This window comes from Cibotium barometz, chromosome 42 (assembly GCF_041138505.1).
Source record: "Cibotium barometz isolate CiBa-2024 chromosome 42, ASM4113850v1, whole genome shotgun sequence".
Classification (NCBI taxonomy): Eukaryota; Viridiplantae; Streptophyta; class Polypodiopsida; order Cyatheales; family Cibotiaceae; genus Cibotium; species Cibotium barometz.
Window position 1 is genome coordinate 24,817,190 of NC_141087.1, and position 72,089 is coordinate 24,889,278.

A 72,089-nucleotide genomic window follows, 5' to 3' on the forward strand; every position below is an offset into this window, starting at 1 on the left:
CTTAAAAAACACACATCATTAATGCCTCTACAAGTGAGGAATGAAATGCCTTGTGTTGAGTGTAATCTATGATCATCACAATCCCTATTGTGCATACAAGGCACCTATTCTTCTATACTACATATATTGTAAAACCTTTGACCATGATACTAAAAACTGTCCCACGTCATCCACAACTGACTCAAAACTTCCATCTCCTATGCACCAAATAGAAACGGTAAAAAGGGTAGAAACTCCTCAGGAAGCAGTTAATCAAACACTTCAGTGTTTCTATTATCGTGGACCTCACAAGGTGGCAGACTGCATAGTTTGGAATACTTCCATGCCCATAGTCACTGAGACTTTGCTACCCATGTGTGAACGATGTGGCATTGACCACATGTTCCAAGATTGCCCAAGACAAGTTGTTGCAATGCAACTTGCCTCACTAAATACAACTCTTAACATCTTAAGTGTACAAAACGGGCAATTGTCCCACGGTACCCTTGAATGTACTTACACGTTTACAAGCCAAGGTGTGAGAAACAGTCAAAAGGAACGCAAAAGATAGTACCTCAACATGGGTAGAAGAACATGCTTTAAAGCAGAACCCAAAACAGAAAACAAAACCTTCTAAACCCAAGTAAAACAAGGAACAACAAACTATCAAAACCAAGGTTGAAGTAAAAGACAGGGAAAAGGAGCCTATGGGGGACATAAACCCAAAAGGGGAGATAAACACAAAAGAGCCAAAAGATACACAGGATGCAGAAGCATCCACATCAAAAGCCACCACACAAGCCACAAAACCCATATGTGTGACACATGATACAAAATCCCAAAAGAAAATTTGATCTTATCGCATAATGAAAAATTGACAAACCAAAGAAAGTCAGAAAAGGAAACAAGTTTTAGTACGTTAGTAAGCGAGGATGAAACAAGTTCTTACTTTTCACTTAGTGCACCACATAGACCAATCAAGAAACTAGAACCCACCCAACAAGCTCAAGAGAGCATGCTTAGCTTGGTTAAATGTCTTACAAGGTCACCGGCTGTGATTGAGCCTCATAATGCCAATCCTAAAATAGCACAACCAAAATACAAAGCCAAGAGGGGTACCGCTTCCCCTTTCAAGAGGAAGACATACTCTCTACCGCTTCCCCTTTCAAGAGGAAGACATACTCTCTACAGAAGAGTCATTTGAGATAAATTGCACAAACTATACGCTTATGAAAGCACGTGAGGAATTTGATAATTATCTTACAAGATTAAAACAGTCTCTCAAAACCTCATTTGGAGGAATGCTCTTCTCTCATGGTGAAGCAAGCATAACATCCGCACTTGCACCTTTAAGGGCTCAACCTGAGTTATACCAAGACATAAAGAACTCCATAGAACAGGACTGTGAGGGTTTGCAAGTTTCCAAATAGACCTCATTAAGAATTGTTAGAGGGCTAAGTGTGCCAGTGTACACATTGGGTAATCTTGAAAAAGCTGAGAGAAAAAATGAGGATGAAAGTTAATGGGAGTTTGAAACAAAAATGAGATCTGAAGCAGCCAAAACAAAAACTGAAACATCCATGGTTCCTTTGGAAGATTCTATCATGGTATGGTTGGATTTCCCTACTGGTAATGTTGTTAGTGCAATCACGCATTCATTAGCCCTCAAGCTCGTTATAACATCATGAAAATAGACACTTGGGTCTCATTGGGACAACCTAAACTCATCCCTATAGACAATAGTCTTGCAAGAGGAGCCAATGGAAAAAACATTGAGGTTCCAGGTTACTTTACATACACTACTCAAGCAATCGATGGTGGCGACATAGAATTTACATTCCATGTTGCCCTAGATTCCCTTAAGTATGATGTCATCCTTGGTGGAACTTAGATAGGCGAATCGTTGTATTCAATAGATGAATCCATGAAAATAGTCACCTTGAACACTCTTGCAAGCAATGTTCAATTGCTATTACGGGAGGAAGAGACCTTGCAAGAGCTAGAACTTCCAACATATCTTACTGAAAAGATCCTAGGCTTTTTGGTTGGATTGGAAATTTCAAATAAAATCACCATAGCTCAAGCACAACTTTATCCAACATGAGAACACAATCTCATGACCCTCGAGCTATGGGATTTGTTAGGTCAACCAACACTCACGGCACATCTTGAAAGGATTACCTTTACAAAAGACTTGAATATGCCATGTTTGGGGTACTTTGAACATACAATGTATATTGAAACTAGCCCCCGCAAGTTTTTTGTGGTTGAGTATGTGTTGGAACCAAATTTTGATCTTGGGGCATAAATGGACTATTGCTTCCCAACAAGCACCAGTGTGCTTTGCTAGCCTAATAGAGTCATCATGATGGTCAACGACAAAAAGTTGACAATACCATACTGTAAGGAAGAGGATCTAACTTTAATGGATTTCTATGATGTTGAACGTAAAAGGATACAAGCCTTTTCCACAAAAGCCCCTCTTCACAAAATGACCTACCATCTGCGTCAACAACCAACTCCGTTAGGGCATCTACTCCTTCAACCCCATCCTCACCTACAAAGTTTGATGCCAAAACCTTGCAATCAACAGCTATTCATGAAGAAGTTTCCACAGCCCAACCATCTATCTGTTAACAAGGAACTCAAAGGGAAGGCCCTAGAGCCTATGCATCTTCGTTGACAAACCTCACCAAAGGAGATAACCACATGCTCAAAGGCCTCGTCACATCGACATCTACTCCATAAGATACTCTAGCCTCATCATCATCAACAATGCCCATGAGTCTCAACCCTATAGCCTCCATGCCAACTAAAGTCAAGGAGGGCCCCAAACCTTCCACATCAACCCAAAAGAAAACTCCACCATGACAACCACAATCAAGGTATCTCAGTAGTATCAAGATGTGGGTGGAGAAGCAGTTACTTGTAGCTCAAGGCTACTACAAAGGTGCCAATCAAATTGGGGTGCCTCGATAGTCAAAGCCTCTTCCTCAATGTAGCAATTAGGGGCCAAGGAAGAAGAAAGTACTCAATAACACCGTCCACAAAATCCTATGCGAGTTCCTCAAATAAATCCACCAAGTCAACAGGTGTAAGTACCAAAAACACTACTGCAGGCACAAGGGTACTACCAAAGAGATACCAGAGCTTGGATACTCGAGCGCATCACAAAGTCCCCTAGATTGAGAATAGGTCATGGGAATGACCATTCTTTGAGTGAGAGAGAGAGAAATTACATAAAAACCATTAAAATTAAGCATAAATGGAAATTTATGTATTTCCTTACTACCATTCATCAATTAACTTCAATAGCATTAAAAAGCCATTCCAATTAAGCTTCTCAAGCTTGAGAGGGGTTGAGAAGAGAGAAACATTGAGAAATTATGAAAAAACTTATCAAAATTCACACTTTACCTTACAAATTGCTTGATTCTTTGATCACGGTAGAGGCCCCCAACCAATCAATTGGTTTGGTATGTTGATGGAGCTACCAATGGAGATTGAAGAAAGAGGGAAGCTCCAATTTCTTCAATTTGGAGAGAATTTTAGAGAATAGTAAAAATTATCACTATTTCAGCATAATTCTGGTATAGTAAAATTCACCTATTTTTTTTACAAAGAACTCAGGTTCTATTTATAGGAGAGGGAGGCTCTAACCAAGACCAACTGATTTCTAAAATTTTCTAGATTTTAGTTTGGTTGAATTTGGACCAGATTTGGACCTAGTTTGGTTACTTTTTTATTCGGTTTGATCTAGGAGAGAGGGGAGATAAAAATATCACATTATTTTTTAGTTTAAAAGTCATTCAAGCATGTGAAGTAGGCACCTCCTTGAAAGGACTCCCCTTCCTTACATAAGTGTCAAAATAGAATCTTTATACCCAAAATTTCTCATTTTTTTAGTAATAGTCATAGTTTTTTACTAATAACCCTTGTACATAGTCAACTCTTCATCTTATAATAGTCATAGTTTTTTTAGTAATAGTCATAGTTTTTTACTAATAACCCTTGTACATAGTTAACTCTTCATCTTATATGAGAATTTACTCATTTTTGGATATTTTTCTTTTTCAAATTGGATTTATCTCCTCCCCACACATGGATTTATCTTATTGGCCCATAGGAACCTTAATTGGACCATAATCCAAAAATTTCTGAAAATCTAGACCCTTAGGCTAAGGTCCTTTATACCCATTTCCAATTAATTCCAATTGCACATTGGAAAGTTCTTTTTGAATTTCTGTTTCAGGAGAATTCATTTTAGACACTAGGAGGATTTTTATATCTAAAAATATCTTAATTTTGGACTATCTCTCTCTAGACATTTTCTCTCTCTAGGTCAAAACAGGGTAAAACAAAGTCTTTCTTTTATTTCAGAGAGGGGAATAATTATAAGATCAGAAGGGGAGGTTCTTACACCTGCACACCTCAAAAAGCTGGAGGGAGGAATCTTACATCCTACCCCACTTTAAAAATGCGAGATGTCCTCATCTCGCAAACTAGAGGACAACTCTTTCCCTTAAGAAGAAATTGATTCTAGGGTTCCTTATATTTTGGTCAACCCAACAGAATCCTGGGATAAAGATCCCTTATATAGAACTCATCATCAGATAACAATTCATTTAGAACATATCATTCATATCTTTAACACAATAATGGTCCTTTAGACCCAAAAATTTCTTTCTGCTAATCATTCCTCCATGGGAATTTAAGTCAAGCAAGTCCTCAATTTGTCATCCAATTAACTTGATCCACCGGGTCAAGTGTTAATAGTAGCAATCTGACAGCACAATCCGTGACTAATCTCATAGTGATTTGTTGAAGTCACTATCATCATTCAAAGTACGAATATTAGCACAGGGACTTGTCCCATTCATCCTCATTGTGGTTTTTGTTCAGCTTAATGCTTTTCAAACAAAATTCAGGAATCATCTTTTTCCAATCAGAATCCAAATCAACTCATCAATTCTAAACCAGAATTTTAAAATCATATCAACCACATTCGAATTCATCATGTGGATAGCATTTTAGCTTATAATTTTAAGTCTTAGATTTACTCGTATATACTGCCAGTAAAAAGTCGCAGTTATACCCTCGGTATATACGAGTAGTCACGGTCCTTGGAATTATAAGATAAAGACCATCATGTCTAGGCCTCAAGCAAGTCAAGGATTCCATGCAATTGCGGTACTTCCATCTAACGACCCAATTACTAACTTATAAATTTCAATCTGAATACCAATTTATATGAATTTCATCACACAATTCCAACCTTTTATTGTTACTTTATAAATTTTTGACATTTTTGGCTTCTCAATTGATTCTCATTAGCCAATTTGCTCTGATACCAACTATAAGATCCTCGTTCCCACCGCGCAATGGACTCGGGGTGCTAGCAGCGGAAGCAGCACATCTTGCGCGGGGCAGGGTCCCACACTCGGGGCCTCGCCCAAGGATATCCGGATAGGTGACTAATTCCTCGATTCTTCCAAAGTCGAACTCGGAAAAACTTCCCTTCCCCGAAAAGCACAGGCGATTCCTCCAAGATAAAATTTTACTTTAACGTAGGTCATTATTGACCAAACTGATCCAACCGCACCTATAAAGATGCTTGGCCAGATCAAGGAAGAAACTTGCACTTGGATCATAAAGATCAACACTTTTTTCCCCATCAAGAGGCACAGCCATTGATTCCTATCCATAGAACAATTACTATTCGGGATTTACTTTATCTATCGTAATAACAGAAAGGAGTCTCATTTTACGGATCCATCAGTCCAGCCTAACCCCATCTAGTCCCATGGGTTAGCCAACCACCCAAGCCAACCACCCAACCACTGTAGTGATGGAATCCAATTTAGAATTTGGTTAGGTTTTGTCCCGAGTACTAGGGAAAAGAGTTCCCAGGCCCCTAGCCATGCACATTGAACACCAGTCATGCCACTTACACACCCAATATGAAGTTGCCTTTTTCACAGATTTAGCCATCTGTAAAACAATCATTTAATGAAACCATAGTATCAATGATCACAATCGTCCAAAATATCTAGTTGAAACATCCATTTCTCATTACATCTCATTCATTCACATTTTGATTCACATGACATCTCATCTCATCCATTCGCTCATATCGATGTCATATCCATTCACATACATATTCGCATTCATTATCCCACATACTCATCCACATCCACTTCTACATCCATACATCCATTTTCACATCCACATTCATACATCCACATCCACATCCACATCCACATCTACATCCTTACATCACTTTTCACATCCACATTCATACATCCACATCCACATCCACATTCATACATCCATACATCCACATCCACATCTACATCCTTACATCCATTTTCACATCCTCATTCATACATCCACATCCACATCTATACATCCATACATCCACATCCACATCCACATCCACATCCACATCCATATATCCACATCCACATTCACATCTACATCCACATCTACATCCACTTTCACATCCACATTCATACATCCACATCCACATCCATACATCCACATCCATACATCCAGATCTATACATCCAGATCCACATCTACATCCATATCTACTTCCGCATCCATACATCCATATTCACATTCACATTCCTACATCCACATCCACATCGACATCCATACATCCAGATCCAGATCCACATCTACATCCTTATCTACTTCCGCATCCATACATCTATATATCCAGACATCCATATTCACATTCACATTTATAAACATCCTCATCCACATTCCATACATCCATTCATACATTCACATACACCTTCACATCTATTCTTTTATAACATAGCCATTCTCATCCTATCACAGCCCATACACATCTTATCACATCAAATACACATCTTATCACATCTCATACACATCTTATCACATCCTATCACATCTCATACACATCTTATCGCATCAAATACACATCTTATCACATCCCATACACATCTTATCACATCCTATCACATCTCATATACATCTTTTTGCATCAGATACACATCTTATCACATCCTATATACATCTTATCACATCAGATACACATCTTATCACATCCCATATACATCTTATCACATCCCTTTTACACGTTATTATTATTTAATAGCTAATACGGATAATAGGACTTTTTCTAAACTTCAACCACTTGCTTGGTTTAAATTAAAGATTCTTTTTTTTTAACGACTATTTCCATATTGCTTCTCAATTCCTCAATTGAATTTTATTTCATATTCTTCTTTTGAATAAAAGAATTCATGAGATTTATAGAAATCAATTCTACCCATATTTCTTGATAACCATAAATCGAATTTATACTAAAAATTCCTCTTCTTCCCATTTAATTTCTAGGATTCTAATTACCATGGGAATTCTTCCCATTTAATTTCTAGGATTCCAATTACCATGGGAATTCTTCTTTTTTGCATTTAATTAATTACATTCTAATGTCCTAGAAATTCCTCTTTTTCCATCAAGTATTTCTCATATAATAAATTCATCTAAATTAAAATATCCATTATTTCACTATGTTAGGAATTTCTCTTTGCCCAACTAAATGAGGGAATTCCAATATCATAAGAATTCCTCTTTTGACATTTAAATATTTCTCATATATAAATAAACTTATCTAAAAATTTCTTCTTTGAAATTGAATGAATTATCCCATAATTCCAATATGATAAGAAATTCTCTTTTCTCATCTAATCATGGAATTCCAAATGTAATGGAAATTTCTCTTTTAACATTTAATTATTTCTCATAGATAAATAAATTTTATCTTAAAAATTTATTTTTGAAAATAAATGAATTATCCCATAATTCCAATATGATAAGAAATTCTCTTTTCTCATCCAATCATGGAATTCCAATTGTAATGGGAATTCCTCTTTTAACATTTAATTATAGGGTTGCAGTTAGCATGTCACTTATTCTACAGCCCAACGTGAGTCCCTGGTGTTAATTAGCAATTCTTAATCACCATCAAAAACTATATTTGTCATTAATTTTTCTTAGCAATTCTTAATATGATCATTTAGTCTTGCATTTGATTTAGATCATTTTTTACAATTCCTCCATAGGAAAATATTCAAGTTTAAGTTAGGCAAATTAATTATTTACAAGATCTAGTTCTAACTTGTCCAGGCACGATCTACGAAGATGAAAAGCTTAAGTAGTGATAGTTAGAAAATCTACTACCATTTGCCTTGTCCAACTACCATTTGCCTTATTATTGGACTCAAAATCAGCACTTTATGTTTTTTTTTCCGAGAAGTGCTTTTCAAAATAAACCGAACTGTAATTATATGATCTGCATATCTAGATTAACAAGTCAAATAAATCAAAAAGTTTCTACATAACAAAGAAATAAATAGTTGTCAATACTTTGAAATTTTATTGTTTCAATGAAAGCTATAGCATTTACTTGTACGAAGTGGGAATATACCATCTCATGAAGGACTATCCAGAGAGGTCAAGTAGGGAGTCAATAACTTCCACCAATCCTACAACAAGCCTTCGCTTAATCAGTATACCTCTAAGGCTCTAAGAACATATTTGTAAATCCTAGAGAGGTCAAGCATTTACTTGTACGAAGTGGGAATATACCATCTCATGAAGGACTATCCAGAGAGGTCAAGCAGGGAGTCAATAACTTCCACCAATCCTACAACAAGCCTTCGCTTAATCAGTATACCTCTAAGGCTCTAAGAACATATTTGTAAATCCTAGATAACCACACCTATATTCCAAACCTTGTACGCCTAATGTTATAAAGGCATCCTATGTCCAATACCACCTATTCCATCCTTTCATAGTTGGTACTGAGGGGGGGTATTAAGAGACTAAGGTTATGTAGAAGGGGAAGAAAAGGGTGTGAGTGTGAATGGACTTACGGTCCACTAGCTCATCTATTTAAAGGTGGAGCTATGAGGCACGCCTAGTTGTATTCATAAACAACTTAATAAGCAAGATATTGTTCTTGTATTTTGTGAGTTCTTCTCCTCCACACACTTGATCTAGCATGAGCACCACGTTTTCTCAACAGCACCCTTGTCTCATTGATCTCCTCATGAAGGGTAAACCTGTTGGACACATATCCATTAACTTGGATAGTAGCATAGGCATTGCTGAAGAGTGTTTGCACCATGCTAGTGAACATTGACCCAAATCCCATCTTCTTGAGAACTGCCAATATGAATTCCCAGCCCACTCTAGCATATGCCTTCTCAAGATCCATATTGAGCATAACATAATCCTCTCCTTGTTTAGTGGCCCAATCCATGGCTGTTAGTACATTAAAGATAGCTTCATGTATACTCCTACCATGCACAAAACAAAACTGCATTAGGTGCACCCTTTCATTTAGTAGAGACTTTATCCTTAGGGCTAGAGCTTTAGCCATAACTTTATATATTGTATTCAGCATTGTCAGAGACCTATAGTTCTTTACTTCCTACTTGTCCCCATTCTTGGGTATGAGTTTAATGAGTTCAATATTAATGCTCTCTGGCATGTATCTATCCTTCCTGCATGCATTAAGTAGCGCAACGAAGTCATCTACAGCATAAGGCACCATTTCTTGAAGAACTTCAGCCTGTAGATGTTTTTTTCTTCAGTGATGTCATCATGTACAGGCTCCAAAAACTGTTGAAGTTTTTCTTGATAATCACCTGTTGTGTCCAATGCTGTGCCCACAATATTGGAGAGGTTATCAATAAAAATCTGTCTTATCTCCTCTTCATTTTCAATAATCCTACCATCCGAGTTCCTGACTCTAGCAATCAGGTCAGCATCCTTCTTGGCCCTCAGAGTCTTGAAAAAGACCTTGCTTGGAGTGTCCCCAACCTTCAACTAATAAAGGCCTGTTTGTACTCTAGCTGATTCTGCCTTCCTGGCTTCAATCCTTCTTGCATAGTCCTCAATGCTATGGAGCATGTAAAGATCAGGGGGCTGAGAGTTGCATATTTCCTTAATGCACATGAGTATCTTCTCAAGACCATTTTCCTCCTTTGCTCTTTTTCTCCCTTCTCTCTTGGCATATTCTATGATGGCATGTACACCAGCTTCCCATCTACTGTAAGGGTCACTACCTACCTCCCTTGCTTCTAACCATACCTTTCTTAAACCTTCACAGAAACCTTTATCCCTCAGGAATGAGACATTAAACTTGAACAAGGGGGAGGGCCTTCCCAACTCTTCTTTGTAGTTTGCATCTAAAAGTCACCCTCAAAGGAGTGTGGTCTGAGACAATGTGTGAGTGCATAAGGTGGCCTTCTATGTCATGTTTAATCCATGATGCCTGATCAAATGCATATAGTCTATCCAACCTTTTGGCCACGCAACCATCTTGCAGCTGTCTATTGCTCCATGTTGGCATCTTTAATGCACTGCACCCCTTCATCATATCCAGGTCTATGACATCGTTCTTTTATGTCCAGTCTTTCCAGTGCAGGGGAGGGTCATCATGGGATGATTCAAAATTCCAGTCCCCTCCAAAAAGAGTAGGGACATCCCAATCTAGATTGGCCAGCAATTCCCACATCTGTCTCCTTTCCAACTCCACATTAGAGGCATATACATTAACAAGCCCTATTTTAGAGCCCTCAATCATAATCTTACATGCAACCATTCTTCCACAGTCAGAACGCAACCATTCTTCCACAGTCAGAACGCATGATATCTGTGATGGGCAAGTTCTTTTTAACCAGCAGCATACAACCACCAGCCCCCCTATCAGCCTTACTGACTATGCACTCATAGTTTCTTACATTCAGCTAGGTCTGCCCTAATTTGGTCTCCTGCAGCATTAATATATCAAAGCTCTCAGAAAGAAGGAGCCTTTTGACATATCCTTGCCTCTCCTGTGAGCATAAACCTCTGATATTCCATGAGGCCATGGATAGTAGCTTGGAATACATTTCAGTCATGGTATGGTTTTTTGGGGGTGAGTTCTCATCCTCACTACATTCCAACAGTACTGCAAAATGTTCCTAGCTTCCTCTTGAGGTTAGCTTTGTCCTTATGCTTATTAGTAATGTCCTGCAGAGGTTGCTTTGTATTACTTGAGGGCTTGTTGTTATTCCTCCTATGATTTGAGACTTGCCAGTCCTCTACATCCTTCTCCTTATAGCAATAGTTTGAGGGGTTTGGGCTCCTTTATAAGTGCTTGCACTCTGTTTGTGGACTGAGGTTTTTTCCACCTTCCTTAGAGATCTCTTGAGCTGTAGGACGGGCCTTGCTCTGGTCCATTGAGATCTCATTCTTATCTTCCATGTGTACTGGTTGTGGCAGTGAGACCTTGCTTTGAGCTTGTTGTACTGAGGGGCAATCCTTTGCAAAGTGGCCTTGCCCTCTACATTTAAAGCAAGAATCATGGAATGGCTGAAAGTGGACCTCCACATCCACTCTAAGCCCAACCATATTGAATTGTAGGAAGTCACGGATCTCTTGTCTTCTGTCCCAGAGGATGCAGGCTTTCTTAGCTGATTTGCTCTCATACATGCCCTCTTTGGGGACATGGAGAACCTTACCCAGAGCACTAGCCAGTTCCCTAATGTGGTCCCAGAAGTAGTAGGGCAGGCCTAGGAATTCAACCCATACTGGACATTGGTGAAGTAAAATCTCTTCAGGCTTGATGGTGGTAGGGGTCCAAGGGAGGGAGTAAACAATATTTCCTCTGAAGGTAGCAACTGAGGCCATAACATAGTCTCTTTGCCCTTCTGTTTCCACCATAGCCTGGAAGAAGCCTTTGCTTGCAAAGTGGTATCTGTGTAAGGTGACCTTACCCCCGTATACTTCCTGGAACCATCTTTTGAACTCCTCCTCAGATGGTGGCTTACCCATGAAGTATAGGTACACACCACATGCCATGGCTCTATGGAGTTCACTGAGGGTCTTGCCCAGTGAAACTCTCTATCTGCATATAGAAATTTCTTCCCTTCTATGACCTTGGCAGACATCTTACCTAGGTCTAAGAACTAGTTCACTCGGCTTTGATTCCCCCCTAGAAAAACAAAAACAAAAAACAATAACACAAGGAAAGTAGTGATAACTTACAAGTCTACTTGACGATCCAAGCACAACTCAACTTACCTTGGCCGCCCAAAAAAAAAAGTTATAAGTTGTAACATACAAGTATATATTATATATTAACCATGCTTATTATATATATATATATATATATATATATATATATATAAGTAGTAAAATAAAGTATTTAATAGGAATTAGACAATTTAATATGGGACCAAACTATTTCTTTTGTTATTAATGAATTAGTGAGACAAGGGCTCCAACCTTTGAGTTGGAAGGTTGATTAATAATTTTTTTTTAAAACCTTACGAGTTAAAACCTTACGAAGGGTGGTGGGATGTTGCCGAAGTTTTTCGGAGAGTATGTTATTATGTAAAGAGCAGGATATCTCTTGCTCTCTCTCGTGCACGGTGCATCATGAACAGTCTCTCTCTCTCTCTCTCTCTCTCTCTCTCTCTCTCTCGCCCGCGATGTATTTGCTCAGCCTGTCTCTCCCTCGTCGCCCACGTAGGAAGAAGAAAAAGGTTTGAACCTTAGTATATATATTAATTAGTGCCCGCTTATTACGGGCACTAATTAATCTATATATATACACTAGTATGCCTTGTGTAAAAAAATTCATTAGGAAATTAAATAAGGCTTAAGAAGGGTATTCAAGATAGGAAACATGACTTTGATATCGACCATTGAGATTATAAGTAAACACACGCTCACTTTTGATAGTAGAATAAGTGTATCATTTTAAGATAACGATTTGAATCGTCTTTTATCAATCATTATTTATGTTGTGATGATAAAATGGTTTATGTGATTACATCATAAAATAGGTCCATGCAAGTGTTTTAATCTAGGATAGAGAGGCCTTTGCATGGGCACCAAATCCATAAAAAATTATTAAAAAATCTAACAACTGATAACCCTTTTCAATTTTCTGAAATGTTTGATAAAATCATGCAAAAATAATACAGTTTTGGTGAAAATGTATATTATGAATTAAAAAAAGAGTTCACAAAAATTATCAGCTCAGATACTTGTAAAAAAATATGGAGATTTTTAGAATTTATTTCAAGATGAAGTTAAAATTTTATTTTAATTTTGTTGTGACGAGCTCGTAAAATGGTGCGAAGTCTCTTTCCTCCAATAGTTGCACTTCTTTCATTCTATCCATGGAGAGAGAGTTGTTTCCCCAATGTGGTAAGTGCAAAATCTCACATGATCTACTAATCCCTAGTGTCACGCTAATAATGCATAATTAAAGTCCCCTAGCCCTCCTGAGTGCACATGATTTAAGCAGTCTATGTGTGGAGTGTGAGCTCCTTAATGAAAATAGAAAACGAATCGGGTAGGTGCTCTAGAATGATAGCGTGTGGACCCTCTTAGAGTGCTTACAACCGTTCCAATAAACTAGTCATGCAAGGTGATTATAGGAGTGCTTCCTTTTCTCCCTTTCCTTCAAACTCTCACTTCTTCCTTTACACACACAATTTCTTCCAGGACCTACAGGATTCAGTCAATTGATCTTCACACTAGCCCATGCTGTGAGGCAGTGAACTTTTATCCCGGTAGTGACTTCTTGTGATGGTGTGGACCTATATTGAACTTCCCCACTTTCTACTTCAGAGTTTGGTTGGTTAACTAAAATCTCAGATTCTTGTGATTTTTGGCTTTGCAAAATGCTCCATGGCTCAAAGGGGTAAAAGATGGCCTTCCTTCCTCTTTCTGCATGCACTAGTTGTTTGGTGATGGAATCAAGAAAGTAGAAATCTATTCTAGAAAGCGAGAGGTTACTCATGTTAACAAACTACATGCATCCGTCTTGTAAACTCAAGGTTTGGAGTTCGATCCTTAATGGGGGGGAAATAAAAGATGTCCTTCCTTCCTCTTTTTGCACCCCAGCCACTTTCCTAACTCACTAAGGTCTACTAGGGGAAGGGCTTCCCTAGCAACCAAGGAGAAGAGGAGAACCACCTAGAAAAATGAGGGTGGGTTAGGACACCTACACAAACACGTGGTCATTCACAAATGAGAACAAATGAGCAATAGAGTAGGACATGACCTTAAATGAACATGGCATCTGTATTGCCGTCTATTCCACTTGCTGATTTTGCTCAATTTCATATGTTCATGCATTCTACGGTTCCACAAACCCATTAGTTCATATCAATATGTGTCTTCAAATGATGTACCTCCCGGATCTTACCGTTCGGCTAACTCTCCATGATTGTCTTGTTTCCACTCACAAATGATCTTGATATGGCGTTTCCAGCCCGCAACCACGAAGTCGGGTGCTGTTGGTCCGAAATGTGCCACTATATCTGGATTGTCGTTTTTCTTCAAATCTCCACCTTCCATGGTGGTAAACTCATGTGAGGTCCTAAGCCCGCTGTTCTTCTGACTCGAAGTGCTGTCAGCCCCACCAGGACCAAGTTTCATATATCTCTGACTCTCTTCATATGAATGATATGGGCCTCTCTTCATATGAATGATATGGGCCTCTATTAGAAATTGGCCCTTGCCAACAACTCAGTTGAACTTGCACCTTGATACCTACCCTTGTATCCATACCAATCCTTCCACATGCCAAATAGCTCACTGGTCAACTATGGATTTTCACAAAACAGACTGCATATCTGCATTCTACTCGAAAAACTGATCACTTTTCATATATAACATGTCTTCAAATTCCATCATCTGGGCCTCCATCTAGAGCTGCCTTGTTATTCAAGCTTCCATATCTGTAGCCCGGGTCCCCGACGGTCCCGATCATGCATGCCATCTTGTACCCTGCGTCCACACGCTCGTGATAGGTATATGTAACCATGGGCAAATTCCATCATCTTGATACTCAAAAATGAGTTTTTCTACTGTCGGCTACTTTTGTGCCGTCGGCTCTGTGGCCGTCATATAGTCCTGCTCAAATTATCGTTTTTACCGTTTTTCGGATTTCTTCCGTCTGGCATCACACGCCCCCATGTGGGCTGCCCAATGATCTCTGCTCTGATACCAAGTGTCACGCGCCCCGAGATCGGAGTCGTGGACATTGGGCCGCAATGCGTCCCATGATGCATATATGTGATATAGCTCGGCTCCATCGGCCGTTGAGTGCGTCATAGCGCGATATAACCTTGTCGGGTCACAGCCGTCTCATGTATCCCCGGCCCGGCTCCATGGCCTTGCGGTCTCGGGTCCATCCATCCATCTCGAATCCATGATCCAACCGGCCCGGCCTCATCGGCCCGTCGGCTCGGCACGGCTCGCCGTCCCGGCGGCTTCGCCGTTTCCACCGTTCTTCCTTCCGTCGGTTCCATTTCCGCTTCGGCACGATCACCGTCAAGGTGGGGAGGGCATCCCCCGGGGCACATGGCACCTATTAACCCCCATCGCAACCCGGGAGGCCTAATGTGCCTACCCGGTGCGTGAGTGCGTTCTAGTGTGCCTAGATATAGGTCCATGTTTCGCCGCTCCTTACACTTCCTCTCCCATATAAATGCATGATTTTCGGTGCGGTCAAGTATCCCTCGAGAGCACCACGTGAGGCCGGATAGAAATCCCAAAAATCCCACGCCTCGCAGGGGGTGAGAGGAGCTTTGAAGCAATGATGAGCCATCATGTGCCACTCGACGCGACTGCAGCTTCGACGCCCCGCGGGAGCGTCGGTCGTAGTGAGAGGAGGTTCAAGGGGGTGCGCAAGCGGAGCTGGGGTAAGTGGGTGTCGGAGATTCGCGTGCCCAAGAGCCGCGCGCGCATTTGGCTCGGCTCCTACGCCAGCGCGGAAGAGGCCGCCAGGGCCTTCGATGCAGCTACGCTCTACCTGAGAGGCTCCTCCGCCCGCGCCTCCCTCAACTTCCCCGACTCTGATCTTCCCGGCCTCCTAACTTCCGCTCTCTTTCTCAAAATTGTCCACGCCGCCAACCCTCGTATAGCCACGAGCAGTGGCATCGCCCCTCACGACAGCGCAGAGAACGTCTGTATCGACGATCCATATGCTGATCTCGGGATCTCTGAGCTGATAACCTTCGATGAAATCCCAGTTGCGATGGCGGAAGAGCTACTCTATAATTTTTTAGTCTACTAAGTAGTTTACCATGTACATGCTATAATTATACGCTACCAATAAATAAACGCAAGGAAAGTCAACAACAAGGATGTACCTTGGACTCACTTGCAAGTCTACGAGGATGTTGCTAAATATGTGATAACTTGCAAGTCTACTTGAGGATGTAGCAACAAAGTTTATATTATATAGTAACCATGCTTATTATGTATATATATTCATACATATTCTTGAGTAGTAAAATAAAGTATTTAATAGGAATTAGAGAATTAACTAGTATGCCTCGTGTAACAAAATTCATTAGCAAATTAAATAAGGTTTAATAAGGGTACTCAAGATAGAAGACATGACTTTGATATTGACCACCATTGAGATTATAACTAAACACACGCTTTCGTTTGATACTAGAATAAGTGTATCATTTTAAGATAACGATATGAATCATCTTTTATCAATCATTATTTATGTTGTCATTATAAAATGGTTTATGTGATTACGTCATACAAGAGGGCATGCAAGTGTTTTAACCTAGGATAGAGAGGCCTTCGCATGGGCACCAAATCCATCAAAAACGATTAAAAAATCACACAATTGATAACTCTTTTCACTTTTTTGAAATGTTTGATAAAAGCAAAATAAATACTATAGTTTTGTTTAAAATGTATACAAATAACAAAAGAGTTTACAAAAATTATCATCTGAGGTACTTGTAAAATTTTATTTTAATTTATTATCAACTAAACATTCTCAAAGTCATAATAGCCACATCATCAAAAAACGATAAGCCGATTTTGGTGGTCCAATGTCAGAAAAACTATCCTTTAGTGTAATTTTCACGGCTCAAATTGAGAAAAATGGCTTGTAATTTTGGCTAGTTGTAAATTTAAAGGTTTAAAACTCTAAAATTTTAGTTATAAAACCGGTTAAGCAATGTAGTTTTTCAATAAACACCGGTTGAACTTCAAGGTCATTTTTTTAAATTTCTAATCTTGTTTAGGATAGTAGAATCCAACTTCGGTACAAATTAGCATGTCTTAAAAGGTTGTTGTACAATAAATGTATTTTTCTAGGGTGAGGTTTTTTCTCTAACTTCTTTGTATAGCATCACCTAGCACAAGGCTCTCATTTGTGACAGTAAGCACTGAGTTTAGGGGGGGTCCCCTTATGGCATCTAATCTAGTAGTTGGGGTTATGGAGACCCCCTCGATATCTAGCCAGCTTACAAGACCAGAATCGACTTGGTATGGGCGCCAGGACTTAAACCAAGTCCTAACCACTAGGGTTTTGTAGGACATGAAACATCAAACCCCTAGGCCATTGCCTCGAATGCTGAGCGAGCTCCTACTTGGATCCCTAGTCTACACGTCGAGGATCTACACCATGCCAAAGATCTCCTCTCCTCTCCTCCTCTGACATGCACAATGAGCCATGCATACGACACATGTACCCACCCACAACTTCATGATAATGGGAGATGACCTTCAACATGTGTTAGAGTCAACCTATGGGATGCATGATAAGCCTCGTCTCCAACTCTCAGTTCCCTCTAGAGTCTACATGGTGGTGCACGTCTCCTGCTTCCCTGCTCGGGGGGTTCACTATAAGTAAACCCTCTGTATCACGTGCATTCAAGGTCTATTTTAAAAATCCCTTCTGTTGAACCCACATGCTACACTTACATATTTATGAGTGACTCCCCCCCCGAGCTTCCCTCCACGCCCCTAAAACGTTTCAATGGAGACCCCACAATTAGAGTCCCAATGTTCAAAAAATCGACGTTTAATGTATTTTACTGGTTGAAATTTTAAAATCCCGAATAAAGTTGGAGTTAATGTTGAAGAAAAGTGGCCAATTTTTACTATTTTTAGTTTCAAAACCAGCAAATCTCATCATTTTGAGCCAAAAAACTGACTAGATTTCAATGTCTTCCTTTTTTCCATTCATTCGATCATTGAATTATCAAACCCCAAAGCCTCGAACGTCACTAGTCTTACCTTGTGGAATAATCTAAGAGCGTACAAAGAAGAGTTGGGCTCAATGGTGATGCCAGAAAGAAGTAATTTAAATCTTAGAGACAAGTTGGACACCAATGGTCAAGCAAGCATCTTAACGTCTCCCTTCCTATTGCTTTTGTGAAGGAATCGCAAAATGCTTACCAAGCTAGGGCACTCATTGGTCTATGCCATGGTGCTTCTATGCATCCACGCCCAACGAAGGTTCTTAGAGGTTGGATCCGAGAAATAATTGTGCTGCGCCAAGGGTATAGAAGGAGTTCAAACATAGTACTTACTTAACAGATATTTCTTTTTCTCCTATTCAGGGAGGAAACAATGAGTATAATGCTTTAGGTGCACGATAGTGGATGATCAGAAATTTTCCTCTATCTGGATAAATAGCATTGCGAGCAATATTTTTTACATTTGAGAAACACGAGAGGGGGGGCACTTATAAATATGTAAGCGTAGCACGTGGGTTCAATAGAAGGGGTTTCTAAAATCATTTTTTTACACATTTTTTACATACAGAAGGGTAGCATTTAAAGAGGGTATTTATAGATTGAATAGAAAAAGGGTATGTTTTATTCATGAAAATTACAGATAATGGGTTTTTTAATTAAGCCTTGAACGCACGTGATATAGAGAGTTTACATATAGTGAATCCCCCGAGGAGAAACATAGGGATCATTCTCTTTTTTTACCTAAAATTTTACGTGTTTTAAACTATTTTTTTTAAAAATAGTGTTTTCCAAGGTGCCCTTCTTTAATTGGAGCCCATATAGCAATATTGTTTTCCCTAAAATCACTATAACTTTATCCTATTGTTTTGGCAGAAAACACCTCACATTCATAAAATTATATAATGGCAAGTGAACCTTCTTTGGAATTCCAGAAATCATATAAATGGGGCAATAAAACACATTAAAAAAACACTAATTTCTTGCACTCAATACACAAGGACTCTTTACAATTGATATTCATTTGACTCTATCCCATCTGTGTTCATGTCATCTCCATGGTTGGAGGAGGAAGATGATGTCAATTTGCCATCTTCCTCTACACTATCATCTAGCACATTTTTTGCATCACGATGTAGTCTAAGAACATCTTCTATTTGAGATCGAGTCCTTCTCCTATTGTCACACATGCTTAATATCTCAAAGCTTTGTTTGGAGTGTTTTCTTGAGTATTTGTATTTTTTTCAAGCATAAGTATGCCAACCTCTGCTAGGATAAACACACTTCTATTGGGGACATTTCTTTACCTCTTCCATTTTCCACGTGTCACATTTTCCACCATCTCTAATGAGTTCTTAACCTTGAATGGATTTGGATGTGTGGTTCTCATCCATGTTAGAAGATCTACGGTTTAGAACCTTAGTGAATGGAAAATTCCAAGGTGATGAAGACGAGGTTGACATGCTACTTTATTATTAGTCTCGTGGATTGTAGGGTTGCAGTTGGCTCACTTATTATTAGTCTTATGTCACTTAATTATTAGCCTTGTGAATTACTTACCTTTGCATCCAAAAAGGTAGGAAAAGGCAACCAAAGAGGGTAGACAAGGGTGAATCATTGGTCCTAATTCAAGATGGTTCAGACAAGGAAAATATAGAGATTGGGTCTATAGAATCCAACTACGATAGGATTCGATACAAAAATTCATTAAAGAGATGGCCCTATAAAGGCCACTGACCCCAAAGTGCAATGGAGATATTAAAGGTTGACAAGTTCCAACGACTCTAGGAATTCACGATGTAGGTCAACCAAAGTATAAGAGGCGCCGGTCATTGTCCTCACGCCGGCCATATACGATTTGATTAAAGTTTAATACGGTTGGAGAACACAACACGGATCCTTGAAGTCAAAATTTACTTTTTAAGGTTCGTCGAACCTTAGAAAGCAAGGTGTTCTTTTATAGAGAGAGATGGAAACTTTGAAGTCAAAATTTACTTTTTAAGGCTTGACGAACCTTAGAAAGCAACGTGTTCTTTTATAGAGAGAGATGGAAGCATTGCAGACGCAGGAGTGAGAGAGCTTCGAAGCAATGGTGAGCCATGTGCTGCTTAACGCGGCTGCAGGTTCGAAGGTTCAAGGGGGGGCGCAAGCGGAGCTGGGGTAAGTGGCTGTCGGAGATTCGCGTTCCCAAGAGCCGCGCGCGCATTTGGCTCGGCTCCTACGCCAGCGCGGAAGAGGCCACCCGATGCAGCTACGCTCGACCTGAGCCTAAATGCTCAGGTAGTGAGAGGCTCCTCCGCCTCCCGGACGCTCTTTTCTTTGCTTTCTCAATATCATACGCGCCAACCCTCGTATTGCCACGTTCATCGGCATCGCCCCTCAGGACAGCGCAGAGAACCACTGTCGCTTCTGTATCGACGATCCATTACCTTGGCCGGCCAAAAAAAAAAGTGATAACTTACAAAATGCAAGTTTATATTATATAGTAACCATGCTTATTATATATATATTCTTCGAAGGTAAAATTAAAGTATTCAATAGGAATTAGAGAATTAACCAGTACGCCTTGTGTAACAAAATTCAATAAGAAATTAAATAAGGTTTAATAAGGATATTCAAGATAGGAAACATGATTTTGATATCGATCATTGAGATTATAAGTAAGCATGTGCTCCCTTTTGATCATAGTAGAATAAGTGAACAAGCCTGTCATCCTTATTTTTGTGATATTGGTTGGAACAAGAGCGGCAGGGCGATAGGTCGTACGAATGAACTCTCATAATGACATGCTAGGGTTTTTGTCGATCCCCTCCTTGCTTCGCACGCGCTCACCAATCTTCTCTTTACTGCCCACAACAATAAAAAGAGGGGGCTCCCTCCTCCCAGGTCCCAATGGCCACTAGGCCAGAGGGACTCGCCCCTGTAGCTACAAGCTCTGAAAAAAAAGCAGTGTAGCGCCCACCGTCAGCCTCGAAACCCGTCCCTATAGAGGCCAACAATCGAGGCTCTGAAAAGGAGCATAGCCCTATGATTTTGCAAAGGGAGGGGTTATTCACCATGAAACCTCTGTAGGAAATCCAATTCACCATCATGCAAAAGAATAGGAACATCGATCAGCAACTGGCTTCCCACATGTGAGCCACGCGCCGACTCCATTCAAAAGGCGCCTTTCTACACCAACTTGCCCCTTCAAGTCGCAGACGTGGAACAGGTTGCCATGCATATCAATAGCCTCTTCTCTCCAACACATTTCCCGTCTAAGTAGTCTTTCAGATCCCTCTTCACACAGGGCATGGAGAGCCCGAATGGTCTGTCCCCCACTCGCAACCTGGGGAAGAAAATTAAAATCAAAGAAGCAGCAAAAACCAGATACTACTACCTTAGTGAACTAGAGATGAACTGACCGAAGGGCACACTATAGAATAAGCCCGGAGGGCCGCGGATCCTCAGCTCTATTTGACACGGGCATGCCCAAGGGGGATCAACGATGGAGAAGGTTTGGGGGTCGCATCTTGACGCGAGAGGCGTTGATCTTGGCGACGGGCGCCAGTTGAGTAATCTCGGGCCCAAAGTAATCTCGGGGCCAAAGTAATCTCGGGCAAGGGCAGGCGGTGGGTGGCGAATGAGTAATCTCGGGCCCAAAGTAATCTCCGGCTAGGGCAGGCGGGGGGTGGCGAATCTTTTCGAAAAATAAAGAGAATTGAATGCATTAGTATAATTTTGAAAATTTTGAAAAGAGTCCATACTTCTTTAAATGATATTTATTAAACATCATTACATGGACATAATGCTAGCCGCCACTAAGTAATCTCGGGACAATAGTAATCTCGGGATAATAGTAATCTCGGGATAATAGTAATCTCGGCCCATCGTAATTTTGGGAGGACTTCATTGACATTATAGTCTCTCTCTCTCTCTCTCTTTCTCTCTCTCTCTCTCTCTATAGCCAATACATTGCAGAAAGTGGGGAGGAGAAGAACATTCTATTATCTTATTGGATCTAAAGATCAAACTACCACTTACATTAATCTGTCAAGAAGGTATTTCTCTTAGCTTAATCTTTCTAATACATTGAGCTATACTTTTGGTTACAAGCATTGCCAAAAAACACCTTGTTTCGACATGATTTGATCTCCAATGTGATGTGCATTATCTTTGAACAATTTATAGTTTAGCATATTGATCAATTTGATAATGAAATTCTTTGTTTTGACATTATTTTATCTCCAATGTGATGTGCATTATCTTTAAACAATTTACGGTTTAGCATATTAATCAATTTGATTGTGTATGTATTGATAATGTAGTCTTAAATGTCCACAATGATGGATTGGCTAGTTGGAGATGAGGATAGTGATGATGCAAGTAGTGATGATGCAAGTACTGATGATAATCTAAACATTGAAGACCAATGTCAAAGTGGTAACAACCATGATACTACAACGGAAGTCTCAAAAAATTGCAAGGTTGTGTGCAATCCATATGAGCATTTATCCCATATATATTTCTCTTTTAGTGAGGACCTATATAACTTAATGATAAGAGTACTACAAGATGATGTGTCCATAAGCTTGGAAATGCTAAAAAGTCATGATGATAGAGGCATGCTTGATTTGAAAAAGTGGCGAAAAATGAAAGATGAGCTTTGCTTGGGAGAGAGAGAGGATGGTTCTCTTTGTATTTGTTTGAAGGGGCCATATAAGTTAAAGATTACATGTATTGAGAAGTGGGAAAGCATTGTGAAAGCTGCACACTGTGGCAAAGACTCAAGAGAACACAAAAGTGCAAATGCCACGCTTGAAGCGATCAAGTCAACATGGTGCACTGACATCAGAAGGCATGGAATACCCTCATCTTACATCAAGGAGTTTATTAATACATGTACATGTAATCGTAGCAAGAGTCAACAACTCCCTTTAATTAGGCATCCCAAATGGGATCTAAACAAGGAGCCATCATATGCTATACATACAAATAGGGCTAATGTGGACATGCAATTGAAGAATATAATGATAGAGCATATGGTGAGACTAGTCATGGTGCGGTCATCAAAGAGACACCACCCTTCCAAGGCTATGGTGGACTACATGTGTCATAGAGGAGGTGGACCTAAACGAAGTGGAAAAATTAAGAGATTACGTACATCCAAGAAATGTGGATGCACTTTCAAAGTGCAAGTGGAATACATTGACGGCAAGGATGAAGTGTGTATTTTCATTAATCCAATCCATACAGGACATGAACCAAGCACAAGAAGTGACTTGTATCACTTGCCAGTTCACCCATCTGTTATTGAATGCTGCACGGAAGATTTGTTTGATGTGGGAAGCTCTCGCCATGTTGCAAAAATGTCCTTATCTAAAGAACGATATCATATGGAGAGAGCATCTACTCTTGACTGCGCTATCTATAGGTTCTTCATGATTCCCAAAGAGGTTTCTTCATTGTCATATCGAATTCGCGCTGAAGGTACTTTTCTTGACCTTTGTTCATGATTAATTAAGAGTGATCCTTTATTTATGAGTAAATATTGTTAGATCACAAAGAGAAATTATTTGAGTGCACCAACATGATGCAGGTAAGGTTTCAAAAGATGATTGGGAGTCAATGTACATGGAGGCTTTAGCATTGAAACAACAAGAAAAGGTAGCCTTATTCTAAACTTCATAGTACTTTGGAGATCTCTACCATATGTGTTACATCTTTGTATATCACACATTGTTGTTATGTAGGTGTTATATTGCCAACCTTATAATCCAAGTGCAAAGGATGCCAAAGATAGGCCATTCATCTTGGTTTTGCAAGATGACTGGATGTTGGAAATGGCTTTACGTTTCTCGAAAAACAACTCATGGGCCATAGATAGCACTTTCAAGACAAACGTATTTGGGTTACCCTTATATGCTGCAGTGCTACCAAATCAACTTGGTATTGGCATACCAATTTGGTTCATGTTGTGCACATGTGATGTGGGAGCCCACCATGAAGTCATTGCCTTGGAGTTGACACTGCGGATTGTTTTCTCTAGAATGGGTCATGTTCGTCCTACCGCACTTGTTATTGACAAGTCACAACAAGAATTAGAGGCTATACTCAAGGTGGTGAATGAAGATCCATATTGTTGGGAATTTCAAGAGAATGGAACAATGATTCAGATTGCATGTCACGTCTTGCTATGTTGGTTCCATACCAAGAAGGCTTGGGTTGAGAATCTTCTTCCCCACAGGTAGAACTAATCCATTTTATAGTCAAACTTATTTATATTTATATATTTGTGGTATATGCAAACGTTGTTTGTAAATTCAGGTTCCAAAGGAGATGAGAGATGACATATATACTTCAATGTCAAACCTTATGCATTCAGTTACGGAGGATGATTTTGAGGGAAGGTATCAACTACTTCTACAGAAGTATTCAATCCAAAACAATGTCATCCGTTATGTTACAAACGGTTGGTGTGGACATAATTGTATGTGGAGAAAACGATGGCCAAAGTTTGGACGCCTTTTCAACTATGGAAATGTTGACACAACAAAGTTGGTGGAGCGGCTCTGGCAATATATCAAATACACACTCTTGGAAGCTCGTATAAATCGATCCATTTTGGATTTAATTCATGCACTTGTGGGCAATTCAAAGATGGCAGTCACATGGGTGGAACCTTACTTGGTTTCTTTAAGCAAAAGCAAGAAATAGGTATATGTTTTTGACTTGTTTTTTTGTGTAGCTTGCTAATGCCTAGAAGGTGAAAGTTCAAAGTATATGTGTTATGTATTTTATGCATAGCAAGTTCTAGAGGTGCAAACAAGGTAAGCACACTTGTTAATCATGGATGCAGTGGTCTCTACCACAGTTAATCTCTTGAGCATCCACAAGCCTCGCCATGCAGAAGCTGGAGCGATTATATAGACAAGAGCGATAATTGTACACCTACTAATGAGAGCAATTAGGGCCACAATTATCTGCCTCTCTTCCACACACATTTCATTTTGATATCATGTACATGCGTATGGCACACATACATATCCAATCACATTATCTCTTAATAAGAGGGTGTTCACTGTTCACACACCACTAGACTCTCCAAAATATCCAACATCTAAAACTTGCTAAAACCTCAATCCAAAATGAGATAAGAGTCCCAATGGTTATTGCACCAAACATATTCAATCATGTTATCTTTCTTTTCTTAATTTTGATACCCTTCACTTTTTTATGTTGTTTTTCATTGCAAGTCCTACGAGTTGATATACCCTCTGGACAGAGAACAAAATGGGTGAGCCTACAATACGCCATCATATGTGGTCCAATGACTTGGGTATGATGTTAAAACTCCTCTCTCTCTCTCTCTCCCTCTCTCTCTCTCTCTCATGCCATACGAATGCATATATGTTCTGTCATTCTAAATATGGGGAATCCACAAAGCAATAGGTGCTCCTACAGTCTGGAATCTGTTTGGCTAGGGAATTCGCCAGATGTCAGTGCTCGTCCGGATATGCTTCTCCTTGTCCACGTCCGAAGTCGGTCCAGTTCTGCTACTCAACGGCTATGCCATCGTGAGCATGATTTCCTCTAATGCTGACTTATCTTGCCCTCTCTGCAATTGCTTCATCACCATGGCCTGTGGAGGAGGAATATCTCACCATCGTCATTGCACACACATCATCACTGTTTTGTGGGAGCACTGCCACCATCACCATGTGCAGACTGCATGTAGGCCGTCGTTACCAGCATGTTGAACCCACCACGAATCGAATCCACCCCACAAATCGAACATACCCAAATGATTCTCTTTTTTATTAAATACAACTAATATTCAACCTACCTGGCTAGCGATCGAGAGCAGGCTGAGCTGAATGTTGACGCAAGCGCAATAGTTGAGTCGCACTAGTCCGGCGACAGCAGCTGAAGACCAACAATCGGGCGCCTCACTAGTCCCCTCCAGCTCGCGCAGCTAATGAAGCAGTCCCCTCCAGCTCGAGTAGCTAATCGAGCGGCAGTTGAAGAGTAATCTCGGGTGCACGCCTCTGAAGAGCACCATTCAGGCGGCAGGAGCTAATGAAGAGCGAAAGAGAGTCGGACTTGTGCAGGGTAGAGCACCAGTCGGTCGCACGCCTCTGAAGAGCACCAGTCGGGCAGCAGCTGATGAAGAGCGAAGGGTGGAGCATTGAAGAGCGAAAGAGAGTCGGGACTTTCGGCAGCTAATCAGGGAGTAATCTCAGGTGGAATTTCAGCGCAGTAATGTCAGGCGATTCGAAATCTTAATCGCCAGATCTAGCTTTACCGCCAGCTTTACCGCCTGAGATTACTCAACGGCTCCCATCTCGCATCAACGGCTCACATCTGGATCAACCTGTTCATTAGCTCTCCACCGTGGATCCCCCTTGGGCATGCCCGTGGCAAATAGAGCTGAGGGTCGCGGATGGAGATAGACACAAACATTACTCGAATGGAAGCCATTGAGATGCTAGACGACAAGATCAGACAGGCGGAGATGGTAAGATCTGTCTCTCTTTTTGTGGAACTCCTCTAGGAATGTCATACCACTTACTAGACTAGGGCTTTGATTGGGCTGTGCTATGGGTCGAGACCTCCAGCAGAGGTGCTCAAAGCCTGGATGAGAGCTGATTGGGCCTCGAGGGGGATCATTGTAGAGAATGCATAGTAACTCCCTACTAACAACTATTTCTGTTTTTTTTCAAAGATTAAAGCATGGCCCTAAATGCTCTAGATGCAGGTCAATGGATTCTCATGAATTCTCCTCTGTCTCTATTCTAGTGGACCCCAAGCTTTTCCCCTATTGGCCTAAAACCAACACTCTTCTGGATATGGATTGAGTTACACAACCTTCCACTGCACCTCCACTCCCTACTCAAAATCCTTCTCGAACTAGTAAGGCGAGTACTGGCTGTGAGAGAAAATACACACCTAAACCCGTAGTGGCACCTACAAGCCCTAGTGGAAGTAGATTCAAGCAAGGAACTCCCTAGTGCTTTATTAGTCAATGCAGGAATGGGCTTCCTCCTTGAACAACCTCTAGTATTTAAAAACATCCCCAGTACATGTTTGCATCATGGAGAAAAAGTCAACTTCATTAGGAATTGCCCTATCAAATTCCCTCCCCCCTCAACCACGAGCCAACCAACCGGACTCTAAAGAGGATAGCTAGGGGTTTCAAACTGTTGGGAGGAAAGGTAGAGGATAAGGGTGCAGTGAAGGAGTCAAAATTTTACCTAGAAGGAGAAATTATAATAGATTCTCCCCACTATTAATTAATATTTCCAACCCTACCCAGACTGTCAAAGAATCCTCAAGTGAGGATGAAGAGAAAGAGGTTCCTAGTAAGAAATTTTAGGATAGTGACCTAGAAAAGGAGGTTGAAGATATGGATTTCTAAGATGCCTCCCTGGTTAATTTGGGTACTATCCCTCACAAGTTGAGAAAGAATCTCTACCAAGAGGAGGAAAAAATCTCCTTCTTTATCTTTTTGTCAAATAGACTATTAGAAACTTAGGACAGTCAAAAGCGAAAACCCTTGCCCTCAAAAGGAGACAATCCCAAGTAGGTGGGATAAACTCTCCCCTTCCCACAGAGAAGAGAACCAGAGAGAACCTCCCCCCAAAAATCAAAGAACATGAGAGACATGAGAGACATGACCCTTATCTCTTACAACACCAAAGGGCTAACTGATCTCAACAACACTAGAATTATAAAAGAGTGGATGTATCAATCGCACATCCATCCAAATTTTATCTACTTGCAAAACGGAAGTTAAAACTACAAGGAAAGCATTGGCTAAAAACCTTGAGAAGCTCTCAAAGAAACATTCGTATTTGAGTTCTAAAAATCCCTTTGGAAAGGGGGCACATCAATAGGAATAGCTAAACAGTGGATGCCCATAATTAAACATCATGAGGTGGACCCTCTTAACAGATGAGTAGTTATTCATTTAGAAGATAATAATTTTAAATTGGTGATTATCACAATCTATGCTACTAGTACTTATGTCTCAAAACCAGAATTGTGGAAGTCTATGATGCATTTTGTTGATCTAATAATTTTGGTCAGAGACTTCAATATGGTAGAGTCCCCCAAGGATAGACTGTTGGGCATGGGACAAACAATTAGAGGTCTAGAAAGAAGAAAGTGGATGGACCTAAAAGGCATCCATGCTCTAAAGGACATGTCCTATGATAATGACTTTAATTGGGACAATGGCTGATTGGTTACTCAGCTAAGAAAAGCAAGGCTAGATAGGTGCTATACCTCTAAGAGTATCAAGTGAACCTCTTCATCAATGAAAAAGTAAAAGTTCAGCACAATATTACTCTAAGTTTAGACCACCACCCTATATTGTGCGATTTGTCTCAAGGGGCTTAAAAAATCAGAGCAAATTGGTTTACACATACCCTCAACTTTTGCAACCTATAGTGAGAAGGATCCTGAAGAAAATCTAGTACCAACATTTTCTTCCCAACAAAGGCTTGGTCACATGCAGTTAATGACTCATAGAAGGTGCTTCTAGACATTAAAAAGGAGGTCACCAAAATCAAAATAGACAAGAGAGCCAAAAAATATCATGAACTGCAAATACTAGAACAAAAAATCAATCAAGTCCAGGTTGGTCTTCAAGATCAAAGTTAGAGAAGTCCTAAAGAAGGAGGAAGAGATCCAATGCCAACACATCAAACTGTATCTAAGAGAATGGTGGGTTGGGAAGATGGATAGATCTTCTAGAGAGATGTTCTCTCTCTTGAAAAAAAGACTGCCATAGATCATATCCCTATGCTAAGAGATAAAAGAGGTGGACATGCAGAATTAATAGTAGCTGAGAACATGGATATTGTCAACGACCACTTCTCGTCCATCTTTGGTGCACAATATGTGTACATAGAGGAAAGAAAAGCAGCAATGCATGTCATTTCAAAATGCATGAAGAAAACAGTACTAGTGAGCCTTTCAGCCGTTAATCTAGAAGAGGATATCTCCTTGGGAAAACTAGAGGATGCAATTAATGCCATGCAAAATGGAAAGAGCCCTTGACTTGATGCTCTGCCTACAGAATTCTATAAAACCTACAAAGACTTCTTGCCAACCCCTTTACTTAAGGTATGGAAGGAATCAATCAAATTTGGTGCCCTCCCCTTCTTAATAAATGAAGGGGTCATCAAATTAATTCACAAAAGAGGCCCCAAAGATGACATATGTAATTGGAGACCTATTACTATGCTACTGCATACAAAATTTACCCAAAGGCCCTAGCTAGCAAATTCCCCTGACATTAAAAGAATGGATAAGGCCCAAACAAAAAGGCTTCATTAAGGGCAGATACATATTGGATGCCATCATAGCCTGGTGGGAAGGAGTTAAACTTGCAAAGCAAACGCTTTAGGACTTCATATTTTTCAAGATAAACTTCGACACAAAGCCTATGACAGCTAGATTGGAAATTCATCTTCCAATCCCTCGAGGATATGGGTTTGGGCTTCATCCAAATGATTAAAGTCCTTTTTGGCAATACACATGCTAGAGTGAAAGTCATCTTCCAATCCCTCGAGGATATGGGTTTGGGCTTCATCCAAATGATTAAAGTCCTTTTTGGCAATATACACATGCTATAGTGAAAGTCAATGGCCATCTCACGGAAACATTTGACTTAAAGATATCCATAAGACAAGGATGCCCCTTGGCCCCCCTACTATTTGCTATTGCAACAGATGCCTTAGGCTGGTTGGTTCAAATTGCAATAGACAAAGGACAGTTAAAGGGTATATCCCTACTAGACAACAAAGGTCAAACATGCCTTCAACTGTTTGCAGACAAAACAAATGGTCTGATTCATAACATCCAGTCATCTATACAAGCCTTTTGGGAATACTTGAGAGTGTTCTACTGCTTGTTGGTGTCAGGGCCAGTTATCAACCATGAGAAAACAGGAATCGAAACCATGCTCAATGAGCCTCCATAGTGGCTCCTAAAACAAGGCTTGATTTTTAATGATCTATTGTGGCCATGAAATATAGGTATAATACGGCTTGATTTTTAATGATCTATTTTTTGCCATGCATGTAATATGGCTTGATTTTCAATGATCTATTTTGGCCATCAAAAATAGGTAGAATTTTGTGATCATCATTAGAAAAACATCAAATCCTCATGCTAGAGCCACCTTAACTTTTGAAGAATCGGCCTCGAACAATGTCTCTTTATCTTTTTTTTAAAGTAAATAACTGAATAGAGGAAATGAATAAGCGTATGAAGGAAAAAACTACTTATTCAAAATTATTATTTCCTCTTCAACCCATGGTGAGTAGGATTCAAAGTGAGAGTGCCCCTAGATATTAAAGATTGACAAGTTGAAAGGACTCTGGGAACTCACGATGTAGGTCAACCAAAGTATAAGAGGGGCCGGTCATTGTCCTCACGCCGGCCATATCCGATTTGATTAAAGTTCAATATGAATTGGAGAACACAACACGGATCCTTGAAGTCAAAATTTGCTCAACGACCTTACAAAGCAAGGTGCTCTTTTATAGACGGAGATGGAGCGTCGTGAGAGAGCTGTGGAGCCATGTGCTACTCGACGCGGCTGCAGCTTCGACGGGAGCGTCGGTCGTAGTGAGAGGAGGCTCAAGGGGGTGCGCAAGCGGAGCTGGGCTAAGTGGGTGTTGGAGATTCGCGTGCCCAAGAGCCGCGCACGCATTTGGCTCGGATCCTATGGCAGCGCGGAGGCTCCGCCCGCGCCTCCCTCAACTTCCCCGCTCTCTTTCTCAAAATCGTCCACACCGTTGCACGCGCCAACGCTCGTATTGCCCCACGAGCAGTGGCACCGCCCCTCACGACAGCGCAGAGAACGACTATCGCTTCTGTATTGCCCCATGGGCAGTGGCGATCCATTTGCTGAGCTCGGGATCTCTGAGCTGATAACAGTTGCAGGAGGGTGGAAGAGCTTAGTCTATAACCACTTTACCATGTACATGCTATCAGAGCTTAGTCTATAATCACTATGTAGTTTACCATGTACATGCTATCATTATACGCTAGCAATTCCGCAAGGAAAGTCAACAAGGATGTACCTTGGACACTCGACTTACCTTTACAAGTATGTAATAACTTGCAAGTCTACTTGAGGATGTTGCTAAATATGTGATAACATCAAGTCTACTCCACGATGTAGCAACAAAGTATATATTATAGTAGTACTCAACCCTTGTGTTGCTACAGTATGTAAAAGATATTAAAATGTAAAACGCAAGAATGGAAGCCGGAATACAAAGTGTCAATTGAAGGGATCTTTTCCTCTTATTTTTTAGAAATCTAGGATTTCTTTTTTCTCTCCTCTCCTTGTACCTTGGTTGTCCATGGTTAATATGTAATAGTTATTAACCATGCTTATATATATATATATATATATATATATATATATATATATTCATATTCTTCAGTAGTAAAACAAAGTATTCAATAGGAGTTAGAGAATTAACTGGTATGCCTTGTGTAAAAAAATTCATTAGAAAATTAAATAAGGTTTAATAAGGGTATTCGCGTTTGATAGTAGAATACGTGTATCATTTTAAGATAATGATTTGAATTGTCTTTTTATTAATCATTATTTATGTTGTGATTATAAAATGGTTTAGGTGATTACATCATAAAAGAGGGCCATGTAAGTGTTTTAACCTAGGACAGAGAGGCCTTTCTATGGGCACCAAATCCATCAAAAATTATATTAAAAAATCACACAATTAATAACTCTTTTCAATTTTTTAAAATGTTTGATAAAATCGAGTAAAAGTAATATAGTTTTGATGAAAATGTATATGAATTAAAAAGAAGAGTTCACAAAAATTATAAGCTGAGGTACTTGTAAAAAAATATGGAGATTTTTAGAATTTATTTCAAGATAAATTTATAATTTTATTTTAATTTATTGTAAAAAATTTAAATTTATAAACTTAATTTTATTTTATAATTTGTAAAAAAATATGGAGTTTTTTAGAATTTATTTCAAGATAAATTATAATTTTATTTTAATTTATTATCAACCAAACATTCTAAAAGTCATAATTTTATTTTAATTTATTGTCAACCAAACATTCTAAAAGTCATAATAGCCACATGATTTAAAAAAACGATAAGCTGAATTATGTTGTCCAGTGTTAGAAAAAAATTGTCCTTTAGTGTAACTTTCACGGTTCAAACTGAGAAAAACCGGTTGTAATGTTGGCTAGTCCTAAATTTAAAGAATGAGAATTTTTAAATTTTAGTTATAAAACCGGTTAACCTATGCAATTTTTCAATAAAAACCGGTTGAACTTCAAGGTCATCCTTTTTTTCACTAGTTAGAAAAAACGTTTATTTCTAACACTGATCCAAATAAAGTAACTCCTTTTTGTATTATTACATGCAAGTTGTAGATGTCATCACAACCTCCTTTGCTGTCTAGTTTTGACACACTTATTGGAGACCTTTGCTTACCATTGCTTGTGCCTCACCCACCATACTTTTGTTATGTGTCCTCTCGATTATCATTCCACCCCTGCTCATCACTACACATTGAGAATTGCTAGAATTTCTCTCCATAATTAGAGAATATTCTCTCTCTCTCTCTCTCTCTCTCTCTCTCTCTCTCTCTCTCTCTCTCTCTCTCTCTCTACAACGAACATTGATGGCCCGCCTGGGTGATAGCTTTTGCGCCTATGTCACTAGCACGGTTGGTGCGATTATGGTTGATATGCTGCCAGTGGATGATAGGCTATGTGATAGCCACTTTGGAGTACTAGAGCTATGGCATAGTTATAGCACCAACTCATATAGTCAGGTTCGCACTATAGACCGACTACTTTGTATGTTGTTGTAGGAGAGTACTTTCCCTTTCTGTAGGTACTCTTATCTTTTAGTTATATGGTTGTAGAGAAGAGAAGAAGATAGAAGAAAATTCAGCCATCCATCTCTCTTGTGTCTTGCACTCTTTTGTGTGTGTGTGTGTGTGTTTGCTAGCAACGAACTCAAGCTCTCTCTCTCCCCCACATTCTCTTTAGCACATGCACAACACATGTACCCACCCACAACTTCATGAGAATGGGAGTTGACCTTCATAGGATGCATGATAACCTCCTCTCCAACTCTCAGTTCCCTCTAGAGTCTACATGGTGGTGCTTATCTCCTGCTTTTCTCCACGCCCCTAAAAAGTTTCGATAGAGACCCCACAACCTGAGTCCCAATGTTCACGAGCAATCGATGTTTAGTGTATTTTACTATAGCTGAAATTTTGAAATCCTGAATGAAATTGGAGTTAATCTTGAATAAAACCGATCTTTTACCATTTTCACTCATAAAAATCGACAAATCTCATCATTTTGAGCTACAAAACTGGCTAGATTCTTTTTTTCCATTGGTTGGGAAAAAAAATTTCACGAGCACTAAATTATCAAACCCCAAAGCCTTAAATGTCACTAGTCCTACCTTGTGGAATAATCTAAGAGTGTACAAAGAGGAGTTGGGCTCAATGGTGATGTAAGCAAGAAGTAGTTCAAATCTTAGAGACAAGTTGGATACCAATAGATGTGGCAAGCATCTTAATGTCTCCCTTTCTATTTCTCTTGTGAAAGACTAACAAAATGCTTACCAAGCTAGGGCACTCACTGGTCTATGCTATGGTGCTGCTACTCATCTACGTCAATGAAGGTTCGTAGAAATTGGATCTGAGAAATAATTGGGTTTCGAAGGGTATAGAAGTTGTTCACACTTAATAATTGGGTTCCCATGGGCATATGAGTAGTTCAAATATAGTACATACTTAATAGTTATTTCTCTTTCTCTTATTCAGGGAGAGGAAAGAATGAGTATAATGCTTTAGGTGCAGGATAGTGAATGATCAAAATTTCTCCTCTGTATGGATAAACAACATTGCAAGAAATACTTTTTACATTTAAGAAACGCAAGGAACATTCCCCTTTTTTAACCTAAAAATTTACATTTTTAAACTATTTTTTTAAAATTTTGTATTTTTCGAGGTGCCTTCTTTAATTGGAGCCCATATAGCAATATTGTTTTCCGTGAAATCACTTCAACTTTATACTATTGGGTAAAAACACCTCATATTTATAAAATTATATAATGGCAAGTGAACCTTCTCTAGAATTCAAGAAATCATAGCAATTTCATGAAAGAGGTAATAAAACACATTCAAAAAAGACTAAATTCTTGGACTCAATACACAAGGACTCTTTACTATTGATCTTCAGCTGACTCGATCCCCTCTATATTTATGTTATCTCCATGGTTGGAGGAGGAAGATGATATTAATTTGTCATCTTCCTCTACACTATCAACCAACACATTTTCTGCATCTTGATGTAGTCCAAGCACATCTTCTATTTGAGAGAGAGTCCTTCTCCTATTTGTAACACATGCTTAATACCTCAAAGATTTGTTGGGAGTGTTTTCTTGAGTATATGTATTTTTTTCAAGCATACGTACGTTGATCTCTACTGGGATAAACACACTTTTAATGGGGACATTTCTTGACCTCTTCCACTTTCCATGTGCCATCACATTTGCCACCATCTCCAATGAGTACTTACTCTTGAATGGATTTGGATGTGTGGTTCTCACCGATGTTGGAATATCTACAATTTAGAAACTTAGTGAATGGAAATTTGCAAAGTGAAGAAGATGAGGTTGACATGTCTCTTTATTATTAGTCTCGTGGATTATAGGGATGCAGTTGACATGTCACTTATTATTAATCTCATCTCACTTTATTATTAGTCTTGTGGATTGTAAGGATCCAATTGACATGTCACTCATTATTAGTCTCATGTCCATTTATTATTAGAGGGCCCCATTACAATGTTATCATTGTCAGGACCCCATCGAGTAGCGAACTACCCACTCAAAATGGTTGCTCTTGCTTACAACAAGCCCCTCAACAAGCAATGAAGACTATAGCATTTACCTGTATGAATTGGAAATACACCATCTCATCAACGACTATCCATACAAAAAGCCTTGGCTTAATAAGAATATAACCTAGAAAAATAGTGGTCCCGTTAATGTGTTAACCCGAGCTGAGGCCCACCAATTGAACAAAGATAAGGTGAATGTTTATCAATTACCGACCTTTGCATCCAAAAAGCTAGGAGCAAGCGATTAAGGAAGGTAGACAAGGGTGATTCATTGGTCCTAATTCAAGATAGGTCAGACCAAACTATAGAGATGGGGTCTGTAGAATCCAACTCAATAACAGAACACAGATCCTTGAAGTCAAAATTTGGTTTATTAAGGTTCAACGAACCTTAGAAAGCAAGGTGTTCTAGATAGAGCGTCGAGACGAAGGGGTGAGAGAGCTTTGAAGCAATGGTGAGCCATGTGCTACTGAACGCATCTGTAGCTTCGAAACCCTCCGCGAGCGTCGGTAAGTGGGTGTTAGAGATCGGAGCCGCACGCGCATTTGGCTCGGCTCCTACGCCAGCGAGGAAGAGGTCGCCAGGGCCTTTGATGCAGCTACGCTCTGCCTAGAAAGCTCCTTCACCCGCTCTCTTTCTCAAAATCGTCCACACCGTTACACACGCCAACCCTCGTATTACCACGAGCAGTGGCATCGCCCCTCACGACAGCGCAGAGAATCACTATCGCATCTGTATCGAGACGATCCATCTGAGCTCGAGATGTCTGAGCTGAAAACCTTCGACAAAATAGCTATCGTTATTTACGTTGTTTACCATGTACATAAATTGCTATAATTTATTTAGTCTACTACGTGGTTTACCATGTCCATGCTATCATTATACGCTAGCTATAACGTAAGGTCTCTATGCGATCATTATCGGCTAGCTATAACGTAAGGTCTCTGAGATTCTGGTTGGGGATGACGAAACTAATGACAAAAGCGTTTTTTTTTCTAGTCTCAGAACGAGTTCACTTGTCTCTCATCCGGGCAAGAAAAATAAAAATGAAAAACAACAACACAAGGAAAGTAAACAAAGATTTACCTTGGACTCAACTTACCTTGACAAATATGTCATAACTTGTAAGTCTACTTTCAAGGATGTTGCTGAATATGTCATAACTTGCAAGTCTATTTGAGGATGTTGCTAAATATGTCATAACGTGCAAGTCTACTTGAGGATGTAGGCACGCCTCAACTTACCTTCGCCCAAAAAAAAAGTGATAACTTGCAAGATGCAAGTATATATTATATATTATATATACTATATATATTATATATATATATTATATATATTATATATTATATATATTATATATTATATATATTAACCATGCTTATATATATATATATATATATAGTAGTAAAATAAAGTATTCAATAAGAATTAGAGAATTCACTAGTATGCCTTGTGTAACAAAATATTAGGAAATTAAATAAGGTTTAAGAAGGGTATTCAAAATAGGAAGTTTTTCCTTCGAAAATACCTCTAACTTCAAGGAAAGCAAAAATTTCAACCTTTTTTTTTCTCAAACTAAGGAATGGAATATACATTAGAGGATAGTTTTCTTTCAAACACTTGAAGGAAGTGTTTGGGAAACTATAAATGAATCCTTATCACCATGGGTTAAAGAGGAAATTACAATTTTTAAGAAAAGTATTCTTTATATTGGTTTGTTCAAACTCATGGTTATAGATGGGTTCGCCTCATGGTAGAGCCACCTTAACTTTTGAAGAATCGGCCTCGCACAATGTCTCTTAATTTATTTTTAGTAAATAACTAAATAGAGGAAATGAATAAGCGTACGAAGGAAAAAACTACTTATTCAAAATTATTATTTCCTCTTCAACACCCATGGTGAGTAGGATTCAAAGTGAGAGTGCCCCTAGATATTAAAGATTGACAAGTTGAAAGGACTCTGGGAACTCATGATGTAGGTCAACCAAAGTATAAGAGGGGACGATCATTGTCCTCACGCCGGCTATATACGATTTGATTAAGGTTCAATATGAATTGGGGAACACAACACGGATCCTTGAAGTCAAAATTTGCTCAACGACCTTAGAAAGCAAGGTGTTCTTTTATAGACGGAGATGGAGCGTCATGAGAGAGCTTTGTGAGCCATGTGCTACTTGACGCGGCTACTACAGCTTCGACGCCCCGCGGGAGCGTCGATCATAGTGAGAGGAGGTTCAAGGGGGGAGCTAGGCTAAGTGGGTGTCAGAGATTCGCGTGCCCAAGAGCCGTGCCACTTGGCTTGGATCCTACGCCAGCACGGAAGAGGCCGCTAGAGCCGTCGATGCAGCTACGCTCTACCTGAGAGGCTCCTCCGCCCACGCCTCCCTCAACTTCCCCGCCTCTCCTCATTTCTAACTCCCGCTCTCGTTCTCAAAATCGTCCACACCGTTGCACGTGCAAACGCTCGTATTGCCACCACGAGCAGTGGCACCGCCCCTCACGACAGCGCAAAGAACGACTATCGCTTCTGTGTCGGCGATCCATTTGCTAAGCTCGGGATCTTTGAGGTGATAACCTTTGATGAAATCCCAGTTGTAGTAGGGCGGAAGAGCTTAGTCTATAACCACTTTACCATGTACATGCTATCAGAGCTTAGTCTATAATCACTATGTAGTTTACCATGTACATGCTATCAGAGCTTAGTCTATAATCACTATGTAGTTTACCATGTACATGCTATCATTATACGCTAGCAATACCGCAAGGAAAGTCAACAAGGATGTACCTTGGACTCAACTTACCTTTACAAATATGTAATAACTTGCAAGTCTACTTGAGGATGTTGCTAAATATGTGATAACATCAAGCCTTTTCCACGATGTAGCAACAAAGTTTATATTATAGTAGTACTCAACCCTTGTGTTGCTACGGTATGTAAAAGACATTAAGACGCAAAGCGCAAGAATGGAAGCTGGAATACAAAGGTTCAATTGAAGGGATTTTTTCCTCTTATTTTTTCAGAAATCTAGGATTTCTTTTTTCTCTCCTCTCCTTTTACCTTGGTTGTCTATGGTTAATATGTAATAGATATTAACCACGCTTATATATATATATATTATATATTCATATTCTTCAGTAGTAAAATAAAGTATTCAATAGGAGTTAGAGAATTAACTGGTATGCCTTGTGTAACAAAATTCATTAGAAAATTAAATAAGGTTTAATAAGGGTATTCGTGTTTGATAGTAGAATACGTATATCATTTTAAGATAATGATTTGAATTGTCTTTTATTAATCATTATTTATGTTGTGATTATAAAATGGTTTATGTGATTACATCATAAAAGAGGGCCATGTAAGTGTTTTAACCTAAGACAAAGAGGCCTTTGTATGGGCATCAAATCCATCAAAAAGTATATTAAAAAATCGCACAATTGATAACTCTTTTGAATTTTTTGAAATGTTTGAAGCAAAAATAATATAGTTTTGATGAAAATGTATATGAATTAAAAAGAAGAGTTCACAAAAATTATAAGCTGAGGTACTTATAAAAAACTATGGAGATTTTTAGAATTTATTTCAAGATAAATTTATAATTTTATTTTAATTTATTGTCAACCAAACATTCTAAAAGTCATAATAGCCACATAATTAAAAAAACGATAAGCTGAATTATGTTGTCCAGTGTCAAAAAAAATTATCCTTTAGTGTAACTTTCATGGCTCAAATTGAGAAAAACCGGTTGTAATGTTGGCTAGTCATAAATTTAAAGAATGAAAATTTTGAAATTTTAGTTATAAAACCGGTTAACCTATGCAATTTTTCAATAAAAACCGGTTGAACTTCAAGGTCATCCTTTTTTTCACTAGTTAGAAAAAACGTTTATTTCTAACATTGATCCAAAGCAACTCCTTTTTATATTACATGCAAGTTGTAGATGTCATCACAACCTCCTTTGCTGTCTAGTTTTCACACACTTATTGGAGACTTTTACTTACCATTGCTTGTGCCTCACCCACCATACTTTTGTTCTCTCCATAATTACAGAATATTCTCTCTCTCTCTCTCTCTCTCTCTCTCTCTCTCTCTCTCTCTCTCTGAAATTGTGCAAGAAATCATGTCAATGTTTGTAAATCTTAAATTTTGTTTAGGATAGTAGAATCCAAGTTTGGTACAAATTAGCACTTCTTAAAAGGTTGTTGTACAACCAACTGATTTTTTCTAGGGTGAGAGTTTTTCTCTACCTTCTCTTTATAGCACCACCTAGCTTAAGACTCTCATTTGTCAAAGTAAGCACCGAAAAAAAAAGAGGGGGAGTTTTCCTTATGGCAACGAATCTAGTAGTTAGGGTTATCGAGACTCATAGGTCTCTAGCTAGCTTATAGGGCCACAATTGACTTGGTATGGGCGTCAGGACTTGAACCAAGCCCTAACTACTAGGGTTTTGTAGGAAGTGAAACATCAAACCCCCAAGCCATTTCCTCGAATGTTGAGCCAGCTTGTACATCAAGCCCTCATCTACATGCCGAGGACCTACACCATGCCAAAGATCTCCTCTCCTCTCACATTCACAACGAGCCTAGCACATGTTGATATATTGAGCTCAACTAGTGCTACAATGGACATTGATGACCCGCCTGGGTGATAGCTTTTGCACCTATGTCACTAGCATGGTTGGTGCGATTATGGTTGATATATGCCGCCAGTGGATGATAGGCTATGTGATAGCCACTTTGGAGTACTAGAGTTATGGCATAGTTATAGCACCAACTCATATAGTCAGGTTCACACTATAGACCGACTACTTTGTATGTTGTTGTAGGAGAGTACTTTCCCTTTTTGAATGTACTCTTATCTTTTAGTTATATGGTTGTAGAGAAGAGAAGAAGATAGAAGAAAATTCAGCCATCCATCTCTCTTGTGTCTTGCACTCTTTTGTGTGTGTGTGTCTTTGCTAGCAACGAACTCAAGCTCTCTCTCTCTCCCCCACATTCTCTTTAGCACATGCACAACACATGTACCCACCCACAACTTCATGAGAATGGGAGTTCACCTTCATAGGATGCATGATAAACCTCCTCTCCAACTCTCAGTTCCCTCTAGAGTCTACATGGTGGTGCACATCTCCTGCTTTTCTCCACGCCCCTAAAAAGTTTCGATAGAGACCCCACAACCTGAGTCCCAATGTTCACGAACAATCGACGTTTAGTGTATTTTACTAGCTGAAATTTTGAAATCCTGAATGAAATTGGAGTTAATCTTGAATAAAACCGGTCATCTTTTACCACTTTCACTTATAAAAATCGACAAATCTCGTCATTTTGAGCTACAAAACTAGCTAGATCCTTTTTTTCCATTGGTTGGGAAATAAATTTCACGAGAACTGAATTATCAGACCCCAAAGCCTTAAATGTCACTAGTTCTACCTTGTGGAATAATCTAAGAGTGTACAAAGAGGAGTTGGGCTCAATGGTGATGTAAGCAAGAAGTAGTTCAAATCTTAGAGACAAGTTGGATACCAACAGATGTGGCAAGAATCTTAATGTCTCCCTTTCTATTTCTCTTGTGAAGGACTAACAAAATGCTTACCAAGCTAGGGCACTCACTGGTCTATGCTATGGCGCTGCTACTCATCTACGCCAATGAAGGTTCTTAGAAATTGGATCTGAGAAATAATTGGGTTCCCAAGGGTATAGAAGTTGTTCACACTTAATAATTGGGTTCCCATGGGCATATAAGTAGTTCAAATATAGTACGTACTTCATAGTTATTTCTCTTTCTCTTATTCAGGGAGGAAAGAATGAGTATAATGCTTTAGGTGCAGGATAGTGAATGATCAAAAATTCTCCTCTGTAAGGATAACCAACATTGCGAGAAATATTTTTTACATTTGAGAAACGCAAGGAACATTCCCCTTTTTTAACCTAAAAATTTACATGTTTTAAACTATTTTTTAAAAAATTAGTATTTTTCGAGGTGCCTTCTTTAATTGGAGGTGCCTTCTTTAAAAAATTAGTATTTTTCGAGGTGCCTTCTTTAATTGGAGCCCATATAGCAATATTGTTTTCTGTGAAATCACTTCAACTTTATACTATTGGGTAAAAATGTTGAGATATCGAGCTCATCTAGTGAGGCGGTGGACACTGATGGAGGCGCCACACTTACACCACTGGCATGGTTGGTGAGATCATGGGTGATATGCGGCCAGTGGGATGACAGGCTGTGTGAGCCATTCCAGAGACTGGCATAGTTATAGCGCCATCTCATTTAGTTGGGTTCACACTATAGAGAACCTTATTATGTATTTGGTTGCGTACCTTTCATATGTGTGTACTCTTATCTTTGTATATGGTGTGTTGAGTGTTGAGTGAAGAAGAAGAAGAAGATTTTCAGCCTCTCACCTTGTGTGTTCTCTATTAGGGTTTTGTGAGAGTTTGTGTGCTTGCAAGAGCTCAAGCTTTCTTCTCCCCTGTATCTTTTCAAAAAAACGCCTCATATTCATAAAATTATATAATGGCAAGTGAACCTTCTCTAGAATTCAAGAAATCATAGCAATTTCATGAAAGAGGTAATAAAACACATTCAAAAAAGACTAAATTCTTGGACTCAATACACAAGGACTCTTTACTATTGATCTTCATCTAACTCGATCCCATCTATATTTATGTTATCTCCATGGTTGGAGGAGGAAGATGATATTAATTTGTCATCTTCCTCTACACTATCAACTAACACATTTTCTGCATCTTGATGTAGTCCAAGCACATCTTCTATTTGAGAGAGAGTCCTTCTCCTATTTGTCACACCAAGCTTGCTTTTGGAAGCTCCACTCCTCCAATCTCCACCTACATGCTATCATCACGGAGTCACTTGAAAAGATGCAGGGGAGAAGAGAGCTTGAGCTCTTGCAAGCACACACATACTCACAAAACCCTAAAAGAGAACACACAAGGTGAGAGGTTGAAAATCTTCTTCTTCTTTACACAACACTCAACACACCATATACAAAGATAAGAGTACACACGATATGAAAGGTACTCAACCAAATACATACTAGGGTTCTCTATAGTGTGAACCCAACTAAATGAGCTGGCACTATAACTATGCCAGTCTCTAGAATGGCTGTCACACAGCCTGTCATCCCACTAGCCGCATATCACCCATGATCTCACCAACCATGCCAGTGGTGTAAGTGTAGGGCCTATCCCCCAGGTGGGTCATCAGTGTCCACCGCCTCACTAGATAAGCTAGATATATCAACACTCCCCCTCGAGCTCAACTCCATCTCATGTACACCAAGTGAAGCCCTGAATCTGTGGAGCTTCTCTGTACCCAACCAATGCTTTATTGAAGATGTCAGCAACCTGATCCTATGTGCTGCCATAAACAAGGTTAGCGTCTCCTGCCAAAACCTTCGCTCTGACAAAATGGTAGTGGACCTCTATATGCTTCGTGCGAACATGAAAGACTAGGTTCCTGGCCAACTATATACTGCTAATGTTATCACAGAAAATGACAACTTGTCTATCCACTGATAGACCCAAATCTACAAGTAGCTTTCTCAACCAAGCTACCTCACATGCTGCCATAGGAGCACCTCTGTACTCGGCCTCTCTAGTACTGGATAGAGCAACCATAGGCTGCTTCAAGTCACAGCAGCACTCCTCCCCAAAGAAAACATGAAGCCACTAGTAGATCTTCTTGCTGCTTTTTCTTGCTGCTCCAAGTCACAGTAGCACTCCCCAAAGAAAACATGAAGCCACTAGTAGATCTTCTATCTGAGATACTACCAGCCCAATCAACATCTGTGTACCCATGTACACATATCTCTGTCCCAGTTTCATAAAATAGTCCACAATGCAAAGTAGACCTCACATACCTCAGTATGTGTCTCAATGCATCCAAATGCGGCTTCCGAGGAACCAGCATAAACTGACTCACCAACCCAACAGCATAGCTCAAATCTTACCTGGTGATCGTCATGTAGATCAAGCTCCCTACTATGCGCCTATACATAGTAGGATCCTCCAAACTCTCTCCTGAATGTGCACTCAACTTGCCATTTTGATCCAATGGCACTGAGATAGGCTTATAGCCTGTCATACCATACTTGGACAACATGTCCAAGCCATATTGTCTCTGCAGCAGTAATCCAATACCATGTGGTGACCTAATCACCTCAATGCCCAAGAAATATTTGAGCTCCCCCAGATCCTTCACCTCAAACTTCTATCTAAGTAAGATCTTTACATTAAATATCTCTGCATCATGGTCCCCCATAATGATCAAGTCATCTACATAGATGACAACAAGCACAACCCCTCTATCACTGTGTCTCACATATAGCAAGAAATTCGCATTGGCTACATGAAAGACAATAGTGACAAGATATTCAGAAATCTTATTCGACCATGCTCTTGGTGCTTGTTTTAAGCCATACAAGGCTTTCTTCAACCTGCAAACATGCTCAGGGTGACTCACATCCTCATAACCAGGTGGCTGCAACATATACACCTCTTCCTGCAAATCCCCATGCAAGAATGCATTCTTTACATCCATCTGATGTAAAGACCATTGCTTTGACGCTGCCACTACTATCACAACTCTCACTGTTGCCATCTTGGCAACTGGGCTGAAAGTTTCCTCATAATCAATGCCATATGTCTGCGCATATCCTTTGGCTACTAATCTAGCATTGTACCTGCTGATGCTTCCATCACACTGTTATGTTTTACTTTGTACACCCACTTACATCCAATGGCTTTCTTACCTTCAAGCAATTGCACTATTTCCCAAGTCTCATTTCCATATAGTGCATCCATCTCCTCATCCATAGCTTTCTCCCAACACACATTTCCAACAGCCTCATGAATGCATGTAGGCTCTAGAACCTGCACAACCTTTGCCATGTATGCATAGTGATGTGCCACATAACCATCATAGGTAAACGTCTGCACAGGATTCTCCACTCTCCCAGATCTTCACAGTTTTATAGCTGGTATCCCAAGATCCTCATCAAGGCTCATCTCTGAGCCACTAGATCAACATGAGACTGCCCTGTAGAAATGTCAGGCATACTAAGGGGCTCAACCACTTTCTCTTTGCCTCTATGTGATGTACTAATCACATTTGCAGGACTGGTATTATGACGCAGCCTGCCACTCCATGGTCTATCAACTGAACCACTAGATGAGGACTCTCCTGGTCCACTCAAAGACTGTGATTGCTGACTTGCATTCTGTACAACCACATTTCCACTCACATCAGCCCCAACAGCTTCTTTTTCAGCAGCATACCAGCTGCTTATCTCATCAAACACAACATCCCTGCTTACCCTCAACTCACGTGTAGCAGGGTTATAACACCTGTATCCCTTTTGCTCAAGAGAATACCCAATAAACACACATTTTTTAGCTTTTGGATCCAGCTTAGTTCTCCGCTCATCTGGCACATGCACATATGCAATGCATCCAAAAACTTTCAGATGAGACAAATCAGGTTCTGCCAGTAAACCTCTCCTCTGGAGTTACATCATATATGGCTGTAGTTGGAGTCCTGTTCATGATGTAAACTGCTGTAGAAACAGCCTCAGCCCAATAGCTATGCGGCATATTCTTCTCTTCCATCAATGCTCACGCAATCTCAGCAATGTGCCTGTTTTTTCGCTCAGCAACTCCATTTTGCTGCGAAGTGTATCTGCATGTAAACTGTCTCGAATACCATTTTTCTTCAAAAATTCAGAGCTCATTGGAGAAGTACTCTCCCCCTCCATCTAACCTTAGGCACTTTACATATTTCCCTGTTTGCTTTTCAACCATAACTCTAAAATTCTAAAAATGAGTGAACACCTCACCCTTCTCCTTCATGAAGTATACCCACACTTTCCTTGTGTGGTCATCAATAAATGTCACATAATACCTATAACCTCCCATAGACATGGTTTTAATAGGACCCCATACATCTGAATGCACAACATCTAGTGCATTTCTGCTTACATTTCTGTTACGTGGAAATACATGCTTTGTTTAATTTCCAAATTGGCATTCTTCACATATTCTCTGCATACCTTCAACTTTAAACTTTGGCAGCCCTTTCACAATTTCTTTAGTCTACATAGACTTCATTCTTTGCACATTCACATGTCCAATTCTTTTATTCCAAATGTCTGTGTCTGCAACAATTCTTGAACCATTTGCAAACATCACAGCACTCACTTCAGGCATGTTTACATTCAATGTAAACATTCTGCCCACTCTGTTGCCTTTTGCAACCAACCTGCACTTGTCTTTAAAGTCTTCAACATAACAACCATCAGGGTTAAACCGAACCTGCAAGCCCTGCTCAATCATCTGGCCAACTGAAACCAGATTCTTTTTTATGTTCAGAACATGAAGTACATCTACAAGGTACTTCACTTTGCCATCCTACATAGAAAATGGCACATCTCCAACATGGGCAATTGGATGAGCAGTGTCATCCCCTGTTTCCACCAAACCTAGTCTTTCAAGGTTTTTCATCTCCTTGAACCACTCTCCATGACTTGTCATGTGATTCAAAGCACCTGAATCAACATACCATACATCATCTTTATGTTGCTGCTTTAACATTTTCAGACATGGCATTCACGACATGCTGCATAACAAACAACCTTTCATTATCCTCATTGTTTCTGCTCGAGAATGCATAGTTGTTTTGCTGCAATTTTCCATTTTGAATGTCAGCCTGCTTCTTATAACAATCTGCCTACACATGTCCAGGCTTACCACAATAAAAGCATCCACGTGTATCATTATGCTGCCTTTGCCAATTTCCACGACCTCTTTGACTCCCCCTGCCTCTAAATTGGCCTCTTCCACCTGCGTGTTGTTGTTGTTGTGAATTCTGGGACTGTTGTTGTGCTGCTGCTCTGCTGGCCATAATTTTGATTACCTGTTCGGCCACCTTCTTGGTCACGTCCACGGCCTCCTCTACCTCGTCCTCTTCCTGAACTTATGTAGAAGGCCTGTTGCTCTGAACTGTTTTTGTTTTGTAAAGACTATTGGTCTTCACCCAAGCTCTTCTCTTCTATAATCAACATAGACACCAAATCTGTGAAATTCGGAACATTGTTTTCCCGAGTCTGAATAGACATTAGGGGAAGGTTGAGGTCTATGGGGGCCCTTTAAGCTGCTATATTATGTTTTTAAGTACTTTTGCTTAAGGACTCTAAGCATATTTTGACTAGGCCTGACAAGGGGATCTTTATGCAATCATTATTTGAATTTCTATTTTTTCAAATATATATTTGCTTGAGCTAAAATGGGGGTAACTTTTTGGTTTCCCCAAATTCAAAATGGCTGAAAAGCCTTCCCTCCTCTCTTCCCTCCACTTTTAGGTCTCCCCCACTTTCTCTCTCTACATTCTCTCTCTAAGACGCCCTCGTCTCTCTACCACTCTCTTTCTCTTCCCCTTTCTCACATTTGGGTGTGCCATGGCTCTGCATCTCTGATTAGTAAGCTTGCATAACCTCTGCACTTACAAATGCAGATATCTCACACTCTCTCATCCTCCATGCCTCATCTTTTTATCATTTTCTGATCTCTCTCTCTCTCTCTCTCTCTCTCTCTCTCTCTCTCTCTCATGTCTTTCCCCCATTGAAGTGCAGAAAATCCCTCTGTCAATCTCCATAGCTTCCTAGAGCTTACCATTTTCCATTCTTGCATTGTTTACCTTACATATCCCCTACTTCCATCTGCAATCTACATCTCTCTCTCTCTCTCTACTGTATTATGCTGCAAAACCTCAATCTACCATTTTCTATGCCTCTTGCCATCTTCCTTGTCCTTTCTCCTATTACCTAATCAGAAGATCTATGACCTTCTAATATTTTTTACAGCAAAACTTCATTGCACTCTCCTCAGAATACCCTATCCTCACTCTTGCATTGTGTTCTACAAGAAGCTCTTTTCAGCATTGCCTAACCCTAAAGAAAATGCCACTTGAAGATATATCTAACAGAGCACCAAAGTTCAGGTTACATGTAGATTTGGCTGCTGAGTATGCTACCATCCCGCAGCACAAAATCAAGTGGTGTGACCAATGTGCCATTGGGTACTCTTCGATCACAAGGGCGAAAATGTATTGACCTCTGGACGAATGGATTCATATACCCTATTGACCCGCTCACCAATGCTCCACCTCATTTTGTTAATATCACTACATTTCTTAGTTATGTAGGTGATGGAGCTAATGGTCTATTTGGCTATTGTAGGAGGCTTTCTTTTGTTGCAGCTCAGGAATCGCATTCAAGATTGCATTTTCGAGGCTTATGGCTTGAGTTATAGCAGCAACACAAGAAGGACATTGATAGGCTTGGAGAAGTGGTGAACAACTTGAAAACTCAGAATCAGGAGCTCCCAAAGAACAACTTGTTGCTTAAGCAGGCCTTTGATATTGAACGGGACAAGATGAATGCAGCAAACAGGATGCACGAAACAAGCAACGACACCTTGCAAGCCTAAAGAAGCTTCCAGTAGGCTTTCGACAACAAAAAAGAAAGCGTCAGTCCCTAGAAACCTTGGCAACCCTAAGTGGAGCAAGAAAACAACGTGTACGAGCAACAAGGTAACTTCTATTCTTGCCATTGTTTTGCAGGCCTTTCTATTTTGTGAAACATATTGATGTTATTTTGTATTTATGTTCCATGTAGAGATATTACTTGGGATATGATGGGATATGAAGGTGGTGCTGAGGAATGTAGAGCAGGCATATTGCAACATGTTGTTAAGTTATCAAACATATATAAGCTGCTAGAAGATCCCACATGCAAAATATCTAAGTAAATCCGAAACAAAATTTTTGGAGAGCTGCAAAATATGGTAAGCCCCATACAGATTATGGATGCATGTGATAGTGCTGGTGTCAGTAGGAAGGGATATGAAGCCATTTACAGGGTGTTTACACTAGGTCATCGTGCTAAAGGACTTCTTCGACCCATGCTACCAACTCCATACAATGTAACCATGGCAAGAAAAAGTGCAAACTCAGAAATTGCGAACATGTTAGGTGGCTACCGTCATGTGGAGGATGTTCTGCCTGTATGTACTACAAAGGTATTTGAATACAACAAGTACAACAATGTCTTTATTGATTTAAGGACCCTTCAAAGAGCTATGATTTCTTATTATGGTCTAAGCATTGAGGAGTGCCAAGGTCAGGCTGTGTTTGTGTTAAAGCTTGATGAGTGTCAAATTGTAAAAGGACAAAAATTAGAAAGAGTCAGCCTAACACTTATGAACACGGCTATCAAAGGAAATCTGGAACAGGATGATAATCTTCTTGACTGTAGTGCACAAGCCTCAAATTCTAACAAGGGAAGTCAATCTCAGGGAAGAGATTACTATGGAGTGCAATCATAAAAGAATATATGGTGGTTGTCAGCATTTGAGCTTCCACAGGAGACGAATGATACATTGCGATGGTACCTTACCCGAACAGGCATCCCAAATGTCATATCATTGCAATCAAAAGGAGAAACTTTGCATGTGGAAGATGTAGGAACATTTACAGTTGAGTGGCACATGGCAGGTGATTTAAAGACATTGAAGTGTATGCTGGGATGCAAGCTAGGAGCAAATACTTTTTTTCCATGTATTTATTGCTTGTTGCATGACGAATCAATACAAGGATGCAACAAAAAAGACACTTAGGGCTCTTGAAAAGAATTCCAAGTTGTAGATGAATGTGGGAGAGGGCTTGACAATAATCCCACATGGGAACTTTTGGGAGTTCTAGAGTTTTTGTATAAAAGGTGGCCCATTTGAGAGCTAAAGAACTCTTTGGTCATTTGGTTGAGAGGCTCATAGAGAGAGCTTGCTCCATAGCTCCTTCTCATGTGCTCTCCCAAGGCTCTCCATCTCCATTCATGCTTCAATCTTGTACTCTCTATTCTTTACATTTTCAATGATATGAGGTTATGGTCTACACACTTGCTAATCTAGATTTCTTAATGATGTTTTGATGCTAAAATCTAATTTGTAGAGTGCATGTGATGAAGCTTGTGCATGAAATGATGTGTAGTTGAGGCTTGTGTGATAGCTCTTTGCATGTTAGGTTCTTTGCATAAGTTGCATTTTTGTGCTTAAGTGTAGCCTAATCTTGATGCTTTGATTATGTTAGATTGATGTGTTGATTGTGTTAGATTGATTGCTTGAGTGTTGAAGAAGGATTGAGTAGGACTAGAAGTCATTAGTATGTGGTTAACTCATCTTCTCCCATTCGGGATAGCCTCTATACGCTAACCAGGTTGCATTCATGGATTGACAAAGTGTGTGGGTTGGAGTGTAGCCTCCGCTATGCTATGATGTCCCAAACAATTTAATGAGTACTAAAATAGGTGAGTAAAGACTAGTCATAGTGAGACTTAAGTGGTAGATAGTGCTATGCAAAGGCAAGTGTGCTTTGTACACCGCTGGTTATGACCTCAGTCTCAATGTCCTACAAGTCTTTAAGTTATTCCTAAGTGGCAAACCTACTCCTAAATATGAGCAAAGGTGATTGGAACTGTCTCTTTTTTTTTTTTTTGATGTGTGTGTAGAAGGTGATAAAGATTAAGGTTCCATCCCAAAGAGACCCAAGCAATGGCCAAGAGACCTCCGCCAAGAGAATCTAAAGACCGCTAAGTATCTCAAGGGCGACAGACCCTTTTTCTTTCTTTTATGACCTAAGGAGTACCCCATGAAGATGAGGGCATCGGTCTCGAGGGCCCATAGTGTACCCCAGAGTCCTACCAACATCCATCAAGGCGATAGATTCCTCAAAGGTATTTTTTTGAGGCTTTTAGACATCAATGTTCACCCCATGGAAACCAAGGCATCGGCCCCAAGGTGCTAAGACAACCCCAGGTCCTACCAAGCATTTCTCATGGCTGTAGACACGTCATGTCTCAATTTACTTTGTACATATTTTTTTTTAAAGGGTATAATTTTTATAAATTTTTATTACTCCTAGCACCTAGCGCATATCTAAGAGGTAGCTACCACTAGGGATAACTAATATACCTTGAAAGCATAAGAACTTGGCATATTCCATTGGTATATATCCTACACTGTCTTTAGATAGAAATATCTTTTACTAAGTCTTCTAAGAGTCTAGAATTCACTCACCATATTTTAACATCTAATCAAAAACTTAAACCAGCCAACATTGTGTGAACATGCAAACCATATATTCGAAAGATAAGAGCACATAAAGAAATAAAGATTAAGATCTGAATACACCTGTTGTAGTGCCCTGTTGATGTTGTTCGTTTGCATTGATGCATTGCTGATTTTGTGCAGATTGCTCCTCCTTGATCTTTGTAGGCGTAGCATGTCTCCCCCCTTCCTAATTTGTGTGCACGGTAGGTGGACTATTGGGGCGTGTTGGATGCTCTTTTTTTAGCGGAGATCTCTGCAAAATTTTTATTAACAAACAAGAAAAGAAAATAAAAGAATAAAATTTGCTATTGGTGCCAATCACCGAATATAGCCGAGGGGAAAAACCCAATGGGAGAAAAGTGCCCTGGCTTGTCGATCTTATTGTGGAGTCGCTGAGCTTACCCTTGCCCTGGTAGTGGAGATCATCTCAAAAAGAACACATCTTCTAAAGGCATAAGGAACTACATTATTCAAACATTGATCTACCAAAGAGCTTCAATTGTAGTGTTAATGCCTTATCTTTAGTTTTTGGTATGTCCTTCTTGGGTGGGAATTTTATTAATTTTCTTGGAATTTGAGCAAGATAAGAGGATTTAGGCATTGAAATTCTAGAATCTATGCTCAAATGAGACTCATTTGGACTTGTCGTAGGTACACAAGTTGATGGTTGAATTGTGTAACAAGGAGAAATTGGGACAACCGGTGTTTCAATACATGTTTTAGGAAGATCAACACAAGTAGATTTGTAGGTGCTATCACAGCCATCTTTCCTTTCTTGAAGAGTTTGTGTTGATTTCTTTTGCACCCACTGATATGGAAAATCAAGGGTAGCTTTTGGAATCTTTCTGAAACACTCTTTTACCCCTAGCAAAGCATGGCATTTTGGAAGCCAAATTGCTGTTGCACCCTCATAGTAGCCTTGTGCTTTAAGAACATGTTTTGGGACCCATCGGGTAACAATCCGAGGTTTAGGCTTGGAAAAGATGTGCTTTTTAGGAGGCTTAGCAACTGGACTAGATGGTACAAGTTTGTACGCATCTTTGGGTAGCCACATTGATAATTCCTTCTTGCCCGGCCTTCTTTGAGCAGCAAGTAGAGTAGTTGGAACATGCCAGCCATGGCCCTCACTTGAGTACTCATCAATTATCCACATCATTTGTTTTGGAGCTTCAAGAGCAGATTTTGAAAGTGGGTTTTGTAAGGTAGAAACACCACCCTTTTTACATGATAAAGCTCGTGGATTAGCAGAGACTTCCTCTACTTGCAGTGCTGTTGTGGATGTATCCCTATAGTACAAATCATCTAGAAGGGCACGTGGTTGTACCATTCGTATAGGAATAATATCATATCCATCTGAGTCACAAAATTGAATTGGCTTCGGTAAAGCACATGTCGATAATGTTGCAACAAGGACATGACTCCATTCTAATGGATCAATTAAATGCTCAGGGAAGGGTTGTGGAATGTATGCCTCGTCTGATACACTTCGATTACCCTTAAGTCTCTCAGTGTTGAAATCCCTACATGAGGCTCCACACATCCATAGATCTTCTCGCCCGTCTGACAATGTAACTCTTGAGCCCTCGGATGAAGCAGAATCAAACTCATTATTGGAGACCTTGTTACATCCCGATATGAGTGATTCCTTAGGTTGACCCTTGTGATGACAGAATCATGTCGGAGGTACAAATAATTGTATCCCCAATCTTGAATCATTTTAAATTGTCGCATGAATGGTCTACCCAATATCACTTCGTAGTTTGGATGTTTTCCAAAATCCACTACTGCAAAGGTGTGCTCATATTCAATCCCACATGTGGTGACCAATATGTTCTCAAGTAGCCCAAGGGGATGTTTTAAGCTTCCATCTGCTAGCTGCAAGCGCATCCTGGTACTCCTAATAGCTGGTTTGCCCCACTTTTCCCAAATGGACCTTGTCACAATGCCCACTCCTGCGCCACTATCAAGTATTGCAGTTGAAGATACTTTTCGCACTTCTAATGGAAGGGTAGCATTTCCCTGATCGTCCTCACAAAATTTTCCTACTTTGTTGATAGGAACTGGCATAACATGCTTTGTTTCAGGGTGTATAGTACACTCATGGTGACCCTTTTGTAGTAATACCTGCTCTGACAAACATGTGGCAATATCATTCCACAACTCAGGTCAAATTTTTATCAAATCAAGCAAAGGTAAGGTACAAGCCACTGGTGCTGACAAAATAGCTTGCACCATACTCATATCCTTCTCCTTTGTCAACCGTTTATGCATGGAGGGTATCCTCAAGGTTTGAGAACAGTCCTCATATTCTCCCAGATATGACGGTAAGGTTTTCATTGTATGCTTACTTCTAGGAGAAACAATTTTTTGAACTTCCTCCTGGATGCTTGGGCGTCTAAAGTTGTTTTCCGTGCCCCTGGTAAAATCCACCTTAGAGAATGGAGGCGAACTAATAGAGGACATGTTCTCATTAACTTTCTCATGAACTGCGGCCCACATCTCATTTGCCATGTCCTCATTAGCATCAATAACTTCATCATTGCATGGGAAGACAAGGCTAGGTGGTGGCAGATTACCTCCTTTCAATTGGGTGTCAATTGGTGCAGACCTTTCGCTAGGAGCTTGTGAAATGAGCTCACTTTTCATTTCCTGACTCGATGACACTTCTGGTATGGTTTCTAATGTTGGCTTAAGAGAGGTTGGACCCCGAGGAATAGGTGGTGATGGTCCCTCAAGTATTGACTGAGCTTCCCTAATGAGTTGCTGATGTACAGCTAGATTGATCTTCTCCTCACGAGGGTTTGGGTATTTTTGAAGCTTCTTGGGTAGCTCAGATAAATCTGCAATGCGACTTCTATGAGCATCAATGATGGCCTCTAGAGTCTCATTCACTTTATCCACAAAAACAGAACCCCCAGAACTATCCTCAGTCGTACTAGCCTCATTTTGTTTAGTACTAGGCCCAGGTTGAGGTTGATGCTCCTCATGCACTTCTTGGGATGTAAAAGTTTTATCCCTCATGTTTTGTTTTGAGGCTTCTTGAGAACCAGTGGATGTACTTTTAGTTCGCTTGTTTCGGTTCTTCTTCCTCCTAGTGGTCTTTTTTCTATTGGACTGTAGGGTCTTGTCCACTAGATTTGTCTCTGCATCCCTAGTTCGAGGTGTCTCATCAGTCTGTATTTCGGCATTTCGTGTCTGTGATCTAGTCATGACTCTAAGTGGCACGACATCCTCATTCTCAGATGAAGGTGGTGATGGAACTGTGCCTACAAGGTTGAGTGAGACCTTTGGTTGAGAGGTGCCCTCCTCATGTGGTTTTAGCAGACAATCTTTTGGGAAGTGTTCTACACAACACCCTAGACAATATCTTTCAATTGGTGGAAACTGTTGTACTGTTGTATTGGACCGAGATGCTTGCCTTGAGCGACGTGGACAATCACGAGCCCAATGGGGTTCTCCGCACTCATAACAGGGGCCCATTGGTTTGGCCTCTACTTTCCTTGGCTGCCATTGACCTGAGGGGCCTGGAGTCCTAGGTTGGTAGCCGCCTAGCAACATTAAAGAGTTTTGTTCCCCTGGTTGAGCCAGTGCTTGGTTTGGGTATGCGGGACTTTCAAAGAGATTTTCTTTGGATGAATATGATACATATTCCTCCTCCACATAGCCTGGGTTTACCAAGTCTCTACACATATTTGAATTGTCGTAGTCAACAACCCTCACAGGAGCAGTCCGTGGAGCAGGAGGTTGACTACCAAGAACAGGTCGTGCTTGCTCTTGTGCCATCGGTGGCTTACGTTCAAAATTAGTATACTGTTGATACATTTGTGGAGCCACTCCACCCCTTGGCTGCTCACGTTCCTGTCTCACTCTCGCAATGTGAGTACATTCCTGTGTGGTGTGGGTAAAGTTCCAAGCACAGGCTTGGCACCACTTTTTTGTGGGTTGGTTTGTGACTAGAGGAGAAAAGGTATTACATTCCTCTGTTTTATGGTTACCGCCACATGCTCCACAAAGATGAGGACCCGTAGGAAGTACACTCCTCATTCTCTGCTGCGGTTGTTGTGGCTGCATGGGTGGACGATAGGTCTGTCCCAATCTCCGTAGTACTAGGTTAGCTATCTGGTCTGGATTTACTAGCGCGCTAGACCCTGAACTTTGGTCATCACCCCACTGATCTCTAGGTTTCACCTCTGGGCTAGAACCATCTTGGAATTTGAAGTTATCGGTGAAATTCATAGCATCATGGCAACACTCATTGAAATTTGTATGCTTCTTCGCATAGAGACGTGTATGCAGTGTTGAATTTTTAAGTCCTTTTAAGAAGAGAGAAATTAATCGACTTTGGGTGGGCTTCTCATCTTCTGGGCAATGATTAATGTACTGCTTCATTCTATTTACACAGTCTCTAACACTCTCATTCTCGCCTTGCTTGAAAGAGTAGATGTGTGCTACCGTGTCATGTTGAATTCCCATCAAGGAAAAAGCAGTAATGAATCGCTCTTCCAAAACTCGTAAAGAAGATTTGTCTGAAGCCTCTAATGCCTGAAACCAAGCCATTTGAGAGCTAGAGGACTCTTTGGTCATTTGGTTGAGAGGCTCATAGAGAGAGCTTGCTCCATAGCTCCTTCTCATGTGCTCTCCCAAGGCTCTCCATCTCCATTCATGCTTCAATCTTGTACTCTCTATTCTTTACATTTTCAATGATATGAGATTATGGTCTACACACTTGCTAATCTAGATTTCTTAATGATGTTTTGATGCTAAAATCTGATTTGTAGAGTGCATGTGATGAAGCTTGTGCATGAAATGATGTGTAGTTGAGGCTTGTGTGATAGCTCTTTGCATGTTAGGTTCTTTGCATAAGTTGCATTTTTGTGCTTAAGTGTAGCCTAATCTTGATGCTTTGATTATGTTAGATTGATGTGTTGATTGTGTTAGATTGATTGCTTGAGTGTTGAAGAAGGATTGAGTAGGACTAGAAGTCATTAGTATGTGGTTAACTCATCTTCTCCCATTCGGGATAGCCTCTATGCGCTAACCGGGTTGCATTCACGGATTGACAAAGTGTGTGGGTTGGAGTGTAGCCTCCGCTATGCTATGATGTCCCAAACAATGGCGCCGCTGCCGAGGAACGCACACCTAAGTTAGTGAAGGGTGTTAACCATTACTTCTTACTAAGTGCTCCATTGATTGCAAACCGGGTTGCATTCACGGATTGACAAAGTGTGTGGGTTGGAGTGTAGCCTCCGCTATGCTATGATGTCCCAAACAATGGCGCCGCTGTCGGGGAACGCACACCTAAGTTAGTGAAGGGTGTTAACCATTACTTCTTACTAAGTGCTCCATTGATTGCAAAATCATGGATTAGGGTAGATTAGAGTAGAGTTTGTAAGGGCATTGAGTATGTCCAAATCCTTCAATTTGAGTATGCTTATCAGCCACTTGCTCAGCTCGAATTGCTTGCCTAAATGCTGCTACATGGTCGTATGGATCTCCTGACCCTTCATACTTCTTTACCAGTTTCTGAAGAGTTGATGGCCTTACTTGTCTTGAATACTCATTATAGGGCCTACGGCCTCTCACTCTCAGTGGGAATTGTTCCTCTCTTTGGAAAGATGGTCCACATGCATCCAAACTTGGTGTGCGTCCCCTATTACCAGCCTCACCAAACCCCTCCAAAGATCTTGTCACCCGCATTTCAGGAGGTGCATTAATGGGAGGCCGAGTTGGCTCCCCTACCCTCCGATTGTTATAGTGAGAAAGATGTTGGTGTGGTGTGACCGGTGGTCGCACATTTGGTGTAGGGCGATATCTTGGTGCTAGTTTTGGGCTACTAGCAGTGGTCCACTTGGATGTTGAAGGTCCCTCTCTAGTGAACTCTCGTAGGGGAGGAGCAACAGTTTCTCCAAGAAAGGCTGTCTTTCCCGGTTTGGCTGTATTTGTTGAGAACACTTCCATGAATAATGGTTGTCCTTTCCACGTGAGTTCCCGAATCTCTTTCCAATCTAAGGTTCGGTATTCATTGGCCCATTTATCAATTATTCTGTTCATGTGTCCTGCAAGCTTCTCAACTACCACCACATGAGCTAGAGGAAGATCTAGCTGTGGCAATCTAGTTGTGGCATATTATCCCTCTAACGAGTCCTTATAGACCACTTGAAGTGGGTCATCCTGTAAGACCTTTGTCATCACTGGAATTTGTTGTACAAACTCCCATTGGTTCTCAATCCCCTGATCCATTTTGCTCTTGCCTTTCCTATCCCTTTCCAAATTTAGATCTACAAGAAGTAAATCATCTATGGATGGCTTTGAGGACTGGTGGGCATTGGAGGGTCCAGGTATGTCCGGCTCAATGAGCCAGTCATCTCTAGACTCCCTTGCTCTGGAAAGTTCTGATAAGTCTAAGAACTCGGTTTTAGAGAGCTCCCCTAATTTGTCTACCTTTTCTGGATGGTAGGTGACTTCGTAGCGAACACCATCTCCACCCATGTACATGTTACCCTGGTCATTGACTAGAGGTGCTCTATCAAGTTCTGTGAAAATGTCTGCGATCTTAACAAGATACCATTGTTGTGGATCCCTAAAGATCTCAGCTCCTTGAGCATTTGTGTAGACATATTGGAGTCTCACATTGATGAGTGTTAACCCCATGGTGTCGGCTTCAAATGGATTAAAAGATCTTGCGGGTGTCCTATTTGGGGCTACGGGATGACTATTTGTCGGCCGCCCTAGATTGTCCATGGACAATGAACTAGTTGTTCTGGAGGAAAGGGTATCGGATTGGGAATCAGAAAGGGTTTCAGCAATATCCGCCAAATTTCCTACCGATTGGGTCCCACTTTCCTGCGTAGGTACTCTAGAAGGTGCCCTAGGCCCTATGGCAGAATCTATAAGACGTCCCGACCGCAAGTACATAAGGTCAATTTTTTTTGGTTTTTTATGTGTTTTTGTTTTGTTTTGTTTTTGTTTTTTTTGTTTTTGTTTTTTTAAAATAAAAATATATATATATATATGTATATATATATATATATGTATATATTTTTTTAACCTACCTAATCACTAAATGCAACTAAAATGCATATGTGTGGCGTAACTATCTATCCTATTTTTTTATTATTATTTTTTTTAATGATTTTTTTAATGATTTTATGATTTTATGTTTTTACTTTTTTTTAAATTACAAAAATTATGAATCACACTAAAAAAATACTAATTATGCACAAAGTTACAAAAATTAAAAAAAATACAAGTTACACTAATTATGCAAAAAAAAATAAAAAAAATGAAGAATTACAGAATATGCAAAAAAAATAGACTCCTAAACAACACTTAATTTATAGAAATTTTTTTTAATACTGTTTTTTAAATTTCTATTTCTTTTCTTTTGTTTTTTTCTCCTTTTGTTGTTTTTTTTAAAACTAATAAATTTCGTGCCAATTACGAAAAATATGAATCTACTAATTATACACAAAAATAAAAATAAAAAATGCACACTACTTTACTTATGCAAAATTTTACAGAAATTTTAAAAAATGGATTCAAACTACAAAAACTAAAAATTATTTTTCTTCTTTTTCTTTTTCTTTTTTTCTTTTTTTTTTAAATTTAATTATTTTTTTTCTTTTTTTTCTATCTCTTTTTCTCTTTTTTTTTTAATTTAATTGTTTTTCTTTTTTTTTCTTTTTCTTTTTTCTTTTTTTTTCTTTCTTTTTCTTTCTTTCTTTTTTTCTATTTCTTTTTTTTTAAAAAGAATATTTTTTTGTTGTTTTTTTATATTATTTTTTTATTTAAAAATACAAAAAATGAAAAATTAATAAAAATAAAAAAATAAAAAAAATTGAAAATTGCACCTACCTTATCCTCCACGCTCCACCGCTCCCGGATTCTTCTGCAGATTCGGCCCGTTGCTCCTTCACGTGCGGCGCCTTCAATGCTCTTTCCTCCTTCAGATGCAGCACCTTCTCCGCTCTCCGTGCTTCTCAGCTCTGCAGGCGTGCCGCCTTCTCTTCTCACCTTCTGTTTGCTACAGAAGGTGAACTGCCGGTCGCCTCCTCTTCGCTTCCAGTCGCTACTCTGCGCCTTCTTCTCCTTCTTCAACGGCCACCACCGCTACAGCCGGCCGCTTCTTTGCTTTAAGCTGTGGCGCCGCCTACACTGCCTGCTGATTTGACAGAGCTCCTCCTGCAGCTTTTCCCTCTTGGAGAGAAGCGAGGCGAGAGTAGCTTGAGGATTGGATGCAGCCCGCTGCCCAGACATCGGACACCTAAGGTGTTTGCGCTTTCAGTTCCTCAAAGCTTCAGAGTTATTTTTTTTAATTTTTCAGCCGCCTTTGCTTGCTTCTGTCAGCTGCCTGCGTTGGCCACAGCAGCACCAAGCTCTTCTTCATGCAGGTCTTCTCTCCCTTCGCGAGCTGCACTGCCAGCCGCCTCCAGCTCCCTCAAGCGCCACACCGCTTCTACTGCCACATCACCTGCAGACGTCCCCCTCAGCGCCTCTGCAAGCTAGAATGTCAACGTAAAAATATATATATATATATATATATATATTAGCTGCTTCTATTTAGACGTTCCCTCCACAGCACTTCTCACAATACCTTCGCCTTCTTCCAACTGGCCTCCCACAGCCTCTTTTCTTTTCGCTTGTGGCCAGTTTTTTTTCTCTGCGGTTGCCCTACAGCAACGCTGGCCGCCCACAGCCTCTCCAATGTATATATATATATATATATATTTTTAAAGCCGCCTCCAATGTTCTACCTCCTCGCTATACACCGGCCGCCCAACCTCTACAAGGTATATATATATGAATAAATATATATATATATATCTATATATATCTATTTATTTTTCTTTGCTGCGCCTCCAACGACACACCTCCTACAGCCCCTACGTCAGAAAATACAAAAACAGAAATCACTTGAACCTACTTAATGGCGGGATTACTCTACCGCAATGGGGTTTTAATTTTTTTTTTGCTTCTAATCAAAAAAATGAAAACACACAAGGCGCCCTTGAGATCACACACTCAATGCCCTTGCAAACTCTACTCTAATCTACCCTAATCCACGATTTTGCAGTCAATGGAGCACTTAGTAAGAAGTAATGGTTAACACCCTTCACTAACTTAGGTGTGCGTTCCCCGGCAGCAGCGGCGCCATTGTTTGGGACATCATAGCATAGCGGAGGCTACACTCCAACCCACACACTTTGTCAATCCGTGAATGCAACCCGGTTAGCGCATAGAGGCCATCCCGAATGGGAGAAGATGAGTTAACCACATACTAATGACTTCTAGTCCTACTCAATCCTTCTTCAACACTCAAGCAATCAATCTAACACAATCAACACATCAATCTAACATAATCAAAGCATCAAGATTAGGCTACACTTAAGCACAAAAATGCAACTTATGCAAAGAACCTAACATGCAAAGAGCTATCACACAAGCCTCAACTACACATCATTTCATGCACAAGCTTCATCACATGCACTCTACAAATCAGATTTTAGCATCAAAACATCATTAAGAAATCTAGATTAGCAAGTGTGTAGACCATAACCTCTTCAACACATCAATCTAACATAATCAAAGCATCAAGATTAGGCTACACTTAAGCACAAAAATGCAACTTATGCAAAGAACCTAACATGCAAAGAGCTATCACACAAGCCTCAACTACACATCATTTCATGCACAAGCTTCATCACATGCACTCTACAAATCAGATTTTAGCATCAAAACATCATTAAGAAATCTAGATTAGCAAGTGTGTAGACCATAACCTCATATCATTGAAAATGTAAAGAATAGAGAGTACAAGATTGAAGCATGAATGGAGGTGGAGAGCCTTGGGAGAGCACATGAGAAGGAGCTATGGAGCAAGCTCTCTCTATGAGCCTCTCAACCAAATGACCAAAGAGTTCTTTAGCTCTCAAATGGGCCACCTTTTATACAAAAACTCTAGAACTCCCAAAAGTTCCCATGTGGGATTATTGTCAAGCCCTCTCCCACATTCATCTACAACTTGGAATTCTTTTCAAGAGCCCTAAGTGTCTTTTTTGTTGCATCCTTGTATTGATTCGTCATGCAACATTGCTACCATTCAAAATCAGAGTATATTGATCGCGGCAAAGCTTCAGGCAAGGTTGCAGCCACCAAGACGACCAAATCTCATGCAAAGGGCAAGAAAAATGTATAACCACCTTCAATGAGTACAACGCAAAACAAAGATCCAAAGAAACCTATGCAGTGGGTTAATGGCATCATGAATTGTAATACCAATTGTCCGCCTAATCGTGATCAAGAAGATATCTCATGGAGCCCTATATTAGAGATTCCACTTTTCCGTGTTCATATTTGCACGCTTCATGCTAGGTTACGCATAATGGACAAATTACTGAAGTTACATATCAATTATGCATGGAATATGGAGCCTGAACATCTTCGCAACAACAACAAATGCATCAGTAAGCTAGAAGATGTCCTTTCAAGCGTGGGGCTTCATGGTGGTGCTGTAAAGCTAACTAAGGATACTAAAAGTCAGGACCGGGTCAGGATAATCCAAACAAAATATACATGGGTGGGTCCAAAGCAAGACACCTTCTCTCAAATTACAAGGGGTACAATAGTCACACAAAATATGAATTATGGAAGGCCATTTGTGAATGCACCACTTATCGTGGGAATAATGCGGAGCTTGGTCTCAAGCGGGCAAGGCTGTGGGAGTCACTTGACAAAATGATTCAATTGCTAGAAAAGGCTCCACTTGCTGAGAAGATTGCAAACTTAAAGACTGCAATACATACATTTACTCAGCAAATGGTTGATGCATGGGGAGAAACACATATCACCCACTATATGGTATTTACCTTTCTATCTATTTACTGATATTAATCGCCAAATAGTAAAATTCTGATATGATCTTTGTTGCAGCACATTATATTTGCCCATGCACAGTTTTTTCTCGACGAATATGGTCCAATGGCAATTTGGAGCACCCAAGGAATGGAGCGCTCTCATTATCAAGCTAAGGCAGCATACTTTAAGAACACACGACATGGTGGAGGTGGTAAGGAAAAAAGTAATGCCTTGCATGAGATGTTTAATTGGTTTTATCGCAGTTTGGGAGGTCGACGCCGACAAAAACCAAAAGGGCAGGTGTCATTACTACGAAGGGTTGTAAAAAATGTCAATCTGTAACAACGAGCAATTGCATGGCGAGCATCAAGTGCCATGCATGGGATGCGTGAGTGGTTCGCTGCGCTGAGGCGTATGGGTCAAAAATGGGTTCCATATTAACCGGCTCATTTAGAGCCACGCGTACACCATTCCCTCGACCTCTCTCAGAGGCTGAGTAGCAGGAGCGTGTGCTGGAAGAGCAACAACGCCAGATTGATGAGGAGGCGCATAGAAGAAGAGAGCAACAGCAAGCAGCTAGAAGAGGAGCTAAGGGTCGCATTTGAGGAAGACCAGGAAGCACTTCTGTGTATTGAGCAAGAGCAGTATCAACAGGCTGCTGACTTCTATGAAGCAGAGGAAATAAGCCGTCGTGAAGAGCAGGATAGGCTCTTAGCACAAACACTACATGAGGAACTTGAGAGGCGTCAGCCCCAGTCTCCACCTAAAAAACAAAGAATAAAGATTCGTGTCAAGAGAAAGAAGGAACGTGCAAACATGCAGCAAGAGGTGGAGATGGAAGAGGAGGATCGACAACAAGTAGAGGAGCAAAGGGAGAGGGAAAGACTAGAGCAGGAGGAGCAAAGGGAGAGGGAAAGACTGGAGTAGGAGGAGCAAAGGGAGAGGGAAAGACGGGAACAAAGAATTCAAGAAGCATGCAGATTAAAACAAGAACAAGAAAAGAAGAAGGCAGAAGCAAGTAAAAGAAGACTAAATCTAGATCCAGCCGAGCAAGAAAGGCGAAAAAAATTTAGAAATGATAGACAACCATGGGAAGAGAGATCGCATCCACCACCACCCCCTGTAGCCAACAAGAAGAGAAGATGGAAACTGGGGACCGTGGCTCTGCGAGAAATCAGAAAGTACCAAAAGAGCACAGACCCCATCATGGCGAAGGCCCCTTTTGCAAGAGTTGTAAAAGAAGTCATCGACAAGTACAGTGACTCGGGTACAGAGTACGGCACTGGAGGCCCTCCAAGAGGCGTCAGAAACAATTTTGGTCTCTCTGTTTCAAGATTCGGTGATGTGCCATGCTCACGCCAAAAGGGTGACCCTAAAGCCTGTTGACATGGCACTTGCACTACGTTTACGTCAAGATAAAGCGCTCCATAAGAAAGGATTTATAGGATAGGATTAAGCTTTTAGGCGGCGGCCTTTGTGCCTTTTGTAATCTCGAACATTGTAATACATTTTTTTGAATCTATAAGATATTGTCAATGACTCATTAACCAACGTATTCATTTGTTTCAAGTGTGTTATAAAAGCAGACATTTCATTTCTTGTACTGTTGTTTGAATGGGTAAAACTGTTGATCATGTATTAAGAGCCTTAGTTAAACAGGAACAAAATTTATATTATTGATAAGGTGATTGTGAAACATTATCTTGTTATACGTGGTATTGTTGTTGGCATTGAACAAAGGATCCTTACATAGTGCAGAAACAAAATTAAATTGAATTTATTTTAGGTCCAAAAAAAGGCTTAAAGCTCAATAAGGCCTTAGAAAAGCTTAGGGACAAAAAAAAAAGTTATTTGGGGCTCAAAATCACCTGGTGAAGTCTGGCATTAGATAGAACATTTTTTAAAAAAGCAACAGTTTTTCTTTTTTTTTTTTTGATGTTTCTAGGCAGAGTAATCATAAAAAAAGTGCACACAATGCATTAATGTGTGAAAAAATGATCAAATGATGCCTGTGCGCTACGGCGTGAATTTAAGCCTGTCCTGAACTTTGAAAGGCATAAATTCGCGCCGTAGTGCACAGGCTTGTTTTTTTTTTGTACTCTTTCCAGCATTATGTGCACTTTTTTGATGGAAAATATGCTTACAAACATCAAAAAATATAAAAAATTTTGATTTTTTTAAAATTGTTCAGATTTTGTACTGCCAGATTTCAGCTGGATGTTAAGTGACATTCAAAGAACAAATATTTGATCATTATCAATGAAATTTCCTACACATTCACATGCCTGCCAAAAGTTTATAGGGCACAGTGCTGACACAACAAATAAACAAGAGAAATGGTTCAGAATTCTTAAAAACATTACAATTAAAAAAGTATACATTTTGTATTAATTTTGTAGAAAGAAAATTACAAGTTCCTGAGAAGATTTCTGGGAGCTTCTTTAGCTTCGTCACTCTGCGTGGCTTTCTCACCTAGGCTATTAGCTATAATAATAGGATTGGTTACACCTTTGGAGATTGATGTAGCACAATGGCTTAGCACATGGCCGGTGTAGTTGCCTGCAAATGTATACATAGCTGCCTCCCTGCTAATAAGTATACATTTGTTTGCATTATTTGCTAGCCCATCTTCGGTGAGAACCCCACTTAGAACTTTACACTTGATGAGCTCTGCTTGTGCCTCCTCAGAGTACTCTAAATGGATTACTCGAATAAATAATGGAGAGAGGCTAGGAAGGTAATGAATTAGGGAGGTGTCTCATCCATCGGATTGCACATGAACTCCACCTCCACGTGCAGCAAACTTTTGTCAAAAATATAAGCTTTCTACAAGAGAAAAAGATCAGGTGTTAGTAATAACTCACTTATAAATATGAAGGCACGACTTTGATTTAACCCCACCTCAATGTCATCATCACATTGGCTAATGCGTGGGTTGCATATGTCTATACTGCTTCCATGCTGCTCAACTGATGTATCTACATGCAAGCGCTTATGTGGTTGAAATGCTTCTTGAGGGACACTTTCATACTCTGCTGCTACATTTTCTATAGCAACAAGAGCATTGGAAATAGTTTCCTCAATTGTACGTTCTGTATCATAACCTTGGAATGCTAGCGCTTTGGTAAGATCATGGTCATCAAAATCAATCTGTACACCTGCAGTCTGTTGCTCAAGTGTGTCTTCTTTGTAGAAACCAGACCCAATTGCTAATATGCTTAGGGCCTCATCCTCCCTTAACCCCAAGGATTTACAAATGTCATCAAGGAAAAGAAATTCCTTGTTATCCATGATGATGGGATTCAAAGCGGTTACATCCAACTCAGGGATCTCTTCCACAATTTCATCCCCTTCGAGGTCACGATGAGGCTCTTCATCCTCAGTTGACCCTTGTTGGAGAAGCACCAAGGCCATGGACGCTTCAGCTTCTTCTGAGAAAACCTCTTCCACCTCGCCTTTGGATTCCTTCACAAGAGCTACTTCTTTACTCACTGCCTTTCCCTTCTTTTTTTCTGTATCCCTGGCTTCTTGCAGAAACAGTGCTAACGTCATATCCCATGAAAGGAAGGTGGTGCCTACATTACCAACCTGCAATTCATAAACGGTGTCATCATCTTGGACCCTGTAATTGCTAGATGTAAGCCCTTTCAAAAATCGGTTGAGCCTGAATCGGAACGACTTGTCACCATGGTACAGATGCCTGATTAAGTCCACTGGAACCCATTTAGTGGTGGACTCAAGCAATTGCACGACATATTGTGCCACTACATCATTCATGTACTGGACCTGCTCTTGAAAAGCCTCTGCGTGAAGGTCTATAGTTTTCTACATATCAATCACCCCCTCAAAAATGGCGGTGTTGTGACCTGCACCTGCTGAGAGCCCAATTTTCTCAAGTTTTGCGCGTAGCGAGTTAGAGCTTGAAGCCATGGCGGGATATTGAAGGGAAATAGAAACTGCAAGATCTTAAGAATGAAATGAGCTTTATAGAGTAAAACCTATTCTTATAAAGCATTCCACTATAACACTTAATAAATTTATAGAACATACTTAAAAATTTTAAAATTAACAAAATTAAAATCCAAATTACAGTGAAATATAGAGGACATTGGGGCTATGGTGCAATCAATAATTTTGTATTCAAAAGTACACCGCTACAAATTATCGCCAAAAATCACTCAAAATGTTACCTAAGTCTGCAACTTAACAATCTTTCAAGCTAAGGACCCTAGGGGGCTCCAATGACACACAGAGTGTATGTTTCTCTGACCTGTGACGCATGGGTCGATTAGAAACAACAAACTTGAATTGGTTCCTTACATTAAAGGACATGACAATACAATCTCTCAACTGAGCAAAATTCTAATCATCATTAACTACCACTGTATGCTCCTCTCCTGGGTGAACTTCAATATGAAGTTCTACCTCCCTCCCCTAGCATAGAGATCAGAGTCCAAAGCTTCCCATTCACCATGCGAGCATTTCCACCTTCTAATAGGGTACACCATAGTTAGATTTTGCTTGCCTATCTGTACCTGCATCTTACCATTGACATTACCGCTGAGCACTTTATTACATCGCCCTGATGTTCTGCCACCTTGGTGGTCCAATCGCCTTTTAGAAATGTATCTAGAGCTTCAAAGGCCCCATCTTTGCTTATCCACATTGTTGGGGTGCGATGGAACTTGCCTGCTTTGAAAATAGCAATAAACACATGTAAAGGCATGAAAAGAGATACACTTATCCTGTGGGATCCATATGCAGCCTTTAGGCTTGACTGAATGTCATGGAGAATCCTGCACTGAAAGCTCTCCATTGTAGTGGGGTCTGGAATGGGCCATTCCGGGCTATTTAGTGCAGGAGGAGAAATTGGCTCAAGTGCTCCAAACCTTCCCCTCTGTGGCACAACATATATTGCAGCAATGAAAAATACTCCTCTATTTGCAAGTTCGAAACTTGTTTCCCCAGCATACATAAGCCTACCTAGATCAACATGACATGCTTCGAAAGTCCCTGTAAAACATTCTAGAGGCTGCCATTCCACACATGTTGAAGGGAAAACATCTACATACAATAGAATACATTGGAGTTCTTGATATTCACATAGTCTTCATGCAAGCATTTCTCTAAAGCAAAGAAACATTAAACAAGTTCTGAAACTTAGAGTTAGTTGGGAACCGTGGTGAGTTCTCATCTTCAAGATGTATTTGGCTTGAGGTGTAAACATGTTGCACCTTTGCAAGCCGCTTTCCATCCTTGTTGCAAACTTTGAATTCTAAGATCCTTCCTTTCCAGTGATGGCTTGTGGAAGCCATGTGCCTTCGAGGAACCTTGTGTGCACCCCTCAAACTGGGCTGCATTGTTATCCACATGAACCGCTTAAAAACAGTAGGAATCCAATAACCTTCATCATCCTGTACTTTGGAAATAGCCATGGACTCGATAGTGGATGATGGCCTGCGTACACACTGAAGAGCCATAGATGGCCCAAATGAAAAGAAAGTGAATGTTAAGAATATGGCAAAAAAGCAAATACTTGCTCAGAGAGAGAGAGAGAGAGAGAGAGAGCTAGCTAAAGCTTCAAAGAAGTTTGCTGCAAATCCATACACACACACACACACACAATACACACACACACACACATGCACACACATGCACACACACACAGAAAGCTAAACCTTCAAAAGAAAGCAAATGAGAGATTGCATTAGGTGCTTGCATATGCAGAGAGAGAGAGAGAGAGAGAGAGAGAGTCTGATAACAGAGCTTCCTCTAGAGAGAGAGAGAAGGGCTGATAACAGAGCTTCCTTTGAGTAGCTGGTAGCAAAGAGCTTTCTTCAAAAGAAAGCTAATGAGAGATTGCATTAGGTGCCTGCTTGTGCAGAGAGAGAGAGAGAGAGAGAGACAGAGACAGAGTCTGATAAACAGAGCTTCCTCTAGAGAGAGAGAGAGGCTGATAACAGAGCTTTCTCTGAGTAGGTGGTAGCAAAGAGCTTTCCTCAAGTTGGAGATGAAGATAGGGCTGCAAGTGAGGGTGTAGTGAGTGGTAGATGGGGAAAGTGGGTTAGTCAAAATGGAGGAGAGAGAAACACGTCCCTACTTTTGGAGGGAAGAGGGAAGTGAGGGGGGTAACTTTTTGAAACTTTTCCTTTAAAAAAATATTTAAAAAAAAGATATTGAAGATTTTCTTTGCTGGCAGATCTGAAAAAGGTAAGATTCTACCTTTGACCACAAGATTTAGGTTCTTAATCAACCCAACGTTTTTGTACACATGTATTTTTCCTATTGGCCTTCACACTAATCATCTCCTTAATCTCATGTCAGCTTAAAGGGCCCCCATAGACCTCAACCTTCCCCTAATGCATCTTGAAAGCCTTGTATTGTGGCCCAAGACCACGTAGACAGACTTCCACCTTGTCATCATCATCTACTGAAATGCCAATAGATGCAAGGGATTCCACAATACCCTTGATCTTAAATGCATAGTCATTCACAGACATACTCTTGTTTATGCCATAATTTGACATCTTGCCAGACACACAAATTTACCAGAAACAACACTCTGGTTTGTCCTGCACAAACTGTTGTTTTTTCTACAGCGGTACTGTAGTACACACAAATATCACAACCAGTGACCTCAATGTGCATACATACACCCAATGGCAACTGTTGACCTCCTTGCAGCACACACAATGTCTGCACAACCAATCTGTCTTCCTGCAATTCTTAAAACAGAGTTTTGCATAGAATCGATGACTTACCCGCAGTGCTCGAAATCGCCTGCTTTCTGAAAAACGGAGGTCGTAACGCACCCGAAATGTGTTTTTGTCCGAAAGGACATTATAGCTGCCCTATAGCTTTACTCCCGTGAAGAAAGCTCCTCAATCAGAGATCGTTTGCCGGTGCCTCTCGTAGAGCTCCCGACAAGGGTGTAGTCGCCAACACAAATAGGGAAGAGAGATGAAGCTCTTACCCTCGTACCACTTCCTGTGCTTCTCTTGCTTGCAGCTCAACCCTTAGCATGAACCAAGCTCTGATACCATGAAAAGATGCAGGGGAGAAGAGAGCTTGAGCTCTTGTAAGCACACACACACTCACAAAACCCTAAAAGAGAACACACAAGGTGAGAGGCTGAAAATCTTCTTCTTCTTTACACAACACTCAACACACCATATACAAAGATAAGAGTACACATGATACGAAAGGTGCTCAACCAAATACATACTAGGGTTCTCTATAGTGTGAACCCAACTAAATGAGCTGGCGCTATAACTATGCCAGTCTCTAGAATGGCTGTCACACAGCCTGTCATCCCACTGGCCGCATATCACCCATGATCTCACCAACCATGCCAGTGGTGTAAGTGTGGGACCTATCCCCCCCACAGGCGGGTCATCAGTGTCCAGCGCCTCATTAGTATCCAGCGCCTCACTAGATATAAGCTGGATATATCAACACTCCCCCTCGAGCTCAACTCCATCTCATGTACACCAAGCGAAGCCCTGAATCTACGGAGCTTCTCTGTACCCAATGCTTTGGTGAAGATGTCAGCAACCTGATCTTGTGTGCTGACATAAACAAGGTCAACGTCTCCTGCCAAAACCATGTGTTTCTATTGGCTGGTCGATGAGTACTACAATCAATTTTTGGAACCTGACCACAACCACTATGTTTGGATCTGGTATTCTCTACCACGATTGGATCGCGGAGGTGAGAATTTCATTCTCTTGACTTGCTATATCTGGAAACTCCAATGCGAGAACTTCAAAAAATTGTAGCAAACATGGGAGTCACGTTCTTGTTCTACCTTGAATTGTAGTGCCGTGAGTCTTCGTTTGATAGGCATGAAGATTTTGACCAAATGCTTTTGACAACCTAAATCATCAGTTAAAGGTCCTACATGTAGTGTTAGAAAATAACAGTGTCCCACCCAACCAATCAAATTAGGGAGAAGTCTTTACCTTCGCTAGTTTTTCCTTCGAAAATACCTCTAATTTCAAGGGGAGCAAAAATTTCAACTTGTTTTTTTCTCAAACTGAGGAATGGAATATACATTAGAGGGTAGTTTTCTTTCGACGGAACACTTGACGGAAGTGTTTGGGAAACTAAAAATGAATCCTTTTCACCATGGGTTGAAGAGGAAATTATAATTTTTAAGAATAGTATTCTTTATATTGGTTTGTTCTAACTCATGGTTATAGATGGGTTCGCCTCATGGTAGAGCCACCTTAACTTTTGAAGAATCGGCCTCGAACAATGTCTCTTTATCTTTTTTTTAGTAAATAACTAAATAGAGGAAATGAATAAGCATACGAAGGAAAAAACTACTTATTCAAAATTATTATTTCCTCTTCAACCCATGGTGAGTAGGATTCAAAGTGAGAGTGCCCCTAGATATTAAAGATTGACAAGTTGAAACGACTCCAAAGTATAAGAGGGGCCGGTCATTGTCCTCACGCCGGCCATATACGATTCGATTAAAGTTCAATATGAATTGGAGAACACAACACGGATCCTTGAAGTCAAAATTTGCTACTCGACGCGGCTGCAGCTTGGACGCCCCGCGGGAGCTGGGCTAAGTGGGTGTCGGAGCCGCGCGCGCATTTGGCTCGGATCCTATGGCAGCGCGAAAGAGGGCGCTAGGGCCCTCGATGCAGCTCGATACATATATATTATATATTATGATATATATATATATATATATATATATATATATATATATATATATATATATATATTCATATTCTTCAGTAGTAAAATAAAGTATTCAATAGGAGTTAGAGAATTAACTGGTATGCCTTGTGTATCAAAATTCATTGGAAAATTAAATAAGGTTTAATAAGGGTATTCGCGTTTGATAGTAGAATACGTGTATCATTTTAAGATAATGATTTGAATTATCTTTTATTAATCATTATTTATGTTGTGATTATAAAATGGTTTATGTGATTACATCATAAAAGAGGGCCATGTTGGCTAGTCGTAAATTTTAAGAATCAGAATTTTAAAATTTTAGTTATAAAACCGGTTAACCTATGCAATTTTTCAATAAAAACCGGTGAACTTCAAGGTCATCCTTTTTTTCACTAGTTAGAATAAACGTTTATTTCTAACACTGATCCAAATAAAGCAACTCCTTTTTTACATTGATCTAAATAAAGCGACTCCTTTTTTACATCCAAGTAAAGCAACTCCTTTTTTACAACCAAATAAAGCAACTCCTTTTTTACACTGATCCAAGTAAAGCAACTCCTTTTTTACACTGATCCAAATAAAGCAACTCCTTTTTTACATCCAAATAAAGCAACTCCTTTTTTACACTGATCCAAATAAAGCAACTCCTTTTTTACACCCACCATACTTCTGTTATTTGCCCTCTCCATTATCATTCCACCCCTGCTCATCACTACACATTGAGAATTGCTAGAATTTCTCTCCATAATTAGAGAATATTCTCTCTCTCTCTCTCTCTCTCTCTCTCTCTCTCTCTCTCTCTCTCTCTCTTTGAAATTGTGCAAGGAATCATGTAAATGTTTGTAAATTTTAAATTTTGTTTAGGATAGTAGAATCCAAGTTTGGTACAAATTAGCACGTCTTAAAAGGTTGTTGTACAACAACAACTGATTTTTTCTAGGGTGAGAGTTTTTCTTTGCCTTCTCTTTATAGCATCACCTAGCTTAAGACTCTCATTTGTCATAGTAAGCACCCAAAAAAAAAGAAGGGGGGTTTTCCTTATGGCAACAAATCTAGTAGTTGGGGTTATGGAGACTCACAGGTCTCTAGCTAGCTTATAGGGCCACAATTGACTTGGTATGGGTGTCAAGACTTGAACCAAGCCCTAACCACTAGGGTTTTGTAGTAGGAAGTGAAACATCAAACCCCCAAGCCATTTCCTCGAATGTTGAGCCAGCTTGTACACATCAAGCCCTCGTTTACATGCCGAGGACCTACACCATGCCAAAGATCTCCTCTCCTTTGACATTCACAACAACGAGCCTAGCACATGTTGATATATTGAGCTCAACTAGTGCTACAACGGACATTGATGACCCGCCTGGGTGATAGCTTTTGCAGCTATGTCACTTGCATGGTTGGTGGATTATGGTTGATATGCCGCCAGTGGATGATAGGCTATGTGATAGTAGCCACTTTGGAGTACTAGAGTTATGGCATAGTTATAGCACCATCTCATATAGTCAGGTTCACACTATAGACCGACTACTTTGTATGTTGTTGTAGTAGAGTACTTTCCCTTTATGTATATACTCTTATCTTTTAGTTATATGGTTGTAGAGAAGAGAAGAAGATAGAAGAAAATTCAGTCATCCATCTCTCTCGTGTCTTGCACTCTTTTGTGTGTGTGTGTGTGTTTGCTAGCAACGAGCTCAAGCTCTCTCTCTCCCCCACATTCTCTTTAGCACATGCACAACACATGTACCCACCCACAACTTCATGAGAATGGGAGATGACCTTCATAGGATGCATGATAAACCTCCTCTCCAACTCTCAGTTCCCTCTAGAGTCTACATGGTGATGCACATCTCCTGCTTCTCTCCACGCCCCTAAAAAGTTTTGATAGAGACCCCACAACCTGAGTCCCAATGTTCACGAACAATCGACATTTAGTGTATTTTACTAGCTGAAATTTTGAAATCCTGAATGAAATTGAGTTAATATTGAATAAAACCGGTCATCTTTTACCATTTTCACTTATAAAAATTGACAAATCTCATCATTTTGAGCTACAAAATTGGCTAGATTCTTTTTTTCCATTGGTTGGGAAAAAAAATTTCACGAGCATTGAATTATCAACCCCAAAGCCTTAAATGTCACTAGTCCTGCCTTGTGGAATAATCTAAGAGTGTACAAAGAGGAGTTGGGCTCAATGGTGATGTAAGCAAGAAGTAGTTCAAATCTTAGAGACAAATTGGATACCAACAGATGTGGCAAGCATCTTAATGTCTCCCTTCCTATTTCTCTTGTAAAGGACTAACAAAATGCTTGCCAAGCTAGGGCACTCATTGGTCTATGCTATGGCGCTGCTACTCATCTACGTCAATGAAGGTTCTTAGAAATTGGATCTGAGAAATAATTGGGTTCCCAAGGGTATAGAA

At 40.1% G+C, this 72,089-nt stretch overlaps 2 protein-coding genes across 2 annotated transcripts; both read left to right on the forward strand.

Annotated features, from left to right (window-relative positions):
• Positions 1–20,133: 20,133 nt before the first annotated feature.
• Positions 20,134–21,437, forward strand: LOC147614304 (ethylene-responsive transcription factor ERF113-like). The gene is made up of 2 exons (XM_086780499.1): positions 20,134–20,445; positions 21,324–21,437. The coding sequence occupies exons 1-2, from the start codon at positions 20,134–20,136 to the stop codon at positions 21,435–21,437; spliced, it is 426 nt and encodes a 141-aa protein (XP_086636625.1).
• Positions 21,438–22,811: 1,374 nt separating this feature from the next.
• Positions 22,812–24,264, forward strand: LOC147614305 (uncharacterized). The gene is made up of 3 exons (XM_086780500.1): positions 22,812–23,503; positions 23,613–23,680; positions 23,767–24,264. The coding sequence occupies exons 1-3, from the start codon at positions 23,026–23,028 to the stop codon at positions 24,262–24,264; spliced, it is 1,044 nt and encodes a 347-aa protein (XP_086636626.1). The 5' UTR covers positions 22,812–23,025.
• The last annotated feature ends 47,825 nt before the right edge of the window (positions 24,265–72,089 follow it).

Excerpts from the sequence above, each read along its gene's own strand:
- LOC147614304 (XM_086780499.1), top strand. The coding sequence starts at position 20,134 with ATGTGCTGCTTAACGCGGCTGCAGGTTCGAAGGTTCAAGGGGGGGCGC. Across the intron at positions 20,446-21,323 it reads AGAGAACCACTGTCGCTTCT|GGCATGGAGAGCCCGAATGG; the intron begins GTATCGACGATC and ends CTCTTCACACAG.
- LOC147614305 (XM_086780500.1), top strand. The coding sequence starts at position 23,026 with ATGCAATTGAAGAATATAATGATAGAGCATATGGTGAGACTAGTCATG. Across the intron at positions 23,504-23,612 it reads ATATCGAATTCGCGCTGAAG|GTAAGGTTTCAAAAGATGAT; the intron begins GTACTTTTCTTG and ends AACATGATGCAG. Across the intron at positions 23,681-23,766 it reads CATTGAAACAACAAGAAAAG|GTGTTATATTGCCAACCTTA; the intron begins GTAGCCTTATTC and ends GTTGTTATGTAG.